This window comes from Chroicocephalus ridibundus, chromosome 6 (assembly GCF_963924245.1).
Source record: "Chroicocephalus ridibundus chromosome 6, bChrRid1.1, whole genome shotgun sequence".
Lineage (NCBI taxonomy): Eukaryota > Metazoa > Chordata > Aves > Charadriiformes > Laridae > Chroicocephalus > Chroicocephalus ridibundus.
Window position 1 is genome coordinate 54,794,708 of NC_086289.1, and position 71,907 is coordinate 54,866,614.

The 71,907-nt window shown below is 40.1% G+C and overlaps 2 protein-coding genes across 3 annotated transcripts; one reads left to right on the forward strand and one right to left on the reverse strand.

Moving 5' to 3' along the window:
• Window positions 1-12,778: 12,778 nt before the first annotated feature.
• Window positions 12,779-29,218, forward strand: COPB2 (COPI coat complex subunit beta 2). Of its 2 annotated transcripts, none has more exons than XM_063339004.1 (22): window positions 12,779-12,871; window positions 14,435-14,572; window positions 15,208-15,294; window positions 17,061-17,187; window positions 18,322-18,470; window positions 19,690-19,836; window positions 21,156-21,255; window positions 21,397-21,539; window positions 21,761-21,960; window positions 22,569-22,679; window positions 22,966-23,054; window positions 23,137-23,243; window positions 23,539-23,682; window positions 24,279-24,409; window positions 24,714-24,921; window positions 25,148-25,258; window positions 26,090-26,304; window positions 26,544-26,636; window positions 26,716-26,896; window positions 27,039-27,107; window positions 28,402-28,494; window positions 28,867-29,218. In XM_063339004.1, the coding sequence occupies exons 1-22, from the start codon at window positions 12,869-12,871 to the stop codon at window positions 28,960-28,962; spliced, it is 2,742 nt and encodes a 913-aa protein (XP_063195074.1). In that variant the 5' UTR covers window positions 12,779-12,868; the 3' UTR covers window positions 28,963-29,218. The 2 variants fall into 2 exon arrangements, with proteins under 2 accessions (XP_063195074.1, XP_063195075.1); XM_063339005.1 differs by having other exon boundaries at window positions 28,405-28,494.
• Window positions 29,219-29,709: 491 nt separating this feature from the next.
• MRPS22 (mitochondrial ribosomal protein S22) lies at window positions 29,710-36,873 on the reverse strand. The gene is made up of 8 exons (XM_063339932.1): window positions 36,737-36,873; window positions 35,714-35,868; window positions 34,789-34,953; window positions 33,420-33,563; window positions 32,901-32,984; window positions 32,166-32,311; window positions 30,825-30,933; window positions 29,710-29,882 (listed from the first exon to the last, which is right to left on the reverse strand). Exons 1-8 carry the CDS (start codon window positions 36,855-36,857, stop codon window positions 29,790-29,792), a joined length of 1,017 nt encoding a protein of 338 aa, XP_063196002.1. The 5' UTR covers window positions 36,858-36,873; the 3' UTR covers window positions 29,710-29,789.
• Between the last annotated feature and the right edge of the window lie 35,034 nt (window positions 36,874-71,907).

Consider the following 71,907-nt stretch of genomic DNA (forward strand, 5'->3'; position numbering starts at 1 on the left):
TCTCCTTGTCATCAGATTAAATACTTGACTGGAGGAATGGACCTCGCTGGTAAATCAGAGAATGTTCATTCATATTTTTTCAGCCCTCTGGCATGCAGTGCTGTCTCAGCTGTTTTGAAGGATTACCATTTGCATTGATTCTTTTCCTCGTAGAGAATATTACCCAAATACAGCTAACTGTAAGGGAATTTACTAGCAACCTTCCGATCAAAAAAACAGAAAAGCCTGTACTACAATAAAAGCACTTTCTAGTGAGTACAGTACTGGGCAAAGGGTCAGACATGTCACTAGACTATTCAAATGACAATGACAAAGGTGTGTGTAGGAAATGTTTATGTTCGGGTTTCTAAAAATCCTCTGCATTGGGCCAATTTTTCACCCTAAAAGTCAACTAGCAATTTTTTAGCAATTGTTAAAAGAAGAAAGCAATACTGCAAGCAAACACTGTAGAATAATGTTGTAAATGCTCCTACCAATAATGTTGTGTGGCTGGTTCCGATGATGCTATCTTTCTGTTAAGATCTGAAGGGTCACCTAGGAACTATGTGTACAGAATGGCTTTCAAATTTGCCATGAATATCCTACGCGTTTTGCTGATTTGCTGCTTGTGAAAGATATCTATTCCATTGCCATCTGTCAAAAAGTCTGAGGTTTCTAAATCAGCATTTACTTCAAGATCTGATGAAGACAAATAAAATTTCAGGAAAAAAAAATTTTTTTAATTACATGTGTTTCTATTCTTTTTAAGCAAGGATACATATTTTTCCTTAGTGGGGAGAGATTAATAGAAAGGATTTCTTCTGAAGGTTTTTTCCCCACTAGAAAACATTCTTTTCAGGTTTAATTTGTGACTGATTTGAAGGGCAGAGGTTGCAGATATTTTAATTTCAGCTTGCTCATTACACTTGTTATGCAGATGGTGAAGACTTAAAATTGCAGCATGGAAAATTCAGGTAGACATCAGGCAACATTTCTGTACTGAAAAGATAATGAAGGACTGCTGGCAGAGGAGCTTGTGGAGTCTCTATGGTCCAACCATAGTATCCACTTTCTTCCATCAGCAAATTAAGCTGGGTCTTTATTGTACCTGTAGGAATAGTTAACAAAAAGACTGCCTGGAAGATCTCAAAGATATTATAGTCTTGCCGTTTTTATGAAAAAAAAAAAAAATAATGGCCAAACAGAGTACCTGCAGTAAGAGAAAGGCTACAGCACAAACTCATGTTTACCAAGACCCAGAAACCCTAAGAACCATTGGAAGTTCTCTTTACCTGTTTTCATGTTGCTATACTTTGGATTACTGCTGTTTTTAGTTTAGGTAACAGTCTGTCTTAGAAGGGCTTTCTGAAAATCTGATAAACCCTTCACAAAGGCTGTTCCTGTAAATTTAGTTGTGACTTCAGAATTAAACCATGGCAGGAAAGTTAAATAAGATATCTTCCTGTGAAAGCTGCCAAGGGCATTCCTTTGAACTGCTTTTAATATGTAGTGTCCTTTGCTGCCTTTCACCACTCTATTTTCTTATAGTTTTTTAATTGTTTCTTTCTGTCACCTCTATTTCATTCACTTTTGGATTTATACATAAATACATTTACACACACACAGGTATTTACATTCTGGGGGATAGTGGTTCATTAGCCTCATTTGTTAAGAAAATGAGGCATAGGTGTTCACAATATTTGTTTACCCACATCCCCACAGCTTTTGAACCAACTGCTCAGTGTAGACTGGCCAATCAAATCTGCCAAAGGATAAAGACTGTCTAAGATATAAAAGTTCTACAATTTTATATGAAAATGAATGGCCAGATAGAATGCTTCAGTAAAAGACAGGCTACAGGGTAAACTCATGTTTATCAAGTCCCAGAAAAATCACTTAGGATAAAACCAGGATAAATGCCTGTAACTTGGAAAACCTTTGACTGGAGTTCATATCTTGATACCAATGGATTCAACCATGAGACAAAATCCATAGGAAACCAAGCTTCAGTAGTTCTGCTGCTCAGAGTAGTACTTGTTTTATTGACTACCTTATAGTAATTAATATTTTTGCTACTTACTCAATTCTCCGATTTGTCTTTTTCTGGCTATCTATCTCTAGTATCTGATCACTTGTATTTAAAAATTTTCTCATCTGTTCCTACACATGTGTAGGGGAAAAGAACTTTAATAACAGAAGAATAAGTATAGGTTTTTCCTGGAGGCGCTGTAAAGACAAAGGCTGCTTAAATTTTCTGGTGGTCAGACTAAAACAATGCTCTTCCAACATGCCATCCAATGCGTAGTCCTAAAACCCAACTGAATACTTTAGTATGTCTTTTCAACACATTAATTCATTGACTGAAAAATACCTTACTCCATGGTCGTACATTCTAGCTTGATCAGAGAAAGGCTACTGAGCCTTTGTCACAAAGGTGAGTAAAGACTTCGTAAAATCAGGTGGCATGACGAGTGAGCCAATACTATATTCTGAAAATATATAATTTTATCTTTTCTTTATACCTTTTAAATTAGATTACAACTTTTGAAATCATTATAAGGGCCTCTAACTGTAGATTGGAGACAGTTTTGCAAGCAGTTCTACTTAAGCAGGGAGGACTTCTGTGGAGTCATTTATTCCATTCAGACAGATCCTGACTCAGGTCACGCATATCTACTGATAACACAGAATATAGACTCTGAAGCTGCAGAATTTTATGCATTCAAAGTATCAGTGTCAGAAAAATGTGTATTACTATTCACTGTTATTTATATCTGCTTCAAAGATTCAATAACGAAAGAGTGCAATAAATTTCCCGAATGTTTAGGAACAAGGTTTTTAAGTTAAACATTTTTCTTCTCACTTAGATGTTCAAAACATGCAACTAAAAATAAGAGCATGTGACATATGGCAATTTTTTCTATTATCTAAAAAAAAAAATTTACATTTTTTTATATAGATACATATCACACTGTATTTCTTTAAATAAATCACCAACAACTTAATCTAAACTAGACTTTCACTTTCTAAACATTTTGGGGAAGCCAACATCAGTAAAATAGTCGGGAATAACACCTGGAAGATGAGCCTTACTGGCTAGAGGATTAAGGCAGAGTCGTATGGCTCCCTTTGTGAAATAACAGCCTTGGTTCTCTAAAAACACAGATTGCTGTTTGCTACTAATGGGTGCCTTGAGTAGCATTACAGCAAATTGCTTTCCTTCATGGCATAAACTGAATACACAGAAAACATGAACACTTAGTTAAAATGTTAGCACATCAAAAGTCACTAAAGGAAAATAACTGTTTTCCAGAGAAGGGCCTTGTATGATCATAATTGAACTATTTCTGTTTTAGTGAACTTGTGCCATTTAAAATGGGAAGCAGAACCAGATTTTCTACTGCCATGCTGATTGCATAGTCATTCTGCAGCAGTGCAAAATGAGTGCTGACTGTGACTAAATCACAATGGCAGGAATAAATTAACCATTGGCTATTGGGCTGCAATGTGGTCCCCAATGGAGTCTAGATAGCTCCAGCCCTTGCCCCAGTTTGAACTTCCAGATACATCTGCTCACAGCAAGAGGGTTATCAGACTGTTTTGGTTACACCTCTTCCTACCTGACTCACCTCGCTTAGCTTGTGTTGTACCTGCACTATCAGATTCTACAGGGGCAATGCAGTACTACAGGAGAGTAATGTTTATCAGGAGATGATCTCACACCAACTGGCTGAACTCTTTCAATGGAACAAGTAAACTCAAAGGAATTGCAGCACATATTTTAGTATAGTAGATTAAACCTCTGTAATGCTCCATTGACACAGCATGAAGTGCAAGGCAACAAAGATTCTGGGCCTTGAGCTCAGACTTGGGTTTACTTCATAGCCTGTTTCTTCATAAGAATAAATCTCTATATTCTGTTGATACAGTTTATGTTTTGGGTTTTTTTTGTTTCAAAGAAGAAAGTAAATCCTTCCCAAAGTCATAAATAAAAAAAAATATTTGTTTGGTTTACTCTAGATCTCCATATAAACAAACTATAAACAAGGCTGTGCATGAAAACACTATTATAACTTCTCAGATATGTGTTTTTATTTATAAAGTAACTCTGTAGCTGTCCTAGTGCAAGTAATTTAAATAAAATGTGACCTAGAACATATTAGGAATCTTCCAATGAAAAGTAGAACATATTTTGGCACCTTGGAATAGGGTTTTAAAAAGGCCCAAATAATCCAACTGCCTCTGCAAATTTGTTTCCTAACGAAAGTAGACCCAGATTAAAATTCTTTCATAGAATAAATGTGTACCACTCTATTAAATATAACAGTGCAACAATTTATCTAAAAATATGTGCCTGCAAAATATTTTAAATGTGTGTAGTCCTTTGCCTAGATTACCAATAATAGTAACAATCAAGTATATACTCTGGATGTAATTCTGCAGTCATATACATATACAGATTCACATACAGAACAGTCAGTTTCACCTTAAGCAGTTTACAGTGCAAATCACTTTCTCAAATATTAGATCAATACTAGAGCATTTGGGCTGCGTGGTTTAGTTATTTTCTAGATTCCACTTGGACTAAAGAACAAAATATGGAAACATTTCAATCAATTGCTCTCAGATTGTTAAAAGATTACAAGTTATTCTTCTTTCCTGACCACTCCATTAGGTTTTGGTAATGAAAACCATTATTACTTCTATCCTTTCCTGTCAGCTGCATCGGCAGTAATTAATCTCCACCAACTGAAGAGCATAAAGGTAGCCTGGTGCTTTTATCGCCTTTTTTTCCCCCTGCATGATAATGATTATGTATCAAAAAAGATGCCAGAGAACACCTTTAGATAGGAGAGGATTTAATCTGAGAACTTCTATATGTAGTTCAATGCCAGGTCTTATTATCTAGCAGTATTAATTAGAGAGGGAAAAAAAAAATCCTGGTTTATACAGCTCTCATTAATGTGTAAGATTGTAACCACATCACAGTATGGTGAAATGAGCTGCAAAGTGCAGTGTGCCTGTCTTGTCTAATGCATGACATAGGTAAGCTTTCTTACATACTTTGTACTAATATGCTCCATGGACCTTTCTGAAGTTACTTGAAGCCACAGAAGAATTTGCAGCATCTTCTCTGAAGACAAATTTTTTAATTAAGTGATTATTTTTTTAGAAGAGAATTTATATAATGACATTTTTGATGAAATGAGTAATACAATAAGCACTTTTTTTTCTATACTACCATCTTCAGCATAGAAAAAGTTCCTCAAAAATCTGGTCTACGCTGCAAAGGTTTATTGCCAGAAACCTCCTTTTGTCACTAAATGTATGAACACAGATGTGATGTAAGCTAGTAAAAAGCCCAGTTTTTGTCTTGTCTTGTCCAAATCAAATCTACTTTCCCAAGCAACGGAATTCTCTCAGCCAACACACAGTCACAAAAATACTGATGACAAAATAATACTGCCTCACAGTGTTATTTTATATAAGCTCCTAGCTTCTATTTGCAGTCAGTGCCAGTCTTCTGAGTCCCATCTCTGAGAAGCCCCTCAAACAACTCCATCACTAATTTCTACTACATTTAACATAACAATATTAATCAGTTGTCATGAAATAGTTCACATAAAAAATCAGATAGCATTTTCATTAAAGTTTATATTTAAATAATTTAAACAGTGGATAGCATCTCTTTCAGTTACGAGCCCATCTAATGAGGCTGGGTTTTTCTCAGCAAAACAGCCAAGTATGCGCAGGAACACAGCAATGTCCTATCATACAACATCCATTACAGTAAGTTTTTTTGTTAAGGGTGGCCCAGTGCAGCCCTTTGACACACAAAAAAATTATCACAAAGGAAATAGTTCCTGTTGGTCAACTGGATGCCAGGAACTGCTCACATGCAACTGTCCACCTGAGAATGTCTATATTGAATTATTGCTTAACCAAAAATAGAATCATAGAATCGTCTAGGTTGGAAGGGACCTTTCACATCATCGAGTCCAACCATCAACGTAACACAGACAAAAACCATCACTAAACCATGTCCCTAAGCACTACATCTATCATCTTTTAAATACCTCCAGGGATGACGATTCCACCACTTCCCTGGGCAGCCTGTTCCAACGCTTGATAAACCTTTCAGTGTAAAAATTTTTCCTAATATCTAAACTAAACCTGCCCTGGCAGAACTTGAGGCCATTTGCTCTTGTCCTATTGCTTGTTACTTGGCAGAAGAGACTGACCCTCACCTCTCTACAACCTCCTTTCAGATAATTAAGTCCCCCATCTTACGTTTAAAGGGAGGCTGTGTGGTTTTCCTTAGATTTATGGCAAGAAACTGCCAGGTAGAAACATGCACACATTTAGCGTGGAGTAGCTGACCCATGTTCATTTGTTATACCATGGTAACCTGCTTGTGTACCACAAACTACAGACCTGAAGTCTATTAGCGCAGAGACTAATGAATGAGGAATAGAAATTACAATGCTTCCCTTGATCTGTAGTTAAACAGAAGATTTCAGTCTCTCTCCAGCCTGGTCCACACAGGAATTATTAACGGATATAAACCTGTCAATACCAGGATCAGTGATAACTTTTGCAAATGTATGAGTCTGTATCATAAAATGGATACAGTATGCCAGTATTAAAATGCTTTACAAAAATATAGTTTATTCCCCCTGCCCTCCTGGTAAGGAAAAAGGTGCCTCAAATGAAACACATTTATACAAGGATTTATCCACACATGCTAAATATCTGTTAATAGGTGCTGTAAAGGACATTATCCTGACCTGCTTCTATTTTTAAGTTACAGTTGTGAAGTACAGGGACACGAAAAACATGAAAAAAAAATGTATGAAGAAAAAATTTTTTTAAGACTTTTTGTCAACAACAAATAAATTCTGAGTATAACAGAAAAAGAAAATCTGATGATGAAAAAAGACCACACACACAAAAACCCCAAAACAAATAAAAAAAAAACCACAAAACAGGCTGCTGTTAGAATCAGAGATGAAAATTGAAATAATTGTATTTAATTCTGTAGAAGGCCTTCAAAATTTAGTAAAGAAACAATTTCAGGATTTCAGGTCCAGACATCAGTCAGGAAAGAGAGAAAAAAAGAGAGATTAACAGAATCAAGACGTCATCTAGTGGCTAATCTTTTAAACACACAGCTAAGGGGGGCATCCTGTGGATTCATTATCTGAGTTTCCTGTCCTCTTCACAGACTCAAAACAACAAATACTGTCATCATTGTAATTGTATGTCTCCGTAGTAAATTGAATAAAATTCTTATAATATTTTTTTTGAGAAAAGAACTATTAAGACAACGTATGTAGTCTAACCCACATTGCAAGTTTACAAGTGCTTTTACTTTGAGGGGATTAAATACCAAATACATACTAGGTACATATTAAAATGCATCAGGATGGTTGTGATAACTTGCAGTCTTCAAACTAAGTGAAAAGGGTACATAGCACACACTTTTACTATTGAATTACTTATATGACTGTGTCTCTGAAAGATGTAACGATTCAAGTTCTAATAGAAATGGGAAAACAAAAGAAACAGAACTTGTGTAGCACTTGCATATATAAATACATTGTTACATTTGCTTCTGGCAATGTATTATTTATATATGATTATTATAAAAGAGCACAGATAAAATCTAATACAGCTTTCATCACTGCTTGCTCTCCTACACAAATAACTTGTTACTGTGTCATTGTGAAGAAAAAGCTTCAAATACAAAGACATACATTCAGTGCCACAGAAATGCCATGAAATTCTGTGATTGCTAATTGTTTGAACTACAATACAAACTGAGAAACCATGTAACTATGCAGCTCAAATCACAAAGACAGAGTGGTCTTAACCTTTCCTGAAAAAACCCCTACATATTACCACTACTGAAAACAAATTAAAAAAATAAAAATAATTTTTTTAAAAAGCCACAAAACTGTTGACAGAGCCACTTTCCATTTGACAGGCTTATCTTGAGAGAATGGTTCTGGATTACGGTCACATTTTGGGTTTCTAAAATCTTATTCTCACACCCTGCGTAAATTAGCCTGACCTGAAAAGAAAACTTAGTAGTAGGGTTTTGATTTTATGTGCCTAGCACACCACAAGCCTGACCTGCATTTGAGCCCATGGTGAAATGCTGCTATCAAACTATAAAACAAAAGACTGCTCATAGCAGAGCATTAGATCATGTGGGATGAGTGCCTATGCAATAGGATCTTAGTAACAAGAATGACAGCTGCTCTTTAACCTCAACTTTCTTCTCTCTGCTGAGAAAATACACAACTGAAAGAAAATGTCTTACATCATTACAATCCCATAAAAGTAGTTTTAACATCATGACTGTTCCTTTGAAACAGATACTAATGTAGAATATTTAGATATTAATACTGTTCAGTTTGTTCTAACCAAATGTATTTTGACCGTTTGATTCTGTATTGTTATATGCATTTATATGCAGATGTTACACCAGGGGCTGAAACCTCATATCTGCATCTGGAAAACACAAAACCACCTGATCAAGAGAAAACAACCAACTTTGTTTATTCACAAGCTATAGTCAATCATCAAAGTCTGGCCACTAACCTTTCACATTGACTAAGCGTCCATACAGCTGTTCTTAAACTTCCTTTTACCACTGCTTTATATCTGGATAAAAAATAACTCTATGGCAATCTTGTCTAACATTAATAGAAAAAAAATGCGGTATTTTCAGTTTTCCAGAGTGCTGGCAACAGGTCATTCTGATGATTGATAATACCATTAAATAAACATTCTTTGTAAGCTTATGGAAAACCCTATGCTGAATCATTTCCTAAGCACACTCCAACTCTGTGGTCAGCAGTGATAATTTAATAATATACATTAGCAATTAAAAGTGATAATAAATGAACATTTTTGTCCTGAAATCATGAATATCACTATATAAATTTGTAAGTAGCTATTGGACTGATACTCCTCAGACAAGAAGAAATAATTTTGTAAGTTTTCTAGTTCATGTTATCTATCTCAAGACTATATTCAGAACAAATGAAACTGCTTGCTGAATCAGATCGTAGAAGTAGTTTGATGGTTTCTTTAAAGAAGAGCAGAGAAAATGGAATAAGTTTATCTGAAGCCTCAAAACTCAATAAAAGTACATTAATACCAACATTCAGCTACAGTGGAAGGCGTTATAAATTTGATAAAAAAAGAAATTATATGCTCTAAATTTGGAATACCTGGGAGGATATATACTGCTACATTCCAAACCACTTCTGTGGTTTCAAGGCCTGCCCTTTTGCCACTGATCTTAATGGAAGTGGAATCATGCCAAAATTGTGACTATGGCCTCCAGAAAATAAAATGTGAAGGAGCAAGTGTTAATAAATCAGAAGCACTAGCAGGCCAATCAAGATCATTCCTGCTAAGTGATTACATAAATGACATAAAGATAGCATTTATCTAATGAATCAAATGTACTCAAAGAAGCTGTAGCACAAAAGGGTAAGAACTGGAGTCTTTATATTACGTACAGCACTTCGTTCACTCTCACCGATAACCTTTTTTTTGTCAAAGTTCCCTGTTTATAGACATCTCTCTCTTATTTATTAGCATGCCAGTAACTTACTGTGCTACCACGATTAATATTTTATGTTATATTTTCTGCCTAAATTAAGTTTATATCAGATGCTGCTAAAAATATTGATGATTATCCTGTTCCTGATTTTAAAGAAACTGATATTTTGTGCTCCCTTAACACCTTTTAAAAAATAACTAAACTTTTCTACCTTGAAAATACAAGCTGACATAGGTCACTTCTTCAGATGAAGAAATCTAATACAAAAAAAAATCTAAACCCACACAGCTGAAGTTTGTCAGAATTATAAGTTGAAAAGGCAAGCTTGTAATGAAAGTGTCAGGTAATGTTATTTTAGGTGACTTCAAACACCAAACTTTCAATCCGTTCTTTACATACTGCAGTATCCATTTTCTCTGTTTGCACCACATATATGGTTGTATTTGAAGTAAGAACCATTTTTTAAAACTATCAGTTTATGCACCACCAGGCTGCTACTGGCAGGTTGCAGGTTTTGGAGAGGATGGGATTATTTTTTTCTGGTATGAACTCTACGGTTTTGACATTTCTGCTAAAAGTTCTGCTTTCTTTACTGGCATTTTAATTCCTCACTATCCTAGTCAGTTTAATACTCTGTATATCAGTTGGTATTGCATCCAAGGCTGGTACATTTCCAAGAGATTGAGAAGAGACAAAGGCTGGGCATCTCAGACTGAAAGAGACAAACTGCGTTCCACAACACCGCTATATCCCTGATCTGCAACAAAGTGAAATACTACAGTTTCAAGGGAGCTTTTAATTCAAATTTACAATGGGGTTTGTCTCACAGCTCTGCCACCTACACGTTAATAATGTCTTTTCTTTAAACCAGTTGTTCCATCAATCTTTATCATCTTCCAAGTTAAGGCTGCAATGAGTTTTACTTCACTTCACCGCACTGCAACTATTAACTCCTGGCAATGAACAGCACTTCACATTACTTTTGCATATGAAATAAACACTTTACAATAATACACAGGTGACCTAAATATATAAAAGCCTGTGTATATTCTAAAAGGAAGGCTCTAATGAGAATAATACAGTAATTCAGGTTACAAGATAACTCACAGAATACTTACAGAATTAGTAAGACATCCATAATTCTACCTCAAGATAATAAAGTTAGTCAAGCTCAGAGATGCTGGCAAACTGAGACCCAAAGTGAAATGCAGTGATCCCGGGAGGTGCCACATATCCCCGTAAAGAAAATAAGCAACGTCTGAAGTCTGGAGAAACAAAGAATTTACCTAACAGTGGGAGTGTCCTGGGTAGAACAATCCTTCCCCTACATTTTTTCTTTCAGTGTTCCAGCCTGTTCTTTCAGTGTTCCACCTGAGCTGGCTAAAAATTATGAATTAGACTCAAAAGACATAAATTTTACTCAAATCATTACTTTTAAACAAGATTGTCCAGATTCTACATCCTGAAATTATGTACTCAAATGTTTCAAGCATTATTCAACAATCATTAATATAATGAAATGAGAGTGAAAAGAAAGCCTCAAAGAAAGCTGAAAGTTTAAACTCACTCGTAACAGTTGACAAAATTGTGCCCCTTTTCTTGCTTCAGGCATTTCTCTCCTCACTTATTGTCATCAGGCGTGCGTTTTTTAAATTTTAAGTATCTGTCTTTTGTGTCTTTGCTCTCTTGTAGTGAAAATAAAAAGAGTTGAAGTAATCTCTCTTTCACACTTTTGTTTGTTTATGTCCTTCAAACTGTAGACACTCCAGGGAAATGTAGTCCTTCTTACTGTGTTGTAGGATAGAGCACACGGGCTCCTATTCCTCAGGTGAACACTTGTATCAAAAGGAGAATTTTCTTTAACTGAATCCCAAAGAATATAAATATCCTCCATGTTATTCCTCTCCTTTATATAATGAAATGTGGGGATTGCAATTTTTAATTAAACTTCAATCTGGCAGCAGTGCTAGGAGAAATTTTCTCAACAGTGGTTCCTTGTGCTTTGGTGCTTCTCAAAATCTCACATTCTGCATGATGTTTCTACAAGATGCTGTTTGGGGTTGCAGTATCTGTAGCTTTAGCTAACAAAAAGATTAAGAGGAGGACAAGCGTTTGTGCTGGTTTTGACTGGGATAGAGTTAATTTTCTTCATAATAGCTGCATGGGGCTAAGTTTTGTATTTGTGCTGGAAACAGTGTTGACCACACAAGGATGTTTTAGCTATTGCTGGCCAGTGTTTACGCAGAAGCAAGGCTTTTTCTGCTCCTCACACTGCCCTGCCAGCGAGCAGGCTGGGAGTGCACCGGAAGTTGGGAGGAGACGCCACCGGGACAGCTGACCCCAACTGACCAAAGGGATATTCCATGACATGACATCATCCTTAGTATACTCAGTATATAAAGCTGGGGGAAGAAGAAGAAAGGGGAGAACATTTGGAGTGATGGTGTTTGTCTTCCCAAGTAACCGTTACACATGATGGAGCCCTGCTTTCCTGCTGAAGGCCGAACACCTGCCTGCCCATGGGAAGCAGTGAATGAATTCCTTGCTTTCCTTTGTTTGCATTCGCAGCTTTTGCTCTACCTATTAAACTGTCTATCTCAACTCATGAGTTTTCTCAGTTTTACTCTTCTGATTCTCTCCCCCATCACACCTGGAGGGGGAGTGAGCAAGGAGCAGCATGGTGCTTAGCTGCTGGTTAAACCATGACGTGTCACGTAACCTTTCACATCTACAAGGCTGGACTGGCCAGGCTCACATCTTTCTTATCACATGAGAGAGGCAAGCTGGGCTCCTTCCAGGGGCTTGCTTCAGTGCCCTGTCATGCTCACCACTGAGGATGTGGCCCCTCTGACCAACGCCGCCATTATGCACACTGAGAGACCACACTGAGCAGGCAAAGGGAATCAGAGGACCCTTGTATTCTCCAGCTCGCTCACAACCGGGCAGGCCTTGGTAGCTCTCCACCACCATCATCATCATCATCTACCTGAGAGGTCCATGGCCGCGCCAAAGGATCGTGGCAGGGGACAGCGAGGACCGGACCTCATCTCACGCCACTGGCCGTTACAGCCGTTACAGCCGCCCTGAGGTGAGGGGGCGCGCGCTCCCGCACGCGGCAACTACAACTCCCATCCTGCCCCGCGAGGCGCAGGCCGGGCGCTGCCGACTACACATCCCGGCATCCCACGGGGGGGGCTCTCTCTCGCGAGCCCCGGGAACTCTGGGCGCCGCTCTCGCGAGAGCGCGTGGGTCCGGAAGCTCCACGTCGGAGGGTCGGAGACACCTCAGCCGTCGGGGCGACGCGGGGCCATGGTGGGTCTGGCGGCCGCTCCGCCGGCGGGGCCTGCTGCCTGCCCTGGGAGCGCGGCGGGGCGGGGGACCGGGAGCCCGGCCCGGGCGGGCAGGGGTGAGGGGGGCGGTGGGCCGCGGCCCGGGCGGAGAGGGTTGAGGGGGGCTGCGGCAGGGCCGGCCGAGCGCGCTGCGAGCAAACCCCCGGTGCCGGAGGGTTGCTAGGGGCCGCGCAGGGGTGAGGGGCTGAGCAGCCGCCAGGCCCGGGGGTCGCGGGGCCCTCCGTTAGGCCCCGCCCGAGGCGGTCGGGTTTGGCTCAGGGCAGCACAAGTCAGGAGTAAGTCCGTGCGGGGTCTTCTTACTTGATTCGGGCTTCCCTGTGCCCGTGCTGCTTGAACAGGTGGTGGTGTTGTTCCGTAATTTAGGTTAAATACGGGAGAAAGTGCTTGAACGTCCCCTAGCATCATTATGCTTGCGGTCACGGAGCAGATCCCTTGGGCTGTGTCACCAGTGTGGGGCTGCAGGACAATTTCTCAAACAGAGCTAACAGTTGTCAAAGTGTTTTGAGTATGTGTTGCAGCTAATCTCTTAGACTGGCCATGGTCTAGTCCTTAGTAGCAGTAGATAAGAGCAATTCCAAGGATAAACGCAGCATCGTGTGTAATTGTCTTGCCTGCTTTCCTAGTATTTATGGCAGCAGAAATAAATCACAAGTTCATTCTCTGCTGTCAGATGTCATGTCCATAAGTTACAGGTACTACATGATAGCTAGGTATCTTTTTTTCTCCTTGTGGTGTCTAACATATATAACCACAGGTTTTATTTTGCTACAAAACACATACAGCATTCTGTGATCAGATATTACCTGTTACGCTCTCTGAGATAAAATGTCAGCAGCATTAAGCGAGCTCAGCAGTCTTTGAGCCTCTAAATGAATCTCTAATGCCTCAAACATTTTAGAAAATAGCTTTGGTGTACTTCATGCCTTTTAAATGCACTGGCTTTACATTGCCAGTGATGAAAGTGGAAGGCCAAAGCCCTCTTTATAAGAGAAAGACTTAAACTTCTCTTTTCCCCCCTTTTTGCAATATAGTGTTCGGTTCTAAAGCTTAATGTTGGAATTGTGAAAGGAAATAAATTTATAACAGGCAAATGTTGTTGTGATAACTGGCTTATACACGTCTTTGTTATTTCAAGTGAAATAGCAGGAAGATTCATTTTCTATTGTTTCTATTAGAAGCAGATTCTCATTGCTTTGCTTTAGTAGTTCAGGGACACCAGGAAGATGTACAGAGCATCTTTTTTTTTTTTTTTTTGACTGTTCTGGGGATACTTTATACAGTATGAAAAACTTCTCTATTTCACAAAGTTAAATTAAATGGGTCCATTGCCATTGGCAGAGATGTGATGTTTCAAGAAACCCCTACAAAAACAAGCAGATGGATATAAAATAGTAGTTTTCTGTCTGCCTGAAAAGCAGAAATGACTCTTTTTTTTTAAAGTTTAACTTCAGCTTTCCTTCCTCCATTGTATTCCTGTGCCAGTTATGTTGAGTGACTTAATATTCTTAATTCTTTTCCTCTCTAGCCTCTTCGACTTGATATAAAGCGGAAACTAACAGCTCGGTCTGACCGAGTGAAGAGCGTTGACTTGCATCCCACGGAACCATGGATGTTGGCTAGCCTTTACAATGGTAGCGTCTGTGTTTGGAACCATGAAACCCAGGTGAAGATTTTTGTTTTCTTTTATTATGAAATCTTCGTAACTGACAGATGCATAAACTCTATTTTTTCAATACTAGATACACAAGAAGAATCTTACGTTACTGCACTAATTGACTGTATTCTCCCCATCTAATTTACAAAAGTCACTATAATAATGGGCAAAGAATATCTTGAGCTATAACTTCAATGGTGTTTCGTTTCATATAAATTTATTTTTCAACAATGATATGGTTTCTGTATTTCTTGCAAACTTAATGCCCTTCCTTCTGAGGGATCAGATGCCTCTGTCTTTTACCTGCTATCTGTATTTCTGAACGCTGAAGGAACTCTTAGTCCTCTATCTATCTGTCAAGTATAGTTGAAATTGGGCAGCAGCTCCAAAAGTGTTTGGGAAGTCTGGGGCTGGGTTAAGCACGAAGGGAGGACGTAAAGGTGGTGATAAAAAAACCAGAAGAGGCAGGCATTTTCCCCTGCTTGGACAGGGATGTTCCTTTTAAAAAGTGTATGTGTAGTGTTGTAGGATTCTTTGGAGAGTTGCCAAAGACAATATACTGAACACTGTTACGAAAAGAAAAAAAGCTGATTTCAAAACTGTTATTTTACCCAGTGCTATAAACTTATTGTTTTTATTTTTAGACTCTGGTGAAGACTTTTGAAGTGTGTGACCTACCCGTGAGAGCTGCAAAATTTGTGGCAAGAAAGAACTGGGTTGTTACGGGAGCTGTAAGCTATCTTCTTGTGATTTCCATATGCAGTGTTATTTCTCTAATTTATATTTTCATGCCATTATTTTGTACATCCTAATAGTATGGTTGATCTGAACTTGTAGAAGAGAAAGGAATACTTTGCTACGGTTTCCCAGAAATTTTCTGCTTTAAGTAAGCTTAGAAACTTGAACTTTTTATTTCAAAGGAGAGCAACCTAATATGGTGGCTAATCCTACACGTAGTGCAAGATCTAGATTCAACTTTTACTGTCAACTGGAACACACTCAGCACCCAATTTTGACTATATATTAGCAGCGCTACTTTAACTAAGGTGAAACTAATGGCTATCCCAGACTTTCTACTTTTGTTCTTGGTTATATTAAAAATAATTTTTTTAGAGTTTTGTTCACCTTAAGAAAAATACTTTTTTTTTTTATATACAGTGAGTCTAATTCTTTGAGAGCAAAAGTTTTATTCTAATCTTCATAACACATTTTTCTTGATGGAAGGAATGTTTTTTGTCTAAATTGCCTAAAATTTTTTGTCTCTATTTTATTTGCTCGTCTTCTGCCCTAGACACAGCAAAAAATCTTGTTGTCTTATGTTGCCATGACCCAGTTATTTCAAGTGGGCACAGTTTCCCTATAAGTACAATACTGCCGCCTTAGCAGCACAGGTGTTCAATCAGCTGTATGAGAACTGGATTAGGAACTGAAGAAAGTTGAAGTCTCCATTTTTATCAGCTGAATTTCTCCTGAAACGTTTTCTTGATCTGATTCAGTGTGCAGCTGTATTTGTCCTAGCACTCCCAAGGGAGGCTGCAATGCAGTAGCAAGAAATAGTAAAGAAGGGGCAAGACAGGGGCTGTCAGCAGCAGAGCCAAGTCTTAGTGACTATGAAAATGTGACGTAAGCAATAAGTCATTACGTATTCTGTGTGTTCTGTGTTAATTATGCTGATAGCTGGCCTCAAAAACACATACTTGTCCTTTTCTGCCATTCCAAAGGGTGGTTTCTGTAGGTATTGCTGCTTAAACAGGCATGTGTGTGAAAGAGGAAAAGCGAGAGTGAAAAAGTAAATGCTTTGGATAAAAACACATAGTGTAGAGTTTATCACAGCACCTAAGTTTCATTTACTCTGATGGCCTTGTAAGTCGTGGTCACTTCTGAAAGCTTTACCTGATGTTTTATTCCTTGTCAGATAGTTCTTCAAAATTGGGGGGTTGTTTTGGGTTTTTTTGTTTGGTTTGGGTTTTTTAGAGGTTTGGGAATACCGTATCTGAAATAAAGATATCCTTTTTTTTTCTTTTTTACCCAAAAACTCAATTTTTAAAAAGTTAAATTGAAATAATCTTTCCACTTGATTTAGAGCTACAATTTCTTTCCTCCTGACCCCACAGCATTAACATCATTGTAAGTCTGATGTTGGAGCACCTTGCTTTTCATTTTCTAAGGAGCATTAATAATTTTCCAAGCATTTTTGCACTTCCTTTAATTTTAAATCAAAATACTATTCAATGTATCTTTTAAAGATGAGATTTTAGTTGAAGTTTTCCTCTTTTTATAAATGCTTTGCAATGGGCCTGGGTAATTTATAGACTTCTTAATCAAATTCTGATTTGTATCTACTTGTAGCGATGTGCAGAAAATACATTTTCTTAAACATTTTGTTGTGGTGGAATGATTTTTGTTGTTGTTTTTTTTTCTAACTACTCTGCATTGAATATAAGGTGTATTAAACAGAGAGTCCTATTTTAATGGTTGCTTTTCATCTCTTTCTTAGGATGACATGCAAATAAGAGTTTTTAATTATAACACCTTGGAAAGAGTTCACATGTTTGAGGCTCACTCAGATTACATTCGTTGTATTGCTGTGCATCCCACACAGCCTTTCATACTGACGAGCAGCGGTAAGAGTTCTTTGGTATATTTTTATATTTGTTAACCAGCTATTTTTAGGCTTCTGTTTTCTACTTGAAGGATTGTCTGTTTTTTTCCTTTTTCTACTGAAACAGGAATCCTTGAGCAAGTAGCCAACATGACAGTTGCCACTTCATGTTATTTCTTTACCATATGCATTCATGTTTTTAATGGAATATCAACTGTATTTGCAAATTGAAATGTAATAGCTTATGTTCGTCAGAGAAGACCAAAAATACCTCATTGGTTAGTATCTGCCAGAGGAAAAGTTCATATGCGTGCTAATTAGCTGTTGTTTGAGTTTGCCACACTAAAGGTCTGGGTTATGGTTTTTTTTTTAAAAAAAAACAACAATGGTTTGGAGTATGTTTTCAGATGGCAATCTGACTAGAAGAAACAGATAACATTAATCTTTTTTTTTTTTCCCCAAAATGCTATTGAGTTCTCCGTTATTTGGGGTGACCTATTGCAGTGACTATGTTACTCAGAATTGGAAGATCACAGTATCCCAACAGATCTGGCCCAAGAACATCTACATTGTGCTCCTCTGTCCTTTTTGTTCCTGGAAACCTTGCTAATGCAGTCAGAGCTCTGCAAGGATGCAGAGAGTCTTTGAGTCAGAAGTACTGTATATTTCTCCGTTTTGCTGAAACAAAGGGACTAGGAAGCCAGCATGGTTGTCTCGGCTGCCTGTTCCTTTGTGCTCATCAGAGTAGATGCTACAGAAGAAAGCACAGGTCCGATTCCTTAATGTCTGCCAAGTATTTTAAGTTTAATCCAATACCTTAATATAAATTCTTAATCTCCCTTTTTAAGGCAGATGTGTGGTCTGAACAGAATATTTAGCTGAGCTGGGCAGACTGATTTGTTTTAGTTTTTATGACCATTTTGCTGGACAATCTTTTTGATGAACTTATACTCCCTGTGGTCCTTCTGCAAGGAAGGACCAGTAATCTTAGACATGAAAAATATATTGAGTGTTAGTAGTGCCTGCTTTGAAGGAGAAGGGACGGGTGAGCCTTTAACTTGAAGTTAGTAAGAATTACGTAGTTTACGAAGGTAGGTATCAGAATATATTAAACTAACTGCAGCTTGGTTTTTTGTTGTTTTGTTTTTTTTTTCAGATGACATGCTTATTAAACTCTGGGACTGGGATAAAAAGTGGTCTTGTTCTCAGGTGTTTGAAGGACACACCCATTATGTCATGCAGATTGTCATAAACCCAAAAGACAATAATCAGTTCGCCAGTGCCTCTTTGGACAGGACAATCAAGGTAGATAAACTGTATTTGGGGGTGGGTGGTCATTACAAAATTATCAGACAGAATACACAAACCAATGATACTGTATGGACGGTGGGTCAGAATTCTTAAAAGTAGGTGCAATAATAGAATTTTTATTGCATAAAGGCCTGAACGTTGGTCAAGTTACTATACACCTACTAAGAAATTCAGTTAACTTACAAGATCACCTGTCACCTCTAATCATTGAAATGTGGTTCTCTAAATTCAAAGTACTGCATTTCCATATGGATTATACTGAAATACTGGGGAGGGGTAATGGTTATACTTCAATGAGGGGTTTGGGCGAATTGAAACATATATATACACACGTAGTAAAGCCTTTAACTATGTGCATTTAAAAAAAATCAACAAACAAAACCACAAAAAAAACCCCAAAAACAAATCCACTAAACCCGTTTCTCCCATTATTTTCCCTGTCCTTGGCTGTCTGTAATATGAATTGTTTCCAAAGTGTCTTCAGCCTTCTTATGGTGGACCCTGATGAGTTTCATTTGCTGTGAAACTATTACTAAATATGAAGGCCTAGAGATTTACAGCCACCCAGTCAGTGAGACTTCATCACGTTCCCTATAAATTAGCAGTATATTGTCTGTAAAATGCCAGTTTTGATTTCATACATCCTCAGATGTTGAGATTAGGTGTGTGTAAGTGTTGATTTGTTGTGATGATCATGGGAAAATAGAAGTGTATCTACAACTTGACTCACTTCATTTGGTGTCCTCATTTAGCATGAGATTTGTCATTCATTTACTGTAACTGGAAAAAAATAAAATTCTGGACACAGTTTGGGGCAACCTGTGTATGCACAAACAGTGCATTTTCTAGGTCTATTATTTAATTTCATAAACAGATACTTCTTAAAAGCAGCATCTTACATGGTTTTATGTCCTTAAAAAAAAAAAAAAAGTTGAAAGAAACCAATTCCACTGTTCTGAGGTGTGAGCCCAGTGTGTGCAACTTAGCATGTTATTTCTGTTTAATAACAGGGGGTGGTAGTTTGATAAACAGTTGTTCAAGTTTTTCGCCTAAGAAAAACAAATGTATCTTTTGAATTTCATATTCCATATCTTTGGAATTGTAAATGTACATCTGAATACCTACTCTGGCAAGGTTGACCTGGATGCAAAAGATAAACAATTACAAGCAGTTGTGTTCTATTGTTGGGTTGTTCTGGTGTTCTTTTGGGAAGGTGTGGCAGCTTGGCTCTTCTTCACCCAACTTTACTCTGGAAGGCCATGAGAAAGGAGTAAATTGCATTGACTATTACAGTGGAGGAGACAAGCCGTACCTCATTTCAGGTGCAGATGACCGGTTGGTTAAGATCTGGGACTATCAGGTATGTGGTCAACTCTTTGTGAACTCTTGTGCAGACTGCCATAGCAAAACTATTAGTGAAAAAATAGAAAAAGAGGGAAAAGACTTGAATACACCAACAGATTTTCCTCCTTTGTCCTTGGAAAGAAGGAGGTGGGGGGGCAATGTTTAATGTAAATAAATATTTCAGTAAAAAACCCCAACTTTGTTAACCCTTGCAAAAACCTGCTGTGAATTTAAATAACCTCAAAGTTAATTTGCAGAATTAAATTTGACATGAGGTTTATATTATTAGCATTGTTTTTTTTTTCTTGTAGTTTAGTAATCCCTACCTTTCGGACATCTTTTTTTACTGTGGATAGAGGCCCTCCTCTCCTATGTTCAAATGTGAATATTCTTCATGTATCAACTCTTTCCATCCTTCAGTTCTCATTCATTTTTTCTTTATTCCCTTCCCTCTCTCCATTTTCTTCCTGTGCACATTTACACAGGCACGTGTGTGTATGCTCACAGGCACATGTGTTTGTACTTGACAGTTTGTGGGGGTCATGAGGTGACTTGTTTGAATGTTCTACAGGAAAAAAAAAAAAGTGATAGAATTCAGGGACTGTTGCTGGAACCTAGAGCTCCTAAGTTCTTCCTGCGTACAAGTTTACGAATGGCCAGAAGGGCAAGATAAAATTTGTTAGATAGTACTTTCACGTTGTTAAAGCATATTGCCCTAGGGTAAATCCAAGCTCAGAAATTAAAGCTAGTGCTGTTAATTTAAGTATGGACTGCAGTAAGGACCGCTACGTGCCCCCATGTACAGTTGTATATACATCACTTACCTAGTCCAATCTTAGTTATCTCAAGCAGGGTAGACTTTTCTTTCATAACTGTATGAACGAATGTTCTTAACAAAGACAGTATTAGATCTGTCTTCACATGTATTTAGATTCAGGTAGAAGTTTTGCTCTGATTTTTTTTTTTATTTTTTTTTTCAGTGAACTAAGCTTTCTGTCTTGCTTTGATCTGTGCTACCTGGCTCTGAGAAGTGTATCTTTTAGGCAGAAACCCATCTGAAAATAGAGGGGAAACAACTATGTCAAGGAAAATAAATAGTTTCTTCTGGGGAGGAGGAATTAACTCAATACAGTCACAGCTTTTAATATGTCTTACGCTCTTTGAGAATTTTGGAAATAAATATTGCTGGAAGAAATCTAGAGAAATACGTTTTGAGATAAATTTTGGATTTGGGGGCAGACTTTTAAGAAATGAAGGTAAAAATGTAGCAACGTGTTTATTATCTGTGCCTGTACCTCTGACTTGTTTGGGGTTTTTTTGTTGTTTTTTTTTCAGAATAAAACATGTGTGCAGACACTGGAAGGACATGCTCAAAACGTGTCGTGTGTCAGCTTCCATCCTGAATTGCCTATCATTATCACAGGCTCAGAAGATGGTAATTTTGGTTTTTTTCTGATATATAAAGGACAGGGGAAGAGCTTATGGGAGAACTCTTCTTGTGGTGTGGCCACATACCTCCTGCCCTCATATTGAGAGAAGAGATAAAAGGCATACGTTTATTTCTCTTTTCCTCTAGGAACTGTGCGCATTTGGCATTCAAGCACTTACCGCCTGGAAAGTACCCTCAACTATGGTATGGAGAGGGTGTGGTGTGTGGCCAGTTTAAGAGGATCCAATAACGTGGCTTTGGGATATGATGAAGGCAGCATTATTGTTAAGGTACAACTAATGATTTGAAATGAGAAATGGTGATTCATCGCTGTCCTGTGTACAGAGCAACTAATTTCTGATTCTGCGGTAATATGTAAAATACTGAAAAATTGGCATTTTAATTGGCATTTTTAGACAGAGCCAAGGTATTTCACTAGATACATTCAACTGAAAAGGAAATCAAGAATGTATTTCCTCCATCTGCTAAATTCTTGTGCTACACTTCCTAGCTTGGTCGTGAAGAACCTGCCATGTCCATGGATGCAAATGGAAAAATTATTTGGGCTAAACATTCAGAAGTCCAACAGGCTAACTTGAAAGCTATGGGAGATGCTGAAATCAAAGACGGAGAAAGATTGCCACTGGCTGTAAAGGACATGGGGAGCTGTGAAATCTATCCTCAGACAATTCAGCACAACCCTAATGGACGGTAATAGATTTTAGAGCAAAATACCTAAACATATCTGATTTCTCCTTTTTTTTTTTTTTTTTATTATTTCATATTGGAAAACTTTTTGAGTGAAAAAAAAATGAGTTGCATTTGTGCTGGTGGCTGAGAGCCTGCGGAGAACAGGTATATTGGAGCCAGGCACTGTAAAATCTGAGTAATGGATGGGCTTCACCTGTAAGAGCTCACAGCATAAACGGACAGGTTGGACATTCTAGTTAGGGGAAGAAGCATGCAAAGAAAATTTATAAAGTCATAGCAGCAAGCCACATTCTTTTATTACTTATCTTGAATAGATTTTTTGGTAACAAATGGGCTAAATTAAAGTAAAAGGTGAAGAGATAGAAGGTACAAGACCTGCTCAGTGGAGACCAGAAGGAAGAGGGAATAGCAAGTAGATAGCAACATGATGCAGAGAAACATCCCTTCCTGTGACATTTTTGGCATATATGAAGCTCTCTTATTCTGTCTGCATTTGCAGTGATTATATTGGACTAGGGGCCTTTAATTTTTCAGATAATTTATGTGCTTGATCATGCCTGTTGAACTGAATGCAGATATCCGACACATGCATCTTTCTTCTGTTGTAGGTTTGTTGTGGTGTGTGGTGATGGTGAATACATCATCTACACAGCTATGGCTCTGAGAAACAAGAGCTTTGGTTCTGCACAGGAGTTCGTGTGGGCACATGATTCTTCAGAGTAAGTGTTGCAGATTTTTTTCCTTTGTATTAACTTAAATTTGCTGCCACTAGTTTTCAGGCTGTACAAAGGGTAAACTGGCCTGAAGACTAAGACCTGTGCGGATAATGAACTTTCAATAACTGTCCTGCTTTAAAATTTTCCATTTGTAGCACTCCACTAATTTTTGAAGATAAATCAAATGCACTTGTTTTGTAGCAACCTACAATTCTAGTAATTTGCTACTTAGGAAGCTGAATAATTTTTTTTTTTTTTTTTTTTTTTTTACGATGCAATTTCTATTTAGATACGCCATCAGGGAGAGCAACAGTGTTGTAAAGATATTTAAAAATTTCAAAGAGAAGAAGTCATTCAAGCCTGATTTTGGAGCAGAAGGTAAATATTTAGTTTTAAAATAGATATGTTGGCACACTTTTTTTGCACAACGTGGATTTCTTCCATCTTTATTTTCTTGCAGGCATCTATGGTGGCTTCCTGTTGGGGGTCAGATCTGTTAATGGTTTGGCATTCTATGATTGGGAAAACACAGAATTGATTCGCAGAATTGAAATTCAGCCCAAACACGTAAGTTTCTGGATGGGACTGAAGATATTTACCTGTCCGTTTTTACTGACTTTATTTATTTTACTAGACTACTGATTTTCTTGAATGAAGCCAAGCTGTCAATTATAAAGTAATAACTTCTTAAGTTTTATGTCAGTCTTGTAGCAGAAGGGGGGGGAAAAAGTCCCCGTATGTGTTGGTTTCTCAGGTCCTAAAGCTTCTGTTGGAATTAATATGTTCTAACACTAATTTATACATCCTCCTTCCTTAACCTGGGGTCTCTAAAACGGTGCTGTTGTTGATTCTGATGATACAGATTTTCTGGTCTGACTCGGGTGAGCTTGTCTGCATTGCCACGGAAGAGTCGTTCTTCATTCTGAAATACCTATCAGAAAAAGTTGCAGCAGCCCAAGAAACACATGAAGGTGTCACTGAAGATGGAATTGAAGATGCTTTTGAGGTACCTTCTATTTAAAAAATGGTATAGGATTAGAGGTCACTGAAGCAAGTCTTCCCAGAGTGTAACAAATTAGTCCCTAACATAGTCCTATTAAACTTTAGTTTCCAAAACATTGAGTACCACATGGTGTCCATCTGTCTGAGGAACACTGTTAACCATTTCATTTGGGTTCCCTGGGGAGAGTATCCCGGTTTGAATCCCAGCACGACAGACCTTGATGCCTACGTTTCTTTTCATGCATCTGTTTACTGTTCCCAACGGCGCTATAGAGGTTATTTTTCAAACACACATTTGGATACCATGTTTACGTAGTTTAAACCTTTTCTGCAGTTCTCAAGTTTTGAAATGCTATTGAAGTTTGAGAACAAGTGAAAAAACAACCAAATAAACAAAAAAACCCAAAACCAAAACAAAACACTGCGTGCTGTGAAATGTCAGAAAGAAAAATTTCACAAGGAAGGTTGTCTTTGATTAACGTTTAGTTAATTGTCTTGCTTAACATTTAGTTTGGTGCTTGTTTCCTAGATTTCTAATTGGTTTAGTTAAGAATTAAGGTAGGCATTTCTATAGCTACTTAAATCAAATTTTATTTGCAGGTTCTTGGTGAGATTCAGGAGATTGTGAAAACAGGCTTGTGGGTAGGAGACTGCTTTATTTACACCAGTTCTGTGAACAGGCTGAACTACTATGTTGGAGGAGAAATTGTCACTATTGCCCATTTAGACAGGTAAGTTCCTGCATCAAGTTATGAGCAAGCATTAAAGGTTCTTTCAGTGAAGTTTGGACAAGGTGAACCTCCTCACCTGCTTGCTGTGCATTGCTACTTTTTCTTACATATCATGCTAACCTAAGTTCTGAGGCAGTAATATCATCTTAAAGGGAATAAACAGTGTTATGTGAAAGCGTATGTATTGTAAAAGTGGAATCTTTCCTGTGAGCATTCTTGCTACCGTTAAGACCTATTGGAGTGTTTTTTATGGACTATTTGGTAGTGGATCTATTCAAGGTGAATATTCTTTGTCTTGTTTCAGGACAATGTATCTCTTGGGTTATATCCCGAAGGACAACCGACTGTATTTGGGCGATAAGGAGCTGAACATTGTTAGCTACTCTTTGCTGGTCTCAGTGCTTGAATATCAAACTGCTGTGATGAGAAGAGATTTCAGTATGGCTGACAAAGTTCTTCCCACGATTCCAAAAGAACAGAGAACCAGAGTTGCGCATTTTCTTGAAAAACAGGCAAGAAAACTACCTCTTGGTTATCAAAAATTTAACAAATCAGTTTATTTGCATTTCTAATTGAATTTGCTAAGCAAAACCCATTCATGTTACCTGTAAGCATAAACTCTTGTTAATCATCCATTTGATAATACCGTAACCTTCTGTTTAGAGGGTTTTTGTTAGAACATCTGGGATGCTGTTTGACCTGACAGATCACAGTCTCACTTCCAGACTTTTGTTTTAGGGCTTCAAACAACAAGCTCTTGCAGTATCTACAGATCCGGAGCACCGTTTTGAACTTGCTCTTCAACTTGGAGAATTAAAAATAGCATATCAGCTTGCAGTGGAAGCAGAGGTAAACATAAAATTTTTGGTGGCTTATACTAATTCTGAGTATTAGCATAAATCTGAGAGGCCCTGTAAGAAAAGACAGTGGTATATGGGGATGCAGTACAGCGCTCTGAACACTATATAAATAGTGTTCCTCCAACTTCCTTGATGAAGCTCTTCTGCTTGTAATTCAAAGGAATCCAGGCTGTGAGGTGGGGATAAAAGAATGTTGTCTGCTCAGAAAGCTACGGGAACTCCTGGAGAATACAAAACTGGAACCAAGCCTTAATCTCCAGTATTTAAGAGTGAGGAGGGGTGGCAGGACTGAAGCCTCTGGGCCTTTGTTCCAGCCTTGGCAAACGTAAACCTATGCAGAAGGAAGACTGGCAGGCAGTGATTTGTCCCGTTGCCATTATTCAGAGAACTGATCTCACAGTTCCTGTTGTAAAATAATGAAGTTAGTGATAAGGAATGTGAACTTAGTTCCAGACACCAATACATTTCTTTCATTCTGAGGGTTAACTTGTGAGCTTTCTTTAAGAGACTGTTACTGTTTAAATTTCCAAAGTTATTTCTACCTCCTCCCTCCATGTTTAATGAAAAACTGTTTATTTTCTGTAATGGTATAGCTGCGTAATGATCTGCATGTAACACTCGCCGTCTCATGCTGTGAAGCTGCAGTAATCACAGTATCTCAAAGGGAAGACAAGTTTAATGATGGGATATGGTACCTTCACAAGTAAACTAACGTTTCTGTATTGAATGCTCTGAAAATCTTTAAAAGCCGTTCAAAACTGCGAGGGTTACGTACTTTTTGGTTTTTCTTTCCCTCCCTCTCCCCTTTTTGTACCATTAGTCAGAACAGAAGTGGAAGCAACTGGCTGAACTTGCCATTAGTAAATGCCAGTTTGGCTTAGCCCAGGAGTGTCTCCACCATGCCCAGGACTACGGAGGACTACTGCTGCTGGCCACAGCCTCAGGAAACGCTAACATGGTGAATAAGTTAGCTGAAGGAGCAGAAAAAGATGGCAAGAACAATGTTGCATTTATGAGCTACTTCCTGCAGGGAAAGTAAGTAGCAAGCAAGAGATGCAGGTTGTTCTGTTTGCTTTCTGAAACGCAAAGAACCTCGGGTTCTTCTCATGGTTAACTACAGGTAACTTAAAACTTCATGGAGAAAGACTGCGGCGTGTGCCTTTTCAGAAAATCTGATTCTATTTTATGATGGCTGCTACTTTAACAGCTAATCCAATGCAAAAATTTGTCTATATTAAATTCACTGGTTAAAATCACAATTTAAAATCTTCTAGGCTTGATTCATGTTTGGAACTCCTGATTAAAACCGGGCGTCTCCCAGAAGCGGCTTTTCTTGCACGGACATACTTGCCAAGCCAAGTTTCAAGGTAACTTCAAAGCATATGTAGAGCGTGAAGAGTGTTGTCACAATTAGCTGTATCTAACAGTTATGGCTTGCATCCCCAGGGTTGTTAAACTGTGGCGGGAGAATCTCTCTAAAGTCAATCAAAAAGCTGCTGAGTCTCTTGCTGATCCTACAGAATATGAAAATCTTTTCCCTGGATTAAAGGAAGCTTTTGTTGCTGAAGAATATGTTAAACAAAGTCTTGCTGACTTGCGGCCAGCCAGGGAATATCCCCTTGTCACTGTAAGTAAGAAGTGGGAGCTCTTCTTGTCTCTAGAAGAAGAACATTTGGTGTTGTGTAAATTCAGCTTTAAGCAAGTCAGTGCAACCACAGAAACATTCCATGAACATATGTTTTGGTGGTTTTTTTTCTTTTTTTACTTAGCCAAATGAAGAAAGAAACTTACTTGAAGAAGCAAAAGGCTTTGAGCCTTCTGGAGTCACGGCACCTCAGGTCAGTGTTTGCCACTAAATAATGAATTCTAAGAAAGAGGCAACTTTGCTATTGTATGGGAACGTCTACCCTGGCCAATAATGGTCACTAAATTTCACCAACAGTGGACAAATTAATTACTCCTGAGTTCCATGTTCTTTTGCCTCAGACTCTTCTTAATCTACTGTAACTACTAATGACTTCTTCACTCTGAAATTATTTCTTTTGTGTAGTTACTTATCTTGGTTCATCTCTTGTTAGTGTATGTGAGTAACGGTACTCTTACCATTGAACTCATCCTGCAGAAAACCAATTTCAGTTGCACATACAAACACTGCCTCAACTGCTGCTAGTTTTCCAAAAGCTCAGTAGTTGGAATGTGGAAACTCTTGCATATTACAGTAATTCAAAATGCTTTATATTCTTTGCTAGTGTGCATGGTTGTGCAATAAGACTATTCTATAACTAATTGGCTAGGAATCCTACTCAATTATTTGAAAATATGTTCTAATTAATATCTGAAGTAACTCAAACTGATTTTTCTTTTTGACCACCTCAGCTGTCCAACTATTATGCAGCAAACACGACTTCAATGTAAGATAATGAGGCACCCACATTGAAACAAACACTTAAAATACTGTGTTTTTTCCTTGTAGAAGCACTACAAAACTTCACTGACAGTTCAGAGAAGTTAGCTTACTTTCAAATAGCTTTAGTGACTGTTACGAGCGTATCCTTGCATTCGGTTAGTGATGGCATAGAAGTCCTTAAACAGTTGTCTCACAACTGAGACTGAATAAGGGAAGTTTTGTAGGAGATAATTATGTAATTAATATGATTAACAGAATAGTACCATTGCGTCAGTAATGATATTAGCTGATAAATTATCTTAATATAAAACTTGTGCGGTAGCAAAGGAGGATGAGCGTTAAACCATTATAGGGTTCATAGGCAACGCTGCTTGCCAAAACTTTTGTGACAGTCTCAAGTAACCTCATCTCTTTCCTGCTGAGGACTTTGCAAATCTCTTACATTTTAACAGTGCTGCGGTATTTGAAACTAACTGACGCTTTCTGAAGGCTGTTTTCATTGCATCGGTTCCATCATCAACTGTTTTAAATAGACTGGGCAGTGAAACAGTCTGTACTGGTTTGACGACTAGAACACTTCCTGGCTGTGAAGATGTGGCTGAAGAATTGTGAGGGAAACTCTGAAAGAGAACCACCACGAGAGGGGGATTATAGGTCTACTCTTTACTTGCTTTTGTTGAAAGAATTTAAACTCGAAAGAACTTAAGGCATCTCTTTTTCATTAGAAGAAGGCTGAAGAACCAGTTCCATCTCCTAAACCTGAGGTGATGAAGACAGTTTTGCAGAATTCTGATATACTTCCAACAAGAGATCAAAAGGTACTGAAATGTATTTTTATGAAGGGGGAGGTACAAGCACTAAATTCATTTTGTGTTAAAGACTTCAACTAATGTGATGAAACCAAGGTACTGGAAAACATCACTTTCTGTATGAATAGACCCAGACACAGTAATATAGGGCCGTTCCTACAGCATTGTGGATTTACAAGGAACAAAAGGTGAAGCCCAAACAGTGGGGCTGAACATAGTAAAAAGTTGCAGTTCTGAGAGGGGTAGCTTCTCTCTACGGCTTGCTTTAACAGTGGTGTTTTGCGGAACGTGCAAATACACCATAGAGAATCATACATCACATAAGCTGGCTAACATGTAACCATATTAGTGTCCCCTTAATCTAGTCTTTCCTTTTCCTAGACACTACTGGACTTGGAAGATGATTTGGATAACTTGGATCTGGAAGATATTGATACCACAGATATCAATCTGGATGAAGAGATCTTAGATGAGTGAACATATTTCTTCGATGACCAAATCAATTACTCCAAACAAAGGAATGAAGTTCTGTGGACTATGTGCTCCAAGTTAATTTGATTTTTATACTGCAAGTGGACCATCTACATGTAGAAAGAAGGGTAGACCCAGCAGCTGTACAAAAGGAATCTGCTTCCACTATGTTGAAATTCAAGATACAGGCCTGCTCCAGTGCATACTAACAAACATTTTCATTTATCAAGCAATTAAATAAACCCTTTTAAATGTTCTATTCCTCAGTTCTCCATTTACTATTCTTAGCCTAGCCTCAATAGTGTGTATTGCAAATACTTGAAACAGGAGCACAGTAGCCAAGCATTAGTATTTTAACCTGACTTTTCTTAGCATATACACTTGGGTATATGGTCACTTTCTCACCTGTGCTATTTAGTTTATACCTGTTAACAATTAGAAGCTCAGTTACTCTTCCAAACAACGCTTTTAGCTAAAAATTCTAACAGAACAGTAATATGTCTTAAGGGATGGATGTGGTGTTAAACATGTTCCTAAGCAAAGCTGTCCAGACCCTACGCTTACTTCAGTAAGTAAAATGAACTGTGGGCAATTCTTTAGATTGAAGATGCAACAGTAAAGGAATTCAAGTCGGGGCATGTTGACAGAAGTCATGATGAGTGCTATAAGTTCATTTACAGAACTTCTGAAAATAACCAGCTGCTGTAGTGATTCTTACATATTTTAGAAAAAAAATAATTCTAGAACAGTCAGTTGCATCAGTCTTTGAAAGTCTTTATTGTGGAATCCTGTACAGAGACGGTTTATAAACTCATGATGAACTAAGGTTTATTTCATGAAGCTGTAGAAGTAGCCATTGCTTCTTCATAAGCCTGGAGGGCCAGTTGTATATAGCCTTCTTTCTGTGATTCAGTTTTCACAAATACCTGCAAACATGGCAGGAGAGAGATTAACGGACAATTAAGAGCATAGTTGCATAATGAGATTTCATGAGTCCAGTGGTGCACCAGCCAGCTACAGACAAAATCCTGGTGCAGCTACATAGAGCTTAAAAAAGAACCAAAACAAACCACAACCTGGCATGCACAACAGTTCTAGTTAAGTATCTGCTGCTTAAGGGAAGGAGAAATTTAGACTACTAAATAGGCTTCTGCTGTTTAAAAGCTTTCTCTTTTGTAGTTAAGTAGCCTTGACATAAAAAAAGCTGTCCTGGTTTGAGTGACACAGGACTAATTTCTCCTCTAATGCTTGCAAAAAGTGCACTTCTAGAAGACTCCGGTGTCTGAATTTGAGAAAATATTTGCTTTATAGCCAGCTAGGCTATGTGGGATTCAAGGTCTCCGTGTTTTCAAGCCTTACCAGGTGCAGGGATGAGGAGGAGTGAGACCTGGGCACTTGACCTAAGCTGGCCAACAGCATTGTTTCATTCCATCAATGTCACATTCAATATAAATTAGAAAGTTTGCTGTGGAGTATGCGCTCGCTCTCTCCCTTGATGGCTGCGGTCCAGAGAACTCCTTGCCCCACTGCTGGAGCCCTGAGCCCTTCCCTTCTTCCCCAAGCCACAGTGCTCACAGTGTCCGACATTTGCTGTCCACTGCTGGGAGTGCACAGCTTCCTGCTGAGAGAATGGGCTGAGTACAGTCCTTGTATATCTTACATTGGTATCCGGATCAATACTGGCTCTTTAGTATTATTAATGTTAATTATTTAGTCTTATCCTATTAAGTCTTTATATTTCCATGCTCATATTTCCTTGTTTTTCCCTAATTCTCCTTCCCAGGTGGGGAGGGGTCATCGGGTGATAGAACAATTGTCTAAATGACAATAAATTGTTGTGGGTTTCTCAAACCACAACAAATGCATACCTTGATGAGATCCACTCCTTGAAGTTTCCGTTCTTTAGCTTCTTTTGCTGATTGACATTCAGGATGAAGCATATGATACAGTGTAATTAAACTTGTAGCATCATCCAGCCTAAACAAACAAAGGCCCATTTGTAGCAATTACTTAGTATTTACTTTGCACACCACAGGCTTTCATAGACTTCTGCTTTCACTGAGTTACACAGTCATTAGAATATACAGCTAAACAGGCATCCCATCATCTATCGCAATGGCAACCTCTTCATGAGAAGGAAGACAGAAGGATGTGAACACCGAGGTGCACCAGGTAAGGTACACAAATTTACCCATTCTGCAGGTTAGGCCTGATGTACTGTTCAGCAGTACTAAAGCTGAAATCTCTCTGTAAAATACAATTAATTACCTAGCAAGTATTTAGCAGAACAACCGTGCCAAAGAGAAACTTTCTGACACAGACTGCAGCAACTAGCATGTTTTACAGAATCAGTTTTATAAATCTTGTGACACCTAGCCCTCAGCTGAATTTAAATCTGTAACGGGCGTTTTACATAAATGCGAGCATAAGCCAAAAGTGGGTGGGTGGCAGGTAAAGATGCTCCAAACTCTGGTAATTCAAATTGTCCAGACATTTGAATTTAACAATTTAACAATTTAGACAACAATTTAAATTGTTAAATTTAACAATTTAACAATTTGATTCCAAAACTGGAACTTTGCTGTATTTCTTTGTATCCTCAAGTTGAAAAGTAATATCTGACCACCTGTTGAAAGTTTCTAACCACCAGTAGGAAATGAATGCCGCCATCACCGCAGCTTGGAGTTCTAATTGTACAAATTTCTCCTAGCTCTAGTGACATTTTGAACAATTAAATGCTTCAGGGAGTTTTGAGTAAGTTTAGCAGCACATGTTACAGAAATTCATCCATTTAAAATGAAAGCCTATCTATCTGTTCCAAGCTACTTAGGAATTACTTTAAAATACAGAGTGTGTCAATCTTAATAGACAAAATTGAGCTTAGTAGTACAAAAGCATTAGGCTTTAAGATCAGCACTGCCCAGAGCTGGAAGTGTACTGACAATTACAAGGGAAACAAAAATAAAACCCCAACAACTACAAAAGGTTAATTTTTCCAGAAACCTAGTTTAATACCCTACAACTTCATGGACTGTAGTTGGTGTTTCCATTCAGCATCTATATAGCTAAAAGTTACAGCTAGCCCAAAATTCCATGCAAATGGAAACTTCTATACATCTTACAGAGATACTGTTTTCATTTTCAAGCAATAGTATATGTTTTCTATTTGTTTAGATAAGCAGAATTAATAAGTGACAAACACCACTTACAAGTCTCTCTGGATCATATCTATTAGTAAGCCATCCGTTTTCTTTCTGTTTACTAGATACCACACCATTCCTCCAAAGTGTCTTGTTGAACGGAGCAGATCGTATTTGGCATGTTTCTCAATGTCATCATAAGTCCGATGATGAACCTATGCACACACAGAAAAGGTTTCAGTTTCATTAGCGTAACTGGAGCTTGATGACAGTTTCTCCCCTCTACCTCTCACTTAAAGTTTTTTTTATCTATTTTCAGACATCCCTAAAGCGCAGGAGTAAGCCACAGGCTGAACCATGCTACCTTAAAGCTTTAAACATGTTATAATTCAGGGTAACACCAGAATAACCCAGTTCTTAGTACTTGGGCATAGACATCTTTATGTTAAGAGCAAGCTAAAATACTAGCTATGTACTAAAAATTTGGGGAGGGAGGGACATAGCCTCTGAACCTTCATTTCACTGCTGTCAAGTTGTAATCTATTTTTGAAGGGTAAAAATGCTAAAGCAAAGAGTTGAAATCTTACTATGAAAAAAAGGTACTTCAAAAATTGCCCGATAGAAGTTATGTTCTCAGTGAGTCAAGAAAAAAAGAAAAGATCATCACAAGGATAACAGGTAATCTATGGAGGGGGGCAGAACACATGTGAACAATTTTATCACCAGATAACACGTTTACAAAACAAACCCTAAAGTTCTTCACTAATATTCATTATTTATTAGAAAACTGAAAAGTCAACTCACTCTGATATAGTCAGGGGAATCTGGCTCGAACTGAGCAATGCACATGTTAAGGATATCCTCATGACGGTCTTGCCGAAATACAGTCTAAAACAACAGTTCAAATTCAGGAATAGATACTGTATCACACCATTCCAACTATCCAAAATCAAAATAGCAGCCACAATATTTCTCTCCTGTGTAACACTTGCAGTGAGTATCCCCTTAATCACAAAACAAAATGGACAGAAGTACAGTAACTGCCTTGATAACAGTTTCTCGACTTTTGCTTCTGAACCACCTGTTCACATTTTCAGATTTCAGATTAAGCATACAATTTTATCAATGCATAACAATCTAATTTGGATTTATAGTATGTATTTTAAGTAAGTTACAACGATAAGCAACTGTTCAAAACAGAATTCAAGCCGTTAAAACATACAAGCAGGCTGGCTTATTCAGAGCTCCTCTAAGTAGCACATTTTCACTATCCGAGCACAAGCAAGGAAAAATGATCAGTTTTGAAAAACAGGAAGCTCTTACCCCAAGGTGTTCATCCTTGAATACCACTGGGGGAATAACTCTGCGCCCTTCTTTTGGGAAAAATATCTGTATCATTCTGTCTCGTTCTTCCCAGGTCGCTTTGCGTAATACACCATTTGGTTCTCTAACTACAATGAAACGCTCCTGAAAAGAAGGTTTAAAAAAAAAAAAAAAAAGCATTATCTCCCAAAGCCTCCTCTCTTTGTAGCCAGAACCATTGTAAAAAATATTCATATTTGGCAAAGGCCCTCTATATCTCAACCCACAGTAATACTACCAGTTTCTTTCTGACTGTTGCTATATGCTAAATTCACAATTTCTCCCTTGGTACCTGCTAATGGAGCGCTACATTTGCATCTTAATTTTATTTTATGACATAACTATGCATGTGCCTACACTAAAAGCTACATCTCTGTGAAATTTAGACAGATAACATAACTAATACCCACAGAACTGAGTTAATGTTGCTGCTGGCCTGTTTTTATGCTTTCAATAACATCTACTTAATTAAGAATGCAAGTGCCTTGTACTTTTTAAACTTTGTTTCAGAGGTAGGTGCTAGAATCAAGCAAGGGCAAGTGCAAAACAAAAGATACAACAAATAAAGCAATATACTCAGATTTATTCACAAGCCTATTTGATTTAGGGCTGCAGACAGGAAAGAGGAAGTTTTCAATACACTGAGGCAGGAGAATAAATAGCAGGTTCCTGGAGAGAGCTCTTGGATGGAGTAATAGATGGAAGAGTTGGCAACTCATTCACAGGATCATCACCATATGCATCTTTGAACCATGGAGATGATTTAAAATCTTAATTATTGTTAAGGATTTTTCCAGCCTCTTATTACTGGTACTGAAGACAAGCTAGATGTTTCATTATACCAAGAAATCTAGCTGTCATCTTTATCCCTATACTCCACAATTTTATTTAACAACTGTTTCTTCACAGCTTCCACATGAATTCATTTATCATTTACTCGGGTTTCCACCAGATCTTTGCAACTGTGAAGCAGCTCCATCTTTTGGTTTATGCACAGTACCAAGTAATTCAATTCCACAGAAAACTTGCAGGAAGCATGGAAGAAGTCAGCACTTTGCAGCAAGTCACAAGTATATGCTTTTAAAATAATTAACTAGCTATCCCACGGCTCCCCTACGCACACTTGCTTCTGAGCACTGGAATTAATTTATCATTATGAGTTAGAAGCAAACATTTAGAAATATGTCTTTTTATTGCCTTGTACCAGACTGAATTTACAATTCCTCAGCATTTTTGCAGACTGCTATAACAACATTTTTTTAAAACCTAAAGCTTACTTTGAAATTAAGAATTAAAAGCTCTTAAAATAAGTTTATATATTGTTACTTACACGATGTGGAATGGAATAAGTTAAATCTGTAAACACATATTTTGTAGTTTCAGTTCCTTCAAGAAATTTGTCTTCTGCTAAGACATCATCAATTGGTTCTCGTTCTTTCAAAACAGGGGGCATAATTAGTTTTTCTTTAGCTTCCTCGATGGCTTTTCTTGTGGCCTTAAAAAAAAAAAAGGTAGTTAAAAAACCCTATCCTTTTGGAAAGCTAACATACAATTTTGGGACAAATATTTTTATTTAGAGAGAAATTTTAAAAACCTTTCCCCCCAACCCCCTTCTGCAGTTGAGAAGAAGTGAGACACTAATTCAATCTCCAGGTAGACAAAATGCATGTGAACAATATACCGCTACTGTAACTTGGGCAATTTGGTGGAAGAAGTTCCAAAACTAAAATCTATGTATCATACTGCAAACACCAACTTTATTTCAGGCATTTTGCCATGGCAAAATTCCCCCAAAGCACAAACTGCAATAAACAGTTTATATATTGCTGTGATTGTGGTTACATGAGAACTGGTTTAAGTCAGGCCCCTTTGTCATCCCGGACTGTGGTCAGACAACAGGAAAAAAGGGCAGTCAAAGGATTCCCAGGGCTATAATTTAAGCATCAGATAAAGCCATTTAATGCAATTAGGAAGTGTAAGGAGAGCCAATAATAAAGGAGACCTTTCACTCAAGAAGAAAAAAAAAGTACCCAATCTCCTTCTATAGTCCATAAAAATCAGAAACCATTAGATAAACAGAACTGATGATTTAAAGTGAAGAAACACTGATGTACACTGGTTTAGGAAATGACCTGAGACAAAAGAAAGAAACTGAAATGTTTTCAATAGCAGCATTAAAGGAAGCAGAAAGAGGGACTGTTACAGACTTTTTGCCAAAACCAAAACTCAAGTCGCAACAAAGCAGAGCAGCCTACCTCTTCCAGCTGAGCTTCTGTCATCAGCTTGTACTTGGGCGGTTTAAGCTCCTTTTTCACCGGCCTAAAAACTTTCTGCAGGTTGAGCCCAGTCATTTTGTAGAGCAGATTCTGAACCGTTTCATCCTCAAAGGAAGGCTTGGTGGCTTTTCCCTCTGTGGGGGGATTTCACAGGCTGTTAACCTGGTTGGCGGGGAGGCCACGGTCATAGAATCTTAGAATTGTCTAGGTTGTTAGGGACCTTCAAGATCATCTAGTCCAACCATCAACCTAACACTGACAAAACTACCACTAAACCATGTCCCTAAGCACCACGTCTACCTGTCTTTTAAATGCCTCCACAGGGATGGTGACTCAACCACTTCCCTGGGCAGTTCCAATGCTTAATAACCCTTTCAGTGAAGAATTTTTTTCCTAATATCCAATTTAAACCTCCCCTGGTTCAACTTGAGGCTCTCTTCTCTTGTCCTGTTGCCTGTTATGTGGGAGAAGAGACTGACCCCCACCTCTCTACACCCGCCTTTCAGGTGGTTGTAGAGAGCAAGGTCTCCCCTCAGCCTCCTTTTCTCCAGGCTGAACAGCCCCAGCTCCCTCAGCCGCCCCTCATAACACTCGTTCTCCAGACCCCTCACCAGCTCCGTTGACCTTCTCTGGGCCCGCTCCAGCACCTCAATGTCTTTCCTGTAGTGAGGGGCCAAAAACTGGGCACAGTACTGGAGGTGGGGCCTCCCCAGTGCCGAGTACAGGGGGACGGTCACTCTCCTAGTTCTGCTGGCCACGCTATTGCCGATACAAGCCAGGATGCCATTGGCCTTCTTGGCAATGGGGGCATACTGGGGGCCCCCCGCGCCTCCTCCCGCCCTCGCCGGGCTCCACCGCGCCGCACACCCGCCCCGTTCCTCTTCCCTCCCCCTGGGCGCCTCCCTGGGAACCGCAGCGCCCACCGCGAAGGGCACGGCGGGGCTCAGCGGGCCCTCACAGGCTGCGAGACCCGTCCCGGGGCAGGGGATCCCCCTCACGTACCGTCCGCGGTGCCCGCATCCTGCACGAGTCCCCGCCGCGCGCGCCAGCCCCACAGCGCCCGCGCCACGCGCGACAGCCGCGCGGGCACCAGCGCGGAGCCCCACGCCCCGAGCGCCGCCATCTTACACACGCCCTTTCCCGCCCCGCCGCCGCGCGGCCCCGCGAGGCACGTCGGGAAATGGAGTCTGACTTCGCCTCAGCAGGCCGTGACAGCGGCGCTGCCGGGGGGGCCCGCCTCAGGGGGAAAGGAACGCTTCCTTGGGAAGGGCCAAAAAAGCGCTCCCAATGCGTTGGTGTTATTAAAATGCTGGTGAGGCGGAGGCGAGGGGCTGTGTTAAGGTGCGAGCTCGTTCTGCCGTTCTTGTCAGAGCAGGGACAACGGTGACGGTGGGAGCGGGAGAAGGGACCGCCGGCTCCCTCAGTCGGTAAGGGGATGGAGCAGGGCTCTAGGCTGTCACGTTCTCTTCCTTAGTGGGGAGACAAAATAGTAGTAAGAAAGAGGAGCTGAGAACATGGTGCACACTGCCGCGATTAAACCACTGGTCAACTGTAGCTGCTGAGGGGTGAGGAAAGGTGCAAGGTGGTAGGTGGGTGTGCTTTGTCAGCAGCTGCCTGGTCTGATGTCCCTCCAGGACGACAGGGCTGGTTCTTGGGCAGCCTGCCTGTGAGGGAGAAATACTGTGGTAATTTATATAAAAATTAAAAACCTCATGTGGCTCTCTTTGCTAATTTGTCACTTGCATGGTGACTGAAAGGGCTATCTGGTTATCAGGTAGCAGGTTTTCCATCTGGCCCGTAATGCGGGGGGGCTCCAAAGGACACAGCAAGTAAACCATAAGTATTCATGCCTGAGAGTGCTACCTGAGAAGTACCTGTGCCTCTTCAGTGTACTGGTTTCCTCAGTCTGGTAAAAGGAGTCGCTGCCATTGGTGGTGATGAGTTTAGGCTTCTCATGTTTGGGGGGCTTTAACGTTTGTGTAAAGGAGAGAAAATAAATAATTGTATTCAAGCATAAAATCAAAATTATCAATCAAAATATCCTATTGATACAGCAGATCAGCTCTAATGGCTGTGAAGAATGGGTATGCAGTTGAAACTGGTGTGTTATTTCATTAAAACAGTAACTTCTAACTGAGTCTATTTCAACAGGTTGAAAGTTTGTTATTACCTGAAGTTTATTTTCTCTAGCTGGTTTTCTATGGTGAATTTCAGTCTTACAGACTGTGGTTAGGGTGTGCGAAACAGAAAGAAAACCTATTATCAGCAGGCAAGTTTGTACAGGGGCCCTAAATGCTTTGAATTTTAAAATGTTCAAAGCCACACATTGATGCAAGCTGGCTGATGACTTCCCATCAAAACACGAAATATTTCATCTCTAGGAGGGCAGATATGGAAACACGAGTAATGTGCCTAAATTCTGTGCATTTCCAATTGTTTTAAAGTGTAGCGGGTTCTTCGTTGCTTTGCCAAATCAAAGTCTAAATTATCTTACTTTTGAAAATGGAGATTGAAGTCTTGGAGAAAAGGAAGACTTTATAGCATATATTAGTTTTCATTAGAATAAAGTTAAGCATGAGATGAAAAATACATTTGTTTCTAGTAACAGATCTTCATTGTACTGGAGTCCATTCCTATTTTCTTCAGCCTTATTCAATATCCAAACACATGTGCTGGGTTGCGTTTTATATTCAAGCTTTTCAATATCCTGGCCTTTGCAGGAGGGCATATTCTTCTCTTATTTGTATTGGTACAATTAAGTTGAAATCACTGAGAACTGAAGAGTGCAAATGAACGCTTAATGTTAGTTTAAAGTAATGTTGTGCTTAATTTATTTAAATAATGCTAAGAAAATGAAAAATAGTTTTGAGGAAATGGAGAAGATGGGGTTTTTTCAGCTCTTGCTGAGAGATCTCTGGAGTGAGAGCTATACCCTATAAGGGAATTGGAAAGTTATTTGGCCACTTGCCTAAAAGCCACTTCAGACCTGTTCATGAATTTGGATGGCAAGCTGATGTCCATTTTAATTCACAGAAGTGCTTAGAAAAACAACAGAATTTATTAGGCTATATCCAGGAGAGGTTAAATTCACATTCATTCTGTACTGGAGTAGTAACAGCTGCTGTGAGGATTAGCCTTTTGGCTGGTGGGATGAAAGGAAATATTAACTAACTATACTGTAGATGGAAGTATAGCAGGTTAACATAATTTATAAAATAATAGCAATTTATATTGGATAGGTTAGTTATATTTTATTTATGGTTTATATTTGTACTGAAGTAACCATTTTAAGTAGGGTGTTTTATATTGGCATACTTAAAAATATGACACCAGCCTGAAGAACCAGGGGTGTAAAAATTGATAATGAAATAAAGAATCTTTCTTAGCTTTTGTTACTATTTTGAATGCATCCCAGGACAGTTGCTGTTGGAAAATTACAACCATCTGATGACAGGTGGATGTCCCCTGTGAAACACACTGGTGGTCTAAGTCTGGATTCTATTGGAAAATTGTCAATACAAAATCACCTCCGCAATTGGTATTAATTTCCTTTTTGCTGGTAGTTTCAGGAGGGCAAAAGGATCAGATGGCTGCTGAGAATGAACCAGTTTGGTTAATATCTCAGGGAAAGAGAAGGCAAATAGGGAGCTTAAGAGCTTGCATTGTTGCTTTACCTATTTAATTGATAAAATAAGGGGCTGTCATTTACCAGGCTTTCTGAATAATAAACATGTCAAATTAGTAGTAAGAAGTTGTTAGGAAGGAAGAATTCTTTCTTGGAAAAAAAGTAGAGTGAAAAATATAAAATATAAGGTTTGGTAACTGTGCATCCAGCTGCTATAAGAAGAAACAGAGTGAACCCTGTAAGGCTGAGTACATGTCCACAGTTGATGACGTGACCTCTTTAAAGTTAATGGTTGGTTCTCTTGTTCCTGATAAGAAAGAATCTGGCAATCCTGTGGAACATTTTTCTGAGGGACACAGTGGACCGTGTTGGAAGTTCTTTTTACTAAACCTGCATGGGTTAGTCTGAAGAGAAATTATTTTTCACAGAGAGTGCTGAAGTAAGAGAGGTGACACAAACCTTGTTATATCATCAAATTATCCTTTAAAGGAATAATATAGTAGATGTGGTTGGTTTGTTTCCCCATGTACATAGATGGAGTGAGGTGGGGTTTTTTCTAAAACTATTGGGGTGGTCGTTTGTAATATAATTGTCTACTTGCAGGCATACTATCTGCAAGCATCTTATTTGCCATTTTCTTTTGGTTGAGGGAGAGAGTATTATTTTCTCTGGAATTGTCTTTTAAGGTCTTTAGCCATGGATTTGCATTGCCATCCAGAGCCCTGGGTAGGCAATTTTGTTGTTGGTGGTGATGACGATGCATGAGCCTTTGCTAATACATCAAAGTGGCTGTTTTCTATCTTAAAGACCATATAGATATCTGAAGCTGGTTTATTTTCAAATTTAATTTTGATACCTGACAGCAGGGACAGGTCAATGTGGCTGTAGAACTCTGTCCCAGCATGCTGGGCCAAACTTACCTCTGAGGGCAGAAATATGTGTAGTTCATGGACAAAGCCCATTTTTACAAATAATAACTGAGATGCCCACTGAAACTACAGTAATTGAGCTCAATTGTAGCCGTTATCATCCTGCTTGAACAGCTGCCTTCTGTTGCCTATGTAAATATCCTTAGGGAGGGGGAATGAGTGAAACATTATGCAAAAGCCTTCTAAGTTTGTTTCCTTAGTACCGTCAGTTTCAGCAAGTGCTACTAGTAAGCATAGGTTGAAAAGCAAATGTCCCTCTAGGTTTTATTTGTGCCTTGACTATTTGACATTTGCATTTCAAATTTGAAGGAAGAATGAGAAAACAAAAAGGATTGTACATGCTCTTTATTTTTATTTTTCAGTTTAGTTTCAGATGAACTTGTACTATGCACGTGTGCTATATTCCTATGGGCCACAGGGGGGCAAGATTGAGATTTTAAACAAGAATGAAAAAGTGCCTGAGTAGTTACAGTGGATACCGTAAATGAACTGTTTTCGCTAATGACCCAGATTTGCCTCTGTCTCACATAAAGCTGCCATAATCTCACTTTAATAATGATAAATTAGATATATACAAATACTGTCTCCAGTAATTTAGATTACATACATTATTTATAGTACAGGTATAAATCCCACTTCAGTTTATATTGTTTTCATAGCTACACTATAGGGGCTTGAGCCAAAGCCCATTAAAGCCATTGGAAGGCCTTCCCTAACTTCAGCAAGTTCTGAATTAAGAGTCCATATTTTTCAAATAAATTTTATTTTTCCTTTCTGCTCTTGTAATACTTATATTTTAAAAACGAATTGTCAGGAAAAAAAACAGTAAATATTCAGTATTATTCAGAGTAAGGTAGGATTTGAGTAACTGTTGTTTTCCCCCTTCTTAATCGTTTTTTAACCTCCCTCTCATTCCATCCCTGTTTAAAGTTCTGTCTGTCTGAATCCAAGCACTCGCCAGGGCACCGCAAACTAAATCTGGCGTACAGCACAAATTGTTACATGTGGGCAGCATGGGACATAATCTGATACCTTTATTTCCACAATAGAATGCAGTAGAAGGACAGAGCAAGGATCCTGACAGATTTGTTGGCTGGTTTTGTTCTCTGGGGACAGGAATGTTTGGAGGAGATGGCACCCTCCAACTTAAAGGTTAATTATAGTTTTTCCCTTCTCTCATGTTGCTAACACAAGTAGTCAATACCTTTCTCTCATAATTGTACTTTTATCTGTTTTTTCATTGGAACCTAACACCTGAGTGAAACCTAGACTGTCCGGATTACACCTAGATGTGCATTGTGTGTATTGCCTGGCCTGTTGTCAAAGGCTTCATAAGAATCCAAATCAGATGTCTCTACTAGTTACACTTTGTCATGTTTTGTCATTCTCCCAAAGTAGCCTGGAGGTCTGATTTTCCTACTTTTCTTAATCCAAATTTCATTAGGGCTATTATGTGATTTTATGTTTTTTTCATTTATTTATTTTATCAATTAATTTACCTGACACAGAAGTATATCATCCTAATTCTAAACTTTTCTAATACCAATTCAGTGATAACTGCAAAATTTTTCTTTCTTACAGCCTTTTCTCATAATAGCTGATTTTATTACCATACACAACCACTTCATTCTTCAAGTCTTTCACAAGCAGGTGAATACATTTTTCTGCTGATGACTTGTTATAGTTAAATAGATTATTTTTTCCCCAAACTGGTTCAGTCTCTATCATAATTTTCTTTGTTTATTTTTTTCCAGTTTAAAGAGTAGTTACCTCACAACTGGCCATCTTGTTTCTTAATGGTGTCAAGAAACCATTCTTAACTGCATGCTATTCCCTTCTCATGGTCTTTTTGCCTCTGATACTCCATCTGTCTCTGGGATTCTTTCACAAGTTCACTTCTTCTGGTTTATGTAATTATTTTTCCTTAAATCTAATAATTGTTCTTCATATTGCCCCTAAGCATTCCTGTTCTCATCTTATATTATTATTATTCATCTGGATTTAATACGATTTGTTTTGTCACCTTGTTTTCTCTTTCTTCTTTCCCCATATTAATTTTTCACAGAAATAAGCTCCTGTAGTTTCCCACTTAACAATATGCATCTTTTTGTTTACTTTGTTGTTGTTGTTGATACGGCAATGTGTACCTTTGGCTTGCTATTAAATATTTAAAGAGCCTACATGACATGGCCAACTTTTTTTAACCAATTTTTTACCCATACCAGACTAAAGGACTTTTTTACGTTATTTAAAATAAATAACATTTATTTTATTTATATTATTTTAAATAAATAAATAAATTTTAACTTAAAATCCCCTCTCTTCTAAAGGTGGTGCTGGCAAGGGGTTGGGGAAGGGGGTGTTCCGTTCTCTTTTTTTTTTTCTTTCCTTTGGATCCAGAATGTAATACAAATTAAATTTGCTTAGGCAAACCCACTGTGCGTTTTAAAAAAGTCATTATAAAGACAGGATCCTGGGGGTCTGACAGAAAAGCTAAAACAGCTGTGCTCTCCAGTACAAACAACACATAAATCTACAGTATCTTCTCTTCATGATCAAATAAGCAAAACAGAAGGCTCAGAAAGTAAAAGATATTTTTATCTCACAGAAGCAGAGCTAAAAGAATTTAGTGTGAGTTTAAATCCCAGTCATTTCAGTTAGGCTGTTAAAATCTAACATTTTTTCATGTGTTTTCAGTAGAAGTATTTTGATTTGCTAGCCAAACATCTCTATTTACCTGTTTGATATGAAGGTTGTCTTTAGGTACAAGGTTATTCAGCTTTTTAGTGAAGAGTGTATTTCACAAGAAAGTTTCCAGTTGTGTTTGTTCTTGTTACTTTCTGTCCAAGCAAATCAAGAAAATCCTAGAAAAAAAATAGAGATAGAATTAATTTGGTCAAATAGTTATCAGATTGTTATTCCCATTTATTTCCAAGTAAACCTCTTGATATTTATTAGGTTGCCCACTAGAGTTAATGGGAGGACTCCCATCCATTTTTGGACAAACTGTGGAGTTCAAGATGTCACCAGGTCACTTGATCTACAGGAACCGGGCCTGCTCGCTAAGAATGGGAAAACCCTATCCTAAAAGGCGAAAAGGCTATGAGGCCAAGAGTTAGCAAGGCTCATGGACAGGGCTTTAAACTAGTATCGAAGGGGGAAGGGGATAAAACCAGGCCCACTAGTAATGAGCCTAGGGATAAAGGGCCAAGGATGGGGGTGAAATCGGTAGCCCAGCTCAAGTGCATCTACACGAATGCACGTAGCATGGGCAACAAACGGGATGAGCTGGAAGCCATTGTGCAGCAGGACAGCTATGATGTAGTTGCCATCACGGAAATGTGGTGGGATGACTCTCATGACTGGAATGCTGCGATGAAAGGCTATAAGCACTTCAGAAGGGATAGGCAAGGAAGGAGAGGTGGGGGTGTGGCTCAGTACATTAGGGAGTGTTTTGATTGTATAGAGCTAGATTCCAGTGATGATAAAGTCGAGTGCTTACGGGTAAGGTTGAAGGGGAAGGCAAATAAGGGAGATGTTGTGCTGGGAGTATGCTACAGACCACCTGGCCAGGATGAGGAGATAGATGAAGTATTCTGTAAGTGGCTGACTGACGTCTCGCAATCGCCAGCCCTTGTTCTGGTTGGGGACTTCAATCTGCCGGGTATCTGCTGGAAATATAACACAGCAGAGAGCAGGCAGGCTAGGAGGTTCCTCGAGTGCATGGAAGATAACTTCCTGACACAACTGCTAGGTGAGCCTACCAGGGGAGGTGCCTTGCTAGACCTATTGCTCACAAACAGAGAAGGACTAGTGGGAGATGTGGTGGTCGGAGGTCGTCTTGGGTTTAGTGATCATGAAATGGTCAAGTTTTCAATTTGTAGTGATGTAAGGAGGGGGGTTAGCAAAACCTCTGCCTTGGACTTCCAGAGGGCGGACTTTGACTTGTTCAGGACACTGGTTGAGAGAGTCCCTTGGGAGACAGTCCTGAAGGGCAAAGGGATCCAGGAAGGCTGGACGCTCTTCAAGAAGGAAATCTTAAAGGCCCAGGAGCAGGCTGTCCCCAAGTGTCGCAAGTCTAAAGGGTGGGGAAAATGGCCAGTCTGGATGAATAAGGAACTTCTGATGGGACTTAGGAATAAAAGGAGAGTTTACCACCTTTGGAAGAAGGGACAGGCAACTCAGGAGGAATACAGAGATCTCGTTAGGTTATACAGAGAGAAAATTAGGAAGGCAAAAGCCCAGCTGGAGCTCAACTTAGCCACTAACATTAAGGACAATAAAAAAAGCTTTTATAAATACATCAACAAAAAGAGAGCCAGGGAGAATCTCCATCCCTTACTGGATGCTGGGGGGAAAGTTGCAACCAATGACGAGGAAAAGGCTGAGATACTTAATGCCTTCTTTGCCTCCGTCTTCAATAGTCAGACCAGCTATCCCCAGGGTGCTCAGCCTCCTGAGCTGGAAGATAAGGATGGAGAGCAGAACAGACCAACCATAATCCAGGAGGAAGTAGTCAATGATCTGCTTCTGCACCTAGACACACATGAGTATATGGGGCTGGATGGGATTCACCCAAGAGTACTCAGGGAGCTGGCGGGAGAGCTCACCAAGCTTCTCTCCATCATTTGTCAACAGGGGAGGTACCAGATGACTGGAGGGTGGCTAATGTGACGCCCATCTACAAGAAGGGTCAGAAGGAAGATCCAGGGAACTACAGGCCTGTCAGCCTGACCTCGGTACCAGGAAAGATCATGGAGAGGATCATCTTGAGTGAGCTCTCATGGCAAGTGCAGGGCAGCCAAGGGATCAGGGCCAGCCAGCATGGGTTTAGGAAAGGGAGGTCCTGCTTAACCAACCTGATCTCTTTCTATGACCATGTGGCCCGCCTTCTGCACGCGGCGGAGGCTGTGGACGATGTCTGTCTGGACTTTGGTAAGGCCTTTGACAGCGTCCCCCACAGTATTCTCCTGGAGAAGCTGGCGAATCATGGCATAGATAAGTGTACTCTTCGCTGGGTAAAAAACTGGCTGGATGGCCGTGCCCAGGGAGTTGTGATTAATGGGGTGAAATCCTCTTGGGGGCCGGTCACCAGTGGTGTCCCTCAGGGCTCAGTTTTGGGGCCAGTTTTGTTTAATATCTTTATCAATGACCTGGATGAGGGGATTGAGTGCACCCTCAGTAAGTTTGCAGACGACACCAAGTTGGGTGGGAGTGTTGATCTGCTTGAGGGTAGGAAGGCTCTACAGAGGGACCTGGACAGGCTGGATCGATGGGCCAAGGCCAACTGTATGAGGTTTAATAAGGCCAAGTGCCAGGTCCTGCATTTTGGTCACAACAACCCCAAGCAACGCCACAGGCTTGGGGAAGAGTGGCTGGAAAGTTGCCCAGCAGAAAAGGACCTGGGGGTGCTGGTGGATGGCCAGCTTAACATGAGCCAGCAGCGTGCCCAGGTGGCCAAGAAGGCCAACAGCGTTCTGGCTTGTATCAGGAATAGCGTGGCCAGCAGAAGCAGGGAAGTGATCGTACCTCTGTACTCGGCACTGGTGAGGCCCCACCTCGAGTACTGTGTTCAGTTCTGGGCCCCTCTGTACAAGAGGGACATTGAAGCGCTGGAGCGTGTCCAGAGGAGAGCTACCAGGCTGGTGAGGGGTCTGGAGACCAGGTCATATGAGGAGAGGCCGAGGGAGCTGGGCATGTTTAGCTTGGAGAAGGGGAGGCTGAGGGGAGACCTCATTGCCTTGTACAACTACCTGAAAGGACGCTGGAGAGAAGTGGGTGTTGGCCACTTCTCCCGGGTGAATAATGACAGGACCAGAGGAAATGGTCTGAAGTTGCAGCAGGGGAGGTTTAGATTAGATATTAGGAAGAATGACTTTACTGAAAGAGTGGTCAGGCACTGGAACAGCCTGCCCAGGGAGGTGGTTGAGTCACCATCCCTAGAGGTATTTAAGAAACGTCTAGATGTGGCACTTCAGGGCATGCTGTGAAGGGCAGAGACTGTAGGTTGTTTGGTTGGACTCGATGATCTCAAAGGTCCTTTCCAACCATGAAGATTCTGTAATTCTGTGATTTCCAGAACAGCGTGGACAAAATGTTTCAGCTGGTGCTATACCTGCTTAATCTGGAGCAAAATATATATGCATACTCTTTACAAACTATTTTAAAACTGTGCACTGAATGAGTAATTGCATATTTGCTTCTTTTGGTTTTCAGAGAGTATGTATCTGGGCAGAAACCTGTACACTGTGTTACCACAGCTCTTTCTATTGTGTACCCGTAATCCCTGTACGTTTAGCCATGCCATTGTGCAATATATGATATGATCATTAACATATGTCAATGTTTGTACATTTGGACTAGAATAAGTGCTTGGATCTTTACGAAGGCACATATTATATATTTGAATAAATAATGTAGCTGGGCAGCTGGCAAGATCTAGTAGTGGCTTTATAAAATGTTTCAAGGGGAAAAAACCATCAGATGGCCCAGCATGCCAGGAGAAATATTAGTGACAGAAACATAAAAACCACAGGCCTAACTCTGCCCCATGCACTGTATGCAGCTTGCCCCCATTTGTCAAAGGTACACCAAGTAAAAGCATGGAATTATTTCCGTGTTGGGGAACAATTACAGCAAGCAAGTAGATTGAAAATTTAGATGAAAAGCTAGAAGTCCAAATGTTTGTACCTGGTTACTTTTTTTTTTTTTTTTTTTTTGCAACTGCACAACAGAAGGGGAATGTCTTGGTTCTCCCTTTTATTCACCCTATTCTGGGCTGCCTGATTCTGATTCCGTCCCTTATACCCACTTCATACACACACATCGTATCTTTTCATAAACAGTCTCAGTTTATTATCCAAGTAGAAACAATGAATAATTTTCTTTCAGGTTATTGAGCTGAATCAAGTCACAGAGGGGACTAATGAGTGCCAGAGCCTCTGAGGGAAAAAGAATGGAAGCAGGATCTTCTCATTTCATTAGCAGCAAGTCTGCAGATTGTGTCACAGCATTTCAGGTAACTCTAACCTCAAGATGCAGTTTTATAACTGGCCAAAACTGATCTAAGGCTACCCTGCTCCCTCTGTTCAAGCCCTCCCTTTTTTGATTAAAAGCACAATAGTTTGGGCCACATACAAACTCAGGATCTGACTCTGTAAGGCACCAACATAGTTACTACTCAATAACAGTTACTTGGACTATTGTGATCGGATGAGATCTTAGCAACTCGGAAAGGATGGTATTTGAATTACTAGTCAGAAGAACTAACAAACATCTACTACGTCAGGCAGTTATGCCATGTTTTCAAAGTTATCTCTGAAGCCTTGTGCGAAGCTTTGTGCTGTCACACCACACTCTTACAGGACTCTTAGGGACACTGGAACTTCCTTGCAACCACGTTTGCAATGTGTACTTTAAACTGGAGTGAAGCGCTCTAAAATTTCCCAGTGTGAATGGCAAGCTTAGTCTGAATGTGTGATTGAAAATTCCCCAGGATGCACACAGTGTTGTTTTTTTTTTCCAAGCAATTAACTTCCCTCTCTCCCAGGTTGAGTGACGTTTTGGATGCTTCCTAGTAATTCCAGATAATTGGAATGATTATGTTCCCTTTAGTTGTAACACAACTTCCTAAAAAAGCAACTGGGTTGTTTTAGGCTACACACATGAAGCACTCATGGTGCTCCTCTGAAAGCATCACACAGCTGTTGTTCTAGGTCCAGAGATTGAAAGGAAAAGGAAATGCTGTCAATCCAGCAGACTCCTATAACATGCATGGTAGGCAGCTCTGGGTAGTAACTACGCTGGTGCCTTGTGCAAATAGTCTGGTGTTTTCTGCTGTCTTGGGTGTCCGTGTGCAAGTTTTGGCAGAGGGGGTCTGCAGTGGGCCCGCTGTGAAGTGCACTGCAAGTTCTCACAGAGGCCTCCTAGATGTTGCTGCCTGTGCTGCTGGATTGACTGAGGCGAGCTTTGGAGCTCCCCAGGATGATGAAGGAGGAGGGAGCAAGACCTGGCCTATGGTGGGGAGTGGCCACCACCCTGACTCCCCTAGCCCTGGAAGTGGGATTTACACATCCCAGGCTGGCATCGCAGTGTGTTCAGGGAGGTGGCCATGGATCAAACTGTTATTCTTGCAACTACGCCTGCCAGGTGAATGATCTTCCAAAAAAGTTCTTTTACCGCTCTGCATCATTTTGCCCCCTACACACTTCATTCTACCCTTGGCTATTTGGATAGAGAGGTCAACTGTCCTGGTGGCCCAGCAGCCTCCAGGAGGAAGGCAGGCTGGTGGCGCATGAGCTATCCAAGAGCAAAGGTTGCCTCCTTGGCTAAGCATTCCTGCTTCAGGGACTCCATCCCTCCAGGGCCTCTGTCCTGCCAGCTGGGGACCGGCACAGCAGGATGGGAGTGAATGGAATGGCACCCAAGGGTGTGCGAGTGCAGGGGTTTCCTCTGGGTTCCCCTGTGCTCTGCCCACGCTGCTCCACTGCCTCCATTAGCTGCTCTTAGCTGCTATCCTCCCTACTGGGACAGGATTTATCTCTAAGTAAGACATTTTTTACAGTGAGAACAGTCCTTCACTGGAAGCTGGGCGGATCGCTGCCCGGGCGACCTCTGCGGGACAGATGGGCCATTGTGACATCCATGTCGGTGAGCGACATGTCCCTTGTCACCTCACGTCCCTGGCTGCTTATCTTCGGTTGCCGTCAGAGCGTGGGCCAGCCTGGCTCATGCCTGGACTCCTGCCGAGTGTGCCTGCAAGGTGTGGAGGGCTGAGCGAGGCTTTTCCTGGTGCTGGGTGGTGCTTTGGGGGCTGTCATCAGCAGCTCTCAGTGCCCATCCCGGAGCCACCCCCTGTGCTTCCCTGGCCCTGCCTGGTTCAGGCAGCTGGGCACCGCGGGACGTGCTCGCAGCAGCGGAGGTGAGCTGTGGTGGAAACATCCCCCCGGGGTGGCCGTGGGGCGGGAGGTGGGGCTGGGGGAGCCGGCAGGGTGTCTTTCTCCAGGGTCTGGGCATTTCGTCCTGCCCTCCCCTCCCCAGGTCAGCCAGTGACCCTGGCCTCTGTCCATTTTGCAGCGTGTGACACCCACCGCTGTGGTGCCGGCGAGAGGGAGCAGCTCCTCATACTCAGCGTTCCCTGACCCACCGCAGTGCGCAGAGAACATGGCCAGCAAGAGCGAGTGGAGATGCCCCATCTGTTGTGATGATGAAGAGGATATCGCCTATCTGTCACCCTGCCTCCACCCCTTTTGCTTAGGCTGTGCAGTGCGCTGGGCAGAGCAGAGGCCAAGCTGTGCCGTGTGCCAGTGTGTGGCAACAGATATTGTGTTCTCGGTCTGGTCAGATGATGATTATTTAACATTCGACATCCCATGCCCTGCAGACCTCCAGGACGAGGAGGGGGCTGTGGAGGCCGAGCCTCAGGTGGACGCATTCCCTCCTGAGGTCTGGGCAGACTTTTTCAAGAGCCACCCAAGTAGCATTGAGCCCCTGATGCCATGGCTGCGACGGGAGCTTGGGGTGCTCTTTGAGGACCGGTGGTGGGATGTGGCAGCGGCAGAGGGCAGCATTGTGGCCCACCTGTGCCTCTGGGGACTGGACGAGGCGGTGCTGGAGCAGCAGCTGCAGAACTGCCTGCCAGAGCTCACGAGGACCTTCATCCGCCACCTCAACATGCTCGCCGTGCGCCTGTGCAGCAGGGAGCTCCGCCAGCACCTGGCCCACCAGGACCCACAAGTACCCGGCGAGGAAGAGGGCGATGACAACGATGGTGACAACATCCCTGCGACCAGCCGCAGCCCCACAGCTTCGCGGGGGGACACTCCGGGCCCCCAGCTGGCCTCCCCCAGCAGCTCTGTGGGCTCCCAGCCCCGGGAGGAGCCAGGGGAGGCGGCAGCGGCAGCAGGTCCTTCTGCTCCTGACCAGGTCAGGAACTGCTCACCACGGGGGCCCCAGCATCCCCCAAAGAGGAGGGCCCCCGACCCCCAGGACTGTCCCCAGCCCCGCAAGAGGCCGCCCCGCCGGCGGCACTAGCTGGTGCACCAAGGGGCGACCAAAGAGGGGCCAAAGTGGACTGGGAGGCTCTTGTTAGTCCTCAACATACTTTGTAGAGAAAGAAAATAAAGGATTAAGGACTGCAGGAGAAGTGTCATTAATGGTGCGTGTGGCGTATCTGTCCCCACCAGGGCTGCCTTTGGTGCTGTGCCCACCTTCCCCCTCAGTGGCAGCTGCAGCCTGGGGTCAGTGGGGCCATCTGGAGGCAGCTGGCTGCGTCCGCGCCGCCCTTTGCTGGGGAGGGTCTGGGATGTTGCTGCTAGCAGCTCCTTCCAGGCAGCCCCGCTGCTGTTTCTTTGTTTCTGCCCCAAAGAGTGAGTTCTGCTCTGCTTCAGGGCTGCATGCGGGCAGCCAGTCCCAGGGAGGCGTTTGCAGCAGGGCCTCTCAGAACCAGCCTGTGCCCATTGCTCCTCGCCCCAGGCCTGGCTGCCCCCGCTCCTTGCCCATTGCCCCCACGTCCCGGGGCTCTGCTCCCGTGCCAGCCCACGCTGTTCTGTTTGGCCCTGGAACACAGCTCCATGGTTTGGTGCTGCTCTCGCTGGGACAGCAGGGCTGTGCCCCACGGCACCTCAGGCAGCTAATGCCAGCGAAAGCCCTGGTCCCTGGCAGAGCAAGGCTGAGCAGCCCCAGATGGGAGGCCTTGCAGACCTGGAGCAGAGCAATTCTTTTCCCAGTCCAGGGCAGTGAGCTCATTTTTGGAAACCAGAAGTCTGCCTTAGGCAGCCATGGCTCTCCAGTGCTGCTCTCGGTAAAACAGCTCCTCACTCCCCCTTTGCCTGCTCACAAAGGGGAAGAAGCAAGCGGTTCAGGGCATCAGCCGCTATGAAGCAACCAACTTCTGCTGCAGAGAACCAAGCTGCATTAATCATTTCTGGGTAGTAATGAACCTCTTCCAGGGTTCCCCTGGTGTTATTTGGTAGGCTTAGGTAAGAAGAGTTCTGCTGGCAATGGGGCTGGATTTAGCGGCCCACCTAACATTGTCTGGGGGTGTTTGAGATTCCCTGGATACTCTGCCTGGCTTCCAGCTGGCTTTTGAGACAGAAGGGGTCTTATCTGGCAGACCTGGGGTACCCTGAAATCTGACCTGACACACGTTGGCGGATAAATCCACCAAGGGTATCTCTTGATCTGCACAGGTAGAATCATAGAATGGTTTGGGTTAGAAGGGACCTTAAAGATCATTAGTTCCACCCCCCCGCCCTGGGCAGGGACGCTCCCACCAGACCAGGTTGCTCAAAGCCCCATCCAGCCTGGCCTTGAACACTTCCAGGGATGGGGCATTGACAACTTCGCTGGGCAACCTGTTCCAGTGCCTCACCACCCTCACAGTGAAAAATTCTGTAAATTGGATTCTGTCCCCTTTGCGACTCTGCAACAGCATAAAGACTTTCTAAACCTTACAAGGTATTATTGAAATACGGCCAACCCACGTGATATTTTGCAGTAGAATGCTGCAGCACTGAGATCGCTTCATTCTTCTTGTGTGCTCCAGTGCAGGAGAATTACTTCCAACCCAAGTACCATTTACTTTGTAAGTAGGCAGTGGAATTTTTGATTGATGCTTACAAATCAAGCAGGCTATCACTTGAATGGTTTTAGTGTAGATCAAAAACCTAAAAGGACAATTTGAGTGCTGAGGCAGCAGAAAATTAGGTCTGATCCTGGGACTAACAGAGCAATATGAGAGCAGTATTGTATAGTTTTGGATAACTGTGTGCAAAATTAACTCTGCATTTGCTGTGCATAGTTCATCCCTAAGGACCAAGTATTTACCCTTAAAGCAAATTTACTATTTCATATTTGCCCTAAATGTGCATCGTTTTAATTAGTTATTCACTCTTTCTCCCTCTCATCATCTTTTTTTTGTAGTATACCTGATCAAAGTTCTTCTAAATGCTGGTACAATATGTGATTCTGTGCAATGTACTATATGCTCTAAATATGATTATATCTCCTACTGATGACAGATAAATGATGCTTACTTTACAGTCAGGCTTTCTTTTGCTTTCTTCTTCTAAGCACTCCTCAGTGCTACTCAAAAAAAGAATGGTAGTTCAGAATAGTGTCCGCCTTGTCAACTATTAGATGTAATCGTTTCATCACGTAGTCCCGTGTTTCTGAAAAACAAAACTAATCCATGTTTGTTATTGTGAAATAATTTGGAATATCCTTCCGAAGTTCTCAGCGTTATTCCCTGTATGTCCACAGAACGCCAGATGGCACTGTGTGGCTGTGTGTCACACACAGGAATGACAGGAGCCAAAGTCTCTCCACGCATGAAATGATCCTCATCTTTCAAAAATATTTGCAATATTGCCTTTTTATTATGAAAACAATTAAAACGTGTAAATTCTCGATTTTTACACTCTAAAAGCATTTCAAACCTTCATTTCCCTGCATTATGGTTACATGGGGATCATTTCTGAATGAGTTAGACTGGTGAGTAAATTTGTTCATTTTTTTGGTCTATTCTAAAGCTCTCCAATCGATTAATCTACCCACAGGGATAATTTTCAGTTCCTGATATCATCAGCACGCTCCTTACTATAGAACAGGAAGGAAGGAATGACAGCCAGTGTGTTGCCCTCTTCTATCTCCTCAAATAACCTTTTACTCAGTGCCATGGCATTCATGAGAATTGATATCTTAAAAATTAAGTAAAAGCCAAAGGTGTTAGGTAGCAACAGCAGCCTTATACCCTTATTTTGAGCTAAAGAGTCATCTTGAAGACAACCAGAACCAGTGCAACAGCTGTTACTTTATCAGTATTTGGTTGGTTTTGGATGACTTCAAAAGAAGTGGTTTCAAGAACACTGCGTTTTACACAACTAACATTATTCAAAAGGACCCAATCCTGCATAGGGTCTTTAAGAAAAAGGTTGTGTTTTGGTAATGTAGTTAAATCACACGTAGTGTGTTGTTACTTTTCTGTGTCATATCCTATCTCTGTTTTGCTGCTTTAGGTCTCTCTCTTCTCCAGTCTGTATAGGTCACTTTTCATCAAGATAAAACCAATTCCTAGGTAGGAGCTGGGTTCTTTATAATTGCCACAGGCTTCTTGGTGACTCTGGGTCAGTCACTTTCCCATTGTGTGTTTCTTAATTCCCCTAGCTTTAAAATACAGATTGATCAGGTGGATTGTAAAAATGAAGTATTATTGTATGTATTCCTAATTTCACTTTTGTGAGGCCTAATGAAATTTATATTAATTTTAAAAAATTATTAAAGTGTTTCATGAGTAGCTGTCATGCAAGTTTGAGGGCTTTCGACCAGGTATTATTTTAATTCCTAGTATAATTTTGCATTAACAGTGCAATGGCTTTTCAATTTTTCCAAACAGACCAACTTTTTTAAATGCTGCCTCTTTATCTAGCAAGTTTCACTCTGCCCTGTGTTTGGCAAAGTTAATTATTTCACCTTCCAGAAAGGTAGGCAGAGATAATTTTTACAAGAATGGGATGATGGTACAACTTTAATGTGCCTCTGTACAATTTTGCATGTGTTGTATTACTGCTGTACAAACAAGAAGGAGATTTGTAATGGTGAGGAGAGATGGGCCACTGTGACATCCATGTCGGTGAGCAACATGTCCCTTGTCACCTCACGTCCCTGGCAGCTTATCTTTGGTCGCCGGCAGAGCCTGCCTGGACTCCTGCCGAGTGTGCCTGCAAGGTGTGGAGGGCTGAGCGAGGCTTTTCCTGGTGCCGGGTGGTGCTTTGGGGGCTGTCATCGGCAGCTCTCAGTGCCCACCCCGGAGCCACCCCCTGTGCTTCCCTGGCCCTGCCTGGTTCAGGCAGCCGGGCACCGCGGGATGTGCTCGCAGCAGCAGAGGTGAGCTGTGGGGGAAACGTCTCCCCAGGGTGGCCGTGGGGCTGGGGGAGCCGGCAGGGTGTCTTTCTCCAGGGTCTGGGCATTTCGTCCTGCCCTCCCCTCCCCAGGTCAGCCAGTGACCATGGCCTCTGTCCATTTTGCAGCGTGTGACATGGCACGGACCTTGTTAGAGAATCCTATGTTAAATAACAAGAGAAGAGAAGTCTTGGTGTCATTAATGGTGTGCGCAGCGTGTCCATCCCCACCAGGGCTGCCTTTGGTGCTGTGCCCACCTTCCACTGTGTGTAAGTGTAAACTGTTAACTCTCGCTACAATCCTTTATTTCCAAATGAGGAACACAAACAAGGAATGTCCTTGCTCAGTGGAAATGAGATTAGGGACTTTCAGCAGTTTGCAGGCAGATCAACTGTAAAATTAAAACCGAACAATTGGAGAGCAGTACTAAAATAAAACAAATATCACTGATCAGTCATGAAAGAATTTTCCTGAGGTTTGAACTTATTGTTTGTCTTTCAATAATTCAAAATAAAATCGGAATCCAAACTAGCCACAGAGCTGCCTCCATCCTCTTACAAAGCAACCAGTCTCTTAAAACAAGCTATTATATATTATGAGCAGATGTTAACCCCAAATTACGTCCCCAATACTTCAGAAGCCAAGGATCTCAGTTTCCTCCCTCCAACAGGGGAGGAGCATGCATGTCCCTTGCTGGGTTAGAGTGTGAAGAGGCCCACCTGCTCTGACTGACCAGGTCACTCAGAAGCACTGCTGCTTTCTGCAGCCGGCCAGGTCAGGGCAGGGACTCCAGCCCATCTGCTCTGCTGAGCACCACTGCCAGGAGCCCACGAGGGCTAGGCTCGGTATGGTTTGTAGTGAAAGACAACCAGGGACATACATACTGCTTGGGAACAACAGCTGTATTTTGAGATTATCTTGATGACCAGAATGTATTCCATCCTTACAGAATGAATTGTTTCCTGTGTGACAGCACCAGAACAGAGGACACTAAACTAAGTGTGCTGTCTGAGGAGGTGTCGGTGCCTCAGGATTCCCAGCTGGTGGGGAAAAACCCTTCAAAACACCCTTTCCAAATCAGATTGGTTTAATAGTAGCAAGACTAAATGCTCTTGTCTCCTGCTAATGTTTTCAATGAGAAAATGGGCAAGCAATAGCCAAAGCCCCTCACAGAAACAGGACATCCTGAGCTGTGGCAGATGGACTTCCTTTACAAAGTTTTAATGAAAAGTTTTCAACAATAGCTTGAGGGGGGGGGGTTAGCATGTGTACATGCTTATGTGCACATACACTGTGCAATGCTACACAAGTTTTTTAAAATAACATAGAAAATACTATGGGATGTGTATGTTTTGCTGAAAGAAATGTATTCTGTAAAAAAAAAAAAGTCAATAAAATAAAATATGTGTACTCTGTTATGGCATGAGGCAGTATTAGGTAGAGAGAAAATGTCAGGATGTGGGTGGCCACAGTGGAAGGTCTTGTAGCGAGTGTTCAGTAAAATATCCTTGGAACATAAAATTAAAATAAATTAAGAGTAAACTTAAGCAATCTATCAATGAACATAAACACATCTTGATGCTAAATAAATACGCTGAGGAAGCCAAAGTGCAATAATTAGAAAGGGAGAATTATGCTTTCTCTCCTTCCTAGAGCGCATAGATAGTATTTTTTGTAATTTCCTAAATGCATAGCAAAAATAGCTAGTGAAAGATAACAAGCTTTGTTGATGTTTACGATGTACAAGAGTCTACTCTGGCTGAAGGACTCTTCCATGGCAATAAAGACAGAGTATAAGAAAAAAATGAAAAGGTATTTAAAAAGTTTTATCTGCTATCACATAGAAGAGGATCTGGAAATGTCACATTTAATAAAGCAAAACCGCTACTGTACTGTAATTTAGACAGGAATGGTGGTAAAGCATGTTATGTGGTTATTGATGAAGTTGTTTTTAGCTCATAGCTTTTCACACAAAAACAATGTGTCACAAAATGCAAGGGGGAAAGATGGTACATGAATGAAGTTTTTCAGAAGTTTTTATTTGTGTTCTATTTCTGAGTTCCAGCTCAGGCATCGTTAATTACCTGTGCCTGGGCTTTGCCAGAGAAGGCCAGAAAGTCAGGAGTGAGCTTTCCTGGGCCATTTAGTCAGCTACGGCAGCAAAAGTGTGGGTTCTGGCACAGAGCATCTGAGTATCTGGGCTTGTGTCACTAAGTGATCAAACTGGTGCTTATCTTTCCTCACCTCTCACTGCTTTTTTTCATCAAACAAATGGTAAAAATTAGTGAATAATTGTAAATTATAGCAATATGTCAAGGGCAATACATACCACATTTAAATGCAAGGTAAATGTTTATAAGAAAGAGGACTTTTAGTAATTGTCATAGAAGCTTAAAAGTGCTCAGAGATTATAATAACTTTTTTTAAAAAAGGTTTGTTTTATTCCATCCTTCACCCAGTTCCAGATAATTTGATCTTGTGTTTCACATGAAGTAGTCACAGTTCAAATCATGTATCTTTAGCAAGAACTTCTATGGTCAGCACTTCTGGCTGAGTGTGGCTGTTGGTTATTGACCTGGCTCTGAAGCCGGCAAAGTGGTTGGCAGCTCTATCCTTGTGCATGTTGTTTGCTGTGACTCCTCTTTGGTTGGTTGCAAGGAATTTAATGGTGTGTCATCTCTGGATGAATTTTTGCAGAACTGGTTGGTGGTGAACATTAAAGAAATGAAAGCACTTTTAAGATCAGGTCATATAGAAAGGAAGTTTAAACGTTGGGCCATCAACTAATGCATGTGTTGTTTGTTGTATGTTGATACTTACTGGAACAAAATTAAACTGACAGTGCCATATTCAGGCCTGGCATCTTTTCAGTGGTAGGGTGATGAAGCCCCAAGGAACAAATTATATTGAAGAGATCAGTATGTGGTGGGCTTTTTTTTCATTTTGCATTTGTGTTGATAAGCAGTAGGCTGATTTGTGATAAGAATATATTCTTCCTTTTAGAATAATTATTTTATTTTACTTAGTGGTATTTAAGAGTATCTTACAAATATATATAAATTCTCTCCTGTTTAGTGTGTAGACTCACAGGAATTACCTTCCTTTCTTAATAACTTAGAAACAGCATACAACCTTGTTAGAGAATCCTATATTAAATAACCATTAAGAGAAGAGAATTCAGGAAGGTAAAGTGTAATTACTCCAACTGGAATCTGGCCAGAACCTTACCCCCTATGATTGGACCTTACTTCTTTACATTGATTAAAATCATTCTCCACCCATAGCCACCCTGAATCAATATAAAAGCCAAGACTGAGAGTTGAACACATCATCTGAGACACAGGCACCCCTAAATAGCTGCCCTCAGGATTGCAGCAATCAGATTTGCATGTAGAGCAATCGCATGTTTTGATGAAGAGGGTTTTTTTAGTGTTTGTGAGTGTTAACTTTAGTTCATTTCTGAGCTGCCAGTTTTCTAGGAAGGACAACAGACAGACACTGTTCTGATGTCAGTTATCTGGTACAGTTCTGTCGAACTCAAGAGAGTTTAGATTTTCAAGGAATGCTGTGAGATAATAAACTATTCTTATGATATTTTAACAAAATGATATTGTTGTCAAAACCCAGTAACAGCATAAAAAAATATTTATTAAAAACTCTTTGCATTTTTGTCTTATATGGTAAACAATCTGGTCTTCTAATCCCTTCTGCATGAGTTTACGTTCATGCCCATGCTTAGAATGCCCTAGTCATAACCGCAGTGGCACCTTCACCCTCTCTTCTTTTTTAGGTTTTGTTGTGCTGTATTCCCAGAAATCTGTGTCAGAATTAGACACCCATTGTGCTGTATGTTATGCAAACATACAGTAAGAAAAGACATGCCCCAAATTTGATACTACTGTAATGGAAAGACTGTTCTATTGTTCCTATTATCACAGTATATAGAAGATTTCCCAGGATGCTTTAGACAAGATGATCAAGGCTAAAAAAGAACAGCACTGAAAGGAATGTTTTGCTTAGAAATTTTGTGTCATTATAAGGTAAAGACTTTTTGGTTTTCTGCTCTTAAATGAAGATGTGAAAAGTCTTTTTCGTTTTGTGTTTGAAAACTGGAACATGGTTTTGATATTCCTGGGAGACAATGGAACGTGTGCAGGAAGTGTTTGAGGAAATGTGCTGTGGTGTGCCACATCGGTTGGAATCCCTAAGCCCTGAAGGTATAAAACTGAGTAAATTCTGCTTATTGTAGGTCAATAAGACCAGCCCCAGGTAGGTTACAATTGCATTTAACATGCAGTGATATGAAGTAATAGGGAGAAGAAGTAGCAATGCTAGTGCTAGAAAACATGGACACATGTGAATGGTGTTTGTGTAAAGATAGATGGATTTGAATTCTTAAAAACGGGAAATATTTGACTGACCCACATCTTACACTCTGCAAAATAAGTGTTTATTCCCATAAACTTAAATTTCCAACTGTCTGAGAAGATTCATAAAGAGTCTGATACAACACCAGAGTCAAAAATTAAATGGAACAATAAATGGCAATGAGATATATTTTACTGAGGCAGATTCTAAAATGATCTGTGCTATGTCCAAGAGAAATATAACTTCAACTGCAGACATCAGGAAGATGTTGGTTTTATAACTTTGGTCTGAAATCTGTTGATTGTTCACCTCTTTAGAGTTACTGTGGTTTTAAACAGAAGAATTATGTCCAGGACATTTTTGCTCTAGTGTCCTTAGAGCCCTTAGGAAGAGAAAAGCACATTGCGGTTATTTTGTTGTGGTTTAATGCTGTACCTCTTTAGGATCAGTGGATAATTAGGCCTGACTTGTTACTGGGAATGTCCTTGTAGGTATACATGGGAGGTAGTTAAGTGGAAGAGGGACAATTGCTGGACTCGAATCAGGAGAAGGTTCTTTGATTCGGCATGAAGTTGGAATCTGCTCAGTGACTCTGCCAACGTGGAAGCTGGTTGAGCTCTTGGAGGGTCAGGCTGCACATGGGGCTGAGGAGGAAGAGAGGATGAGTGTGAGCAGACAGATGCACCCATTACAATGCAGTGAAAGCATTTGTAGGGATGTGTTTTGCTTTCACGCCAGGAGGAGGAGACAAAAGGAATGTGTAGCCCTGTATCCTGAGCTTCCTGTTATATTATAAAGCTTTGATTTTGAGTTTTGCATTTAGATCTGTGTTCAAACCTGATTCCAGTCCTGAGCCTGAAACTCAGGACACAAGCTCTTATCTTGCTTCCTGTCTTTCTTAGAGTTGTGCTGCTTATGGGTCAGAATAGATCCAGCATTCACTTGTTTCCAGTTAGGACTTTCAGTGAAGTGACTGGTTTCCCACAATTGCCTAGCAGATCCAATTGAGAGCAATATTGGAAGAATCGCAGCTGCATATCTCTGAGAAACCAGGTGCCTCATTTTCAGTGGTTAAATGTGGTTTCAGTTCTCCTAGAAATTTAATCACAATCTATAAAGACAGTTTGTGAACAAAAGTTCAGGGTTATATATTCAGGGTTATATGGATGCAGCCGTATGTTGTCATGTCTTTCATTTTTTACGATGATTTAGGAGATCGGGATCTAGTATTATATTGTGACTCTGAAGTCTGATTCCAGCCTTCTCTTACCCTGAAAATGAAAGTTTGAGCAAGTCATTCTTAGTTGAAGATCTGATGCACCTACTAAAATAAATCACTTTACTTCAGAAGTTTGGTAAATTCTCTTCGCACAGATCAAAGTCAAAATAACGCTTTTCTAGAATGCATTTTCCATTGCCCAAAATATTGGGGGTTTTAACTGTTTATAAATAACAAAAATTATAAATGCATTAAGTCGTCCGCTAGCATCCGAGCATCTATTAGCATCACTGAAACAAGTCAAAATACCTACTGTGATTTAATAACCATATTGGCTTGTGGGTAGGAAATTCCATTAAGTCACACCTTGTTCAAGATGTGTTCCCCTAAAGTTGAGAACACCACTGAGGTTTTATTTCCCTTGCATGTAGCAACATTGAGTAGAAACAAAATAGCTCAGAACATAGGGGATAAAATGGATCATCTGAGAGCACTGGGCAAGTGACCTAAAACACAAGATGGTTTATGGTGGTGGGTTAGTTATTTTAATGTTGGGCTCGTCCTCAGAGAATGGGTGGAACCCTCTCTCTATCCAGAAGAACCCAAAAGGGTATGAGCTCACAACAGGAACATGTGGGATTTACTCTATTTTGCTCAAATCTGAGACACTAAATCACCCAGGCCTGATAATTAAAACTGACCTGTTGAAATGACCACAATACTTTGTGTAACTGAAAACTCTCTGCTAATTTCGTAAAGTATGTGAAGATATCCTATAGAAGATTAAGTATCTTGGATTCACACCACTGGAGGCTAGACTTCATGAGGAGAATGCGCTGTGTATGAAAATTGCAGAGGAGGTATAGTTTAACCTGTATTTTCCCCTTTTCTTCTTGGAAGGAAGCAGGGAAATGAAAAGTTGGCTTCCAGTGAAAAGAAATTGCTTCTTCCTGATTCTACCTGTGTAACAACTGCACCAGTCAATGGCTGGAGAGAATGTTCTTTTTATTCCCTCCCTGCTAGATCCTGGGAAGGGGTATGTTGCCTGCCTTTGTATTTGTGCTTTTATTGCCTAGCCTGCTTCTGATCATATTGTTTCACCTGTATTAGATCCTGACTTTGACGTTACTTATGTACAAAAGTGGCATTAGTAACATTTTACCTTTTGTGTTAATTAGCTCACACTACAGAGGGGTTGTCGAGATATGGGCACAAGATGCTCTTGGAGGAAAGAAAACCTCATGGCTGAAGTTAACCCCACAGGACTTTCTCAAAGCCACACAGGAAATCTGTGACAGATCCCAGAATAAATCCCAGATTTCCTGTCTCCTCCACTTGTGCTGTAACTACAGAGCCCATAATTTCTTAGCTGAGGAAAGTGTTGTCCAATATTATCCTTCTTTTTCTGGTATACTATTGCTTCAGTTTGCTACACTACTTGCTGCCATATGTTATGCTGTGGCAGTTCATCCCCATGACTCTTTCTTTGTTGTATTTTGTGGGATATGCATGCGTATTGTCCAGTGAACAGTATTAATGCAGGGTATCAGTACTGTTCAGCATTTAAGCAAATAAAACTCAATAAAGGAGGGTATTATGAGCTAACCATGGAGTATTTGCAGGTACAGATAATTTATTGTCTGATTCCCTCTTCAAAATAAACTGTTTATACTTCTGATCTAAATAGCATTCAGAGAAGCCGTTTTGGTATGTATCAAATAATAGCTGCTTATTAGCCTACTGCTGAAATAATACATTTTTATAGAGTTAAATTATTTGAAAAAAGTAATTTTCATTTTTGTATATGCTACTTTGGATTTTAGAAAATTGACCCATTCTGCCATTCTTAAGCATGAATTATAAATTAATAGATGCAGCAGGGAAAAGTAATTCATTGTGGATCTATAACTGAATGAGGTGCTCTTAAGATGAATGGAAATTAGAGGAATTTGGTGTGCTTATTAGGTATCTCAGATGTTCATGTATTCAGATATATTGCTGAACGTCTAATCTTTTTTAGGTACTTTGCCGCTAGGTTAAACTTTAATAGTTTTCATTCTGTGCTGCTCAATTTGCCCTCATATGGTTCTTCTTTAGATAACATTACTTGTACAAATTCCAACCGAAGCAGGATCAGTAATCTTCAGCCAGTCTTGACAGCATTTCTAATGCAGTGCAGCTATGGAATTTCATTCTGTCTTCTTGTTTTCTAAATTATATCTAAATAACTGAACAGAGACATGGAAACAAATAAGCTTTGCTAAACACTCTCTTCTTAATTTAAAGGATGACATTTAGAGCACTTCTTAAATGTGTAATCATTTTGAATGCAAAACCTTTGTAGATTTCAGCGGGAAATACCACAAGCAGTAAGCTGAAGGTTCTTACTTTACAGATGTTTAAAGTGAAAAGTAACTTCCAGAATATTTTTAGGTGTAAGCATTATCCCTTTCTTTCTCAAAGAAGAAAAAAAATAAATCATCCCATGTCAGCCATTGTCACAAGCTGTATCTGTCTTTAGAAGTAGAGTAGGGATTTACAATACTCTTTCTGCCCAGTGACGTCAAGGTCTGTTTTGTTATTGAATTTGAGGAGAGGAAGACTGGGTCCTAGAGGCTCCATCTTAGTAAGGTCCTTAGGTATGCAGGAAACATGCAGCATATGTGTAGCCCACTTGAAGTCATGATACTCTACACAAGATAAAAGTTGCACGTACGTCTAGGTGCCAAACAACAGGTACTTAACACAAAACAGCCTGTAAAAACATTCTGAAAAAAAGTGAACACTGTTGAGGTTAGAATAAATAGAAACATGAAACAGCTGTAGCTTCTAAAACCAGTTTATTTTTAACAAAATACATTTTTCCCTTTCTCGTAGGATTTTAAAGTTCTTTTTACTGTGAATCATAGTGATATGGTATTAGCACTTAAAAGTTAGAATGCATAGGATGCATCCAGCATCACCCAGCTGCTGGATTTACAGACACGTGAGATGTAGAAGACTCACTTTTTCAGTCAAGTTGTGGCAGCAAAACTGGCCGCTAAACAAGGGTTTCACTGGCATGCTGCAACAGGCTGAAAGTGACACAAAACGGGAGTTAGTGTATGATTTTCAGAGAGGCCAGAGAGTATCTGAGGGTGAGCTGCAGTTTGGCAATTGGTCTGGTAAACATTTTACCCATGTTTTGTCTGTGATCTTTGCTGCCCTAGTTCCCATTTCAATGGATAATGGAGTGAGCTGTATTACAGTTGTTTTAGTGTAAGACTGGTTACACTTTGTGGTGAGTAGTGTTACTCTTTGGGATGGGTGCCACCAATGGTGGCAACGTGTACTGATTCTGAATGTACTGCCTTGCAAAATAAACCAGAAGGTACCAAATTAAGGAATGATAGTGCTCACCTGAGCCCATTACAAAAGTAGAAGGATAATGAAGATTTGGAGGATGGTGGTGTTCATTCCTTCCCCCCGCCCCCCAGCTTTGATGGACATGAAAGTGCAATGGCACAGATGCAGATACTGAACTCCAGCTTACATCAGAGTAAAGCGGAAGGCTCTTAAACCAGGTGGTTACCAAATTATTAGACTGTAACAAAGCATGAAGACAGTTACCATACAAAAGATAAAACTTTAGCCTGCATATGCTTTTGTGGCTCTTAACTTTTAGTTTCATAAAAGAGAAATCTGTTGATGTCCTACCTGTCATCTCCTGACCAGTGCTTTATATTGATCTCAGTGTTTGCTATTCATTGTGTATAGAGGCAGCTAATAGCTCACAGCCGACTCCAAAGAGATTGTGTGTGAACTGGCACCCAGCCTTTGAAATGTATTTGCACAGCTGATTTATTTCTGAGCTGGGGATGCTAGACTACATGATCTACCAGTCTAAATCCTAATGGACCTGGAAATAATCACGTTAGCATTCCAGTCACTCTTGTCAGGGTATCTGGGCAGTCAGTCCTGACTGGAGGCACAGTTTAGAACTGCCGAGTAAATGGTTCTGCATGCTGAGGAACTCACAACCCGAATCTTCAAGGTTCTCCCTCTGTGGGAGGGGTTCATCTAGTGCAGATACTAGACGACGTCCCCTGGTACATGGGACAAATCAGTACTTGGGCTGTAAGCGAGACAGACTTGCCAATAAGAGGCCTTGGAAATGCCTGAAGGCATTTGTCCCCCAGGTGCTGATGCCCAGTGCCGCAGCACTAGTGCAGGCACCGAAGTAGCAGAGCTCTGTGCTTACACTGTGCTTCTGAACTCTATCCACAATGAAATTTTCATTCACTTTTCTAAATGAAGTAATTACATTCACAGGAATAGAACAGTCTGCTAAATGACTATATTAATAGGATATTGTCATGAATTAACAAGTAAGATTAAGAGGAGCAGAACAATGCTTAACTAATTATACATGAATGGACGTGACATACAGGTTTTGGTCTCACAGCACTTAGTGTTTCGCTTAGACTTTGAATATGGAAATGTATTTACAAGCTGTTGCTCTACTTAAGAATGAGGACATGGCTCTTTCAAGGTTGGAGATTTAGATGATACCAAAAAATGTTTCTGGCCCCTAATAGCAAATTCTGTGATCCCTTACTTTGCTCCTTACTCATGATGGACATAGCGCTACTATTCCTCACGCTGCAATGGTATGTTACCCCACAAAGTAGTGCCAACTTCTGATTAGACCCAGTAATGTATTAAGGAACAAGAGGTGATACCAGGCTGGTCACAGGTCATCTTAAAGGGATAAATAAGTTTCAGAGACACAGAGGATTTTCCCTGACAGCTTAGAGCTGAACTGCTCTTTATTCATTTGATAGTTGTCTCTAGCCTCTTTTTTATCTTTGGAGTTTAAAAATCCTTCTGTGTCTCTGTAGCTGCAGTATTGTTCTTAAGACTGTGATGCTTTGTAAATCCAAAGTGATATATACGATTAGCAAATTCTGTCGTTATTTTGACTGCAATTACGAGAAGTTAAAGAGAATATAAACCAGCTTCAGTGACAATGTTACATCTCTCGCCTAAAGTACTCCTCATTTAATCTAGTTGTTCGCAATGGTTCTGTCTCGTTAATAAAACTACACGCAGTAGTGGTGTTACTATAAACCATCCGATCCTTTTATGCTGTTGTTTTTAGTAAGTCTGATTTCTTTGTGAAGACCAGCTGTTGTGTACTTGGACTATCTGAGTTCAAAGACATAATCAACAAACCTCATAGATTTGCAGTCAGAAAGCCATTTAGTTCTATGAGAATCAGTACCGATCGCAGAATTAGAAATATCGCTAATAACAGCTGGGTGCATCTGGAGAGTTACACAGCCACACTTCCTTTCTTCATCTCATTACAGTTGTTGGTTTCTATCTTATATTTTCTTTCCAAATTGATCTGAGATGCAAACAACTTTTAAAATTTCAATTTCCCAAATGAAACTTCACTGAGATACTTTTCAGGATTAAAAATAGAAATTACACTATCATGTAGCCATATGCACTTTGCCAAGTAAAAGAAAAGGCAAATATTATTTGCTTTGTATAGGGATATAGGAGCATATGCATAAAGCATTAATAACACGTATCATTAATTAGTATCAATTAAAACAATAAAAGTGTAATCGACAACGTTTAACACAGGCACAGGAGTTTGATTTTATACATGCAGTGAAGTACGTATACTCTAAATGAGCAGGGTAATAGTTGCAACCAGAAGTACCACACCACCTGGTCAGCACATACAATCACAGCCATTCTCAATTTACAGGCTAAAATGACTCTTTTTCTCCTAATACCCCTATATCCTTCTTGTGCATTCAATCATTTAGATAGCTATTTCAGAGTTGAAGACAGACCCTTCTTTTAATACCTTCCTGATTTGCAAAGCTAATTCAAGGCAAGATGGAGCTGGATTGATAACAGGTTTCTGCAGTAAACACGAATGCATTCCTAAGTTCTAGCAAGTGATCACCTGAGGAGCTGTATAACCAAACATATATATGTTTTACAAATAAAGCAGGTGATTAGAGAGTCACCCCTAATAAGACCATTCCATTTTATTGTCAGAGCATACTTTTCCTATATGCAGAACTATTAAGGAAGAACAGCACTGTAAGGGTTCTGTCTTCTGCAGGTGGATGCAATCTCTGAGCTGATGAATATGGTGTACTGGGTGGCAGGAAGGGAGGCAGGGTTTGAGGCAGTGCAGCTGCAGTGTTTTATCAAAAAGCTTAATAGTGTACCTATTGCTTGAGCTTACTAGTTTGTGAATTTGTTCATATGTCAGCACTTGCAGTTTAAGATTCCTCAAGTCCTTAAAGGCATAAACTGTGTGGAATTGCAGGGATATCTTTCCCTGAATAATACCCGTGGTGCTGTGATCTCTGTAAAGCAATCACCCTGAGCCATCAGGTAGGATTTCTTTTCCTCAATTAATACTAACATGTACTAAAGTCCTTTAATTGCTGGCTGTTTGTCTTTATTTTGTCTAATAATTATTTTTAAAGGTGAATTTTTAATCATAGTACTTAAATGTTTTTTACAGGATTTTATCATTAATGTACATGTATTTGGTGTTTCAATGTAGGTTAATAATCATTAGTGTAGTATTCCTTGGAAAGGAAAAGAACTCACTGTCCTTCTAGTTTAATTTAATTATTTTCCCAGAAGGTGAGCAAAGATAAATGTAAAAAGTAACAGTAACTAATCAGGAAAAACTGCTTAGATTACCAGCTGTATCCCAAAATACAGACATACAGAGGGCCACTTTGCTTGCAGAATGTTTTGGCCTAAGCTCTTTTTAATCTTCAGAGACATAGAAGCATTACCCCTTACGTATATTTGAAATAGGTAAGAAAAAAATTTTTTCTTCCCGTTTGTGGCTTTAAAAGAAATGTTGTGTTGCTTGACTAGATGTTATGGAATCACATAACATTTTTAGTTTCATTCCAGTGGATGCTTTCTTTTAGCAAGGTTTGTTGCTTCTAGCAGGCTGACCCCCCTCTTAAAAATCTTCCTGAAACTTGCTTGGTGTTGAACTGAGTTCAGAAATTGTGCAAACCTAGAAATTGGTATTTACAAGGATTAGCTATGGTAGCAGCATGAGTAACTTCTGAAAGACTATGCCTTAACAGGAAGGATCAACTGTTAATCCTCCTTTTGCCCCTCTTTGTGTTGTCATTAGTATCTCCTCAGTGTGAAGGAGAAACTAGATCAGAAGCAAGGCAACTCGAAGCTACTAAGAAGTTTTTTTGAAGACATTCTTCCCCCTGAAGCCACCACTCTCCTTTACTAAAGAAAAGGCTGCTTTATATAGCATCCTCTTTCTCTAAGCTTCTTGAAATGATAATGAAAAAAGCAGGGCATATCTGCTGAGTCAGCTGCTGCTTTATTATAAAACTAACTGGAAGGGGGGAAAGAAAAAAGTAAAAATACCCTGGCTTAGAGAGTTCACTGCAGAGTCAGTTCAATAAAACTTGCGCTTCCCAGTTCTGGCAAAGCTTTTGGACATTTCAAAGGGTTTGATAAACAGCAATAGCCTTGTCTCCCACACATTAAAGCTTCATCAACGACATTATATGAAAAGAAGAAAAACCTGGCAGAACAGTAAAGCAAAGGGTAAGGTGTTCCTTAGACGGGTCAAGGTGCTCCGAGTTCCCCTTGCTTCACTGAAATAACAGCATTTTTGCTGGCAGCAGAACATCTGTAACCTCCGTCTGAGTCGAAGCAGCACATCTGTTCACAGTTATGGGTCAGTACCCATACAGGAAGCATAGTTGTACTGCACTCAGAGATGCTGGATCATAGCTCACAAAAAAGCATTTTTAAAACTTTAATTAGTGAAGGGACAGGAGAATAAAATGAATGCAAATCAGATCCATGACAGTTAAAAAACCCAAACAACTGCTTTCAACCTGATGAGCATCTAGATAGAGCTATAGGTGACAATAGTAAGGTTTTCATTCGATGATGTATTTTTTTAATTGATCTTAGTTAAAAACACAGATTCTAAAAAATACTGAGGAATAAGATTCATAGCAATAATGCAGCAAAGCACATGATGAGCCTGGTGGGCTATCTGATCATATGGAGTTCATAGCACAACTGATTTTCTGATGTCCTCTCTGTCCTGTCAGCCTACAGCTGTTGTCAGTGTTTCCCCTCTGTGAGGTGGCTTCTTGGAAATACTTCTAACTTTAGAAGGAGTATTGAAGTGTACAGCACACAGTTTGCAGTAATATTGAAATCAGTTTACTGTTGCTCGAGTTGCCCTGTAAACAACAGATTTATTTCTTAAGGTTCTCTTACTTGTGGAAAAATATTTTGAGAGGATTAAAGTGTATATTTTCAATCTTAAAATATGTAGGCCTAATTGTAATATCTACCTTGAATCAAGTCTGCTTAAACTGGAAAATGTAAATATTTCAGAAGAACAGTAGCAACAAACTCGTTTCTCCTGTGGCAGGAAAGACACATTAAAAGGCAATTTACAAAGCTAAGATTTAAAAAACCTTTGTATTTCATAAGATCATCCAATGACTTTGTTCAAAAGAATTAGTGAACTTGTTATGAAACATACAAATATTAATATAAAGTAGACTGAGCTGATGTTTTCCCTTGGATTGGTTCGGCTTCTTGATAACCTTAACTATGATGCTGATGTCCTTTACCTTAAACCCATTTAATGTTGTCCAGTTTTATTGCTCTAAGTTAGAAACAGCTGATAACATTGATATTTGACAACAAGGTGCCCCACTACCCAGGTGTTGGAAGTATGGTGTTGATTATTCATTAAAAGGGAAATTACACTTTCATTTTCCCATAGCACAGGCACTTCAGTGCTTCCATGTTCTAGCAATTTTGTGAACTTTAAATTTCATCATGAAGACCTTGAAGAAAGGTCACTACTGTAGAAAACAGCTTCTAACACACTAAAAGTTGTAATTACCAAAACTAATTCATCTAGTGACCAATCTTTCACTCTTAATTGATAATGGTAACTTGTAACAAGAATACTCATCATGACATTGTATGCTTTCATTTGTGTGGGCAGGAAGTGCCATATAACTTTAAGAAATGATGTGTAAGATATGACTAGGGCGTAAAAATGTCTAAGGTATTTAAAGACACTTGGGAGGTTTATAATGTACTCATCTCTGGCTTAACTCTCTTCTAATTGCAGTTAATAAAATCCCTGCCCTTCTCAAAGTTCGAAGGGCAATAATGTTCTTCCTGAGTAAGTAGTAGCTGAACCTCTGCCACCTGAGAATTAAGTAATATGCTATCCTCCAGTGAAAATTCTGTTCCTTTCTCTGTTGTAGGAATTTTGCCTGACATGTCTGTCCGCTTGCCAATCACTACTAGACACTAGAGTGCCCCTACATTGCATTAGGCAAACTCCTGCTCTGACTCAAGATTGCCTACCCCATTTCAGCACGCACTTACCACACAAGTACAGAACTGCGAGACAGTGCACTCAGTCATTGAGAGATAATTTAATGCTGGTCTTATTGTCATAGAGACTATGTTTATATTTACTAACCTGTCATTAATAACCCACCTAAACATTGAGCCTTACACATTCAAAAACAAGTCAATGTTCTAACAAGTCGTCTTCTAGATTTTTCTGGTAACTATTATATAGGATTTGTGATGCCACCTTCTCCACTGGGCATAAATTCTACAAAAACTTGAACTCAAGCTCAATATTTATGCATTGACACATGGAGAAATTCTTCACATATTATTGAACTATACAACTCAGTCCTTACAAGGTGCTTCAATGTCAGCAATTTTTCCTGTGTAAAGTTTTGGATATGTTCAAAGTAGATAAAAAGAAAATTAACAGTAGTTATCACGCTGAGACATGGTATAAAATTGGAGAAAAAAAATTGCAAATATGTAAGTATTTGGACTTATTAATAAATACTAGCAGTTTACTACTTACAAGTAGTTATTTGCATAATAACAGTTTAAAGTTTTGCTGTCCACAAGTCGAGGGGGCAGAAGAGACTATCAGTGATCACAGTAGAAATAAAGCCTGTTATCTGCACTAATAACCATATTTCAGAATTGGCAAATATAAAATCCTTGTGGGAAACTAGGCAAAATTGATCAAAATATATTTGAAGGCTGTGAATCAGACTGAAGGGGGCGTTACCATACTCTATGTAGTTAGAATCAAGGCTTGCTATAATAGCATATAGCTTGAATTTTCTCTTAAAAAAAAAAAAAAAAAAAAAAAAAAACCCCACACAATAAAATTTGTGTCTCAATGACTAAGTAGGCTGTCTGGCAGGAGATACCACAATCTCAACGTACACTGTGTGTTGCAGTGGCTGAAAAAATTAGTGTAGTATGTTGTTTCATGCAATGTTTCTTCTAAAATACTCAGAGCAGGTAAGTTTTCATTCTTGCCGCCTTAGGAATCTGTAATAGTAGTTATTATCAGACATTTAGCAAAGTCCCTATTAACTTCAGGTTTGCCTAACTACCAAATAGAAACAACAGCACGGATAACATTATATTGAGTGCAGTCATTCAAAAAATGGGATCGTAAAGTTTCACGTGGGTGAACTATGCACCTGTAAGCCTTGCAAGTGGTTGATGCTGCATGTTAAAATAAGTTAGAGAAGCCTGTAAAGATTTCTTCAGTAAAAATGGTAGTGTGAGGAAAAGAAAGCTGGTAAAAGTGTTGAGAATAGTTAAAACACTGTAGCCTATGATTTATATTGATGCTTCAGGCTGGAGAGAAGCATGTGATTGTTTGATAAAACATTAGGAGTTTTCCCAGAGAAACTTTGTTGGTTTTGTTGATAAGTGTACAGCTGACCAGTTGCTTTTTACTCTAGCAAATTATTCTGTTGATTGATAGCTCAGTTAATTTCAAAAGTAGCCTTCTTGCTGCAGATGCAGCTGTGACTTCTAATCAACTGAGGCAATTAACTGCTATCTCTGTGGCTGCAGAGGGGCCAACTGGAGAACCGAATGTACTGAGAATGGGCTTTTGCAGATAACTGAGAGGGGTGAATTCATACCTAACATTTACTCCTTATAACATTCCCTTAATTTCCAATATTTAGTACCTGGATTTGTCTCTCTCTGACTTGATCGAGCTTCCTTTTTTCACTATACTTAGTTGTTCTTAGTTTAACAACTCTAAGTGGGATTAAACAATGAAGACCTTATGCTATGATTAAGTTAAATAATTGACTTCCACGTTTTTAGACCGGATACGATTTAAGTACTCTATCCTGTGTCCCGAGTGGACTTGTAAAGACAGCCTGCAACAGGCTTCATTGAGCACAAGCTTGATGCTAAAAAAAAGTAGAGTAGTTAGTGTCAGTGTGAGAGAGGAGAGTAGAGAAACACATGTTCTAAAGCATTTGTTTTCTGCGAGAGGGGCAATCAACGCTCTGACCACATGTCATCATTTTATAGCCCCTGGCACCTTTTTAAAAGCGTAAGAGTGTTAACCCTAGTGTCCTGACCAGAACCCATCTTGCTTAAATGTAACTTGCCAATATTAACTTCCATTGTAGTTTCAGCTGGTTATGATGGATTTTTATTTCCTGTCCTAGGCTTTTAAACTGTAGCCATGCTGCTTTCCTTTTTTTTTTTTTTTTTTTTTTTTTTAATGTAAAGTAAAAGAGTGGCCAACTTTAGGATTAAAGAGTGGCCAACTTTAGGATTTTTTACAGTTCATTAAGTTCTGATGGCCAGGGATCTAAACGGGCCTTCTCCTCTTGAGAATGATTTGAGACCAATTCTCTAGACTGTACCAGGTCATATAAAGCCCAGCGTAAGTACATCAAGCCATAGTAGAATAAAAACTTTTCAGGATTATGTCTTTATTATTTGGTGTTCAGATACAGAAGTCTTAGTATTTCTTTATAAGCTGTAACGGCTGATACTGAAACTCACAAGAATAAGAAGTAACAAGAACAAGAGAGCAGCAGATGTAGTTTTTCAGAACTGATGAACTACAGCATAAAAAAACAGTAGCACTGAGTACAGTAGTTAGCCTGACCTAAAACATTTTTCCACATACAATTTTTCATTTTAATATCATTTAAATCCTATTCTCACTGAGTGGAAAAAGCAACAGTTTTAAATGAAATGAATGACAACGAATTACTTA

Excerpts from the sequence above, each read along its gene's own strand:
- COPB2 (XM_063339004.1), top strand. Across the intron at positions 14,573-15,207 it reads TTTGGAACCATGAAACCCAG|ACTCTGGTGAAGACTTTTGA; the intron begins GTGAAGATTTTT and ends TTTTATTTTTAG. Across the intron at positions 26,637-26,715 it reads TTGCCAAGCCAAGTTTCAAG|GGTTGTTAAACTGTGGCGGG; the intron begins GTAACTTCAAAG and ends TTGCATCCCCAG.
- MRPS22 (XM_063339932.1), bottom strand. The coding sequence starts at position 36,857 with ATGGCGGCGCTCGGGGCGTGGGGCTCCGCGCTGGTGCCCGCGCGGCTG. Across the intron at positions 33,564-34,788 it reads CTTATTCCATTCCACATCGT|GAGCGTTTCATTGTAGTTAG; the intron begins GTAAGTAACAAT and ends CCTTCTTTTCAG. Across the intron at positions 30,934-32,165 it reads GATATGATCCAGAGAGACTT|GCTGGATGATGCTACAAGTT; the intron begins GTAAGTGGTGTT and ends TTGTTTGTTTAG.